The sequence below is a fragment of the Pelophylax lessonae genome, assembly GCF_965119305.1.
Source record: "Pelophylax lessonae genome assembly, chromosome: 1".
NCBI classification, from domain to species: Eukaryota; Metazoa; Chordata; class Amphibia; order Anura; family Ranidae; genus Pelophylax; species Pelophylax lessonae.
Genome location: NC_138768.1, coordinates 431,615,608 through 431,687,696, shown reverse-complemented (window position 1 = coordinate 431,687,696; position 72,089 = coordinate 431,615,608). Strand labels below are relative to the sequence as shown.

General features: G+C 40.5%; 2 protein-coding genes across 3 annotated transcripts in view; one reads left to right on the top strand and one right to left on the bottom strand.

The window, feature by feature from the left end:
• The window catches only part of KIAA1958, a 107,401-nt gene extending 105,299 nt beyond the window's left edge, over window positions 1-2,102 (top strand). Inside the window, exon 4 of one of the 2 annotated variants that reach the window (XM_082255827.1) lies at window positions 627-2,102. In XM_082255827.1, the coding sequence (XP_082111953.1) occupies window positions 627-1,430 (804 nt within the window). In that variant the 3' untranslated portion in view covers window positions 1,431-2,102. The remainder of the gene's footprint in view (window positions 1-626) is intronic. The other variant, XM_082255828.1, reaches the window with a different exon arrangement.
• An 18,103-nt stretch (window positions 2,103-20,205) lies between these two features.
• LOC309544587 (uncharacterized protein) lies at window positions 20,206-70,781 on the bottom strand. Its single transcript, XM_082243495.1, has 5 exons — window positions 70,683-70,781; window positions 52,155-52,202; window positions 21,924-21,977; window positions 21,300-21,380; window positions 20,206-20,294 (listed from the first exon to the last, which is right to left on the bottom strand). Exons 1-5 carry the CDS (start codon window positions 70,735-70,737, stop codon window positions 20,215-20,217), a joined length of 318 nt encoding a protein of 105 aa, XP_082099621.1. The 5' UTR covers window positions 70,738-70,781; the 3' UTR covers window positions 20,206-20,214.
• Between the last annotated feature and the right edge of the window lie 1,308 nt (window positions 70,782-72,089).

Here is a 72,089-nt window from a genome sequence, read left to right as displayed (position 1 = left end):
TACTCCCCCTTTCCTTCTGACTATTCAAAGGTCTTTTAACATATAAAGTTTTTAATATGTTTTAATAAAATTCTTTACACTTTCAAATCCACCAATAACTGTACAAGTAATCTTGTCAGTATTCTTTTACTATTGTTTAATGGATATGGCACTTCTTGAAAGCTTTACCTTTTGGAATGTAAAAAAAAACAAAACATTAGACTTTATAACCACTTTAAGTGTTTCCAATGCCTTTTCATTGTTCAAGGCTTTTTTCAGGATAAAGAAATAGGAAACACAAGGTGACTGTGTTTTGTAGAAGTCTATGTCCCCACTGTAAAGATTTTAGATAGGAAAGCCTCCCATTGGGGACACAGGCCACAATAAATACTTTATATGGGTTCTTTGCATTTAACACTACCAAAAACTGAAAAAGAAAAACGTTTTGCTTGGTCTCGAGCTTTAAGTATTCATTGTTCAGCATAGAAGTTATACTGAGATAATGTTTTAGATGCATTAGAGAAAGTAACCTTACCATGTATTAATAAGAATTTGAATACTGTATGCACTCCTTTAAAATGGTATACTTACAATGTCCTATATATATTTTGAACCCCTTTTTCACATTTTTTTTATTTGTATTTAAGGTTCCTGCTGTTAAGCTAAATGAACTTCTAGAGGATTTTTATGTGACAGTAAAAAAAACAGATGGGTCAGATTTTTTGGCAACATCGCTCCATGCAATACGTAGAGGATTAGACCGAATCTTAAAGAATTCTGGAGCTGGGTTTTCTATCACTAGTAGTGTCTTTAATTCTTCATCCCAGAAACTTAAGGAAAAGTTAAGAATGCTCAACAAAGCTGGAATGTCAGGCTCCAGATCACGCAACATTGTCTATTTCTCACTAGCAGATGAAGAGGAGATGTGGAGGACTGGGTGTCTAGGTGATGATGGGCCTGTGCCTTTATTGTCCTCTGTGGTAAAGTACAACAGTCAGTTCCTGAACATGAGGACTTTACAAGAACATGCTGACCTTATGTATGGGGATATTGAATTTCTCAAGGATGCAAATAATAGACCTTTCTTTGCTAGAACAGACAGTGTCAAAAGAGACAAGCAAGCAAATCCCAGTAAAATGTGTTATGGACAGATCTTCCATGAACATTCAAAGGGACATCAAAGATGTCCTTACTGTCTTCTCTATAAGTACATGTATACCCATCGTCCTCCATCTCAGATGGAACCAAATTCACCATTTTACCTAACTGCTCGAAAAGAAGTCAGCGGAATGGAAAAAATCTGGTATGAAGAGCAAAGAATGGGGCTAAGATCTTTGCGTGGTGTTGTCCCAAAGTTGGCCAAACGTGTGAAGCTAGACAACTGTGATAATTACACCTTTGTTTCATTTACTCAGACATTTAGAAAGTTTGGTCCACTCAATAACTATTAAGATTTTCCAAAATAACATAAGCTAACTACTTGAACAGCAGATGGGGTCATGTAGAAGGTAAATGAACTGCAACTCTATGTTTTTGTATATTTTTATTAAAATTGTGTTATGTTTGGGATAAGTAAAGAGCTAACAGTATGCAGTAGAAATCACATGATCAGTATGAACAGTGTTAAATTCCAATGCATCAAAATATAGTGCCTTTTAGCACCTGTATTTAAATGAAAAAAAAAAAGGGTGAGAAAAGGATCACGTTTAGCACAACTGTTTCTAATAACTGTTCCTTATTTAATTTTTTAACTTTTAGTTGACAAACCTAAAAAACATATTTAGGAGGCCTCCTTATCTGTCATATTTTCTAGCTAAGGCTTTAAGGTAAGTAATAGTATGTTAAGTGCTTCCAAGCACTCCGAGACAAGCAGAGCAACTTCTGCTAAAAATGTCTCTCCTACTGAAGTGAATTAAACTCTGTTTAAATTACTTAAATTACCTAATATACTGGCCAAGAGATAATTATGTTGGGTATCACACATCTTCAAACACAGAATGAAAGATGCTTATCTGGTGCTTTTTTCTATAATGATGTAATAGAAATGCAGGCTATGGACCAGTTAATGAGGCACTTTAGCTTACATTATGATTTCTCTTCGGTATTCCTTTGGATTAATATGTAGAGTAAAAACAGTTTTAGAAATATCAGATTTAAAAACAAAAAAAAAAAAATAGTCCTAGTCGTGCTGGCTTTAAAGGATAAGTGCACTTTCTGACAAAGTGCACTTATCTTGTTTGCTGTTTTAAGCTGACCTAATTGATTCCACTGCCCCCTCGAGAGATGTATACTTACCTTGATCAGATTAGGGTAAATATGCATCTCTGGAAGGAGGGAGTGTGATCAGTTAGGTCAACTTAAAACAGCAAACATAATAAGTGCATCTTGTCTGAAAGTCAAATACGTTTTGAAAAAGTCCTCATATAATGCTGAGCCATAATGACTATGAGAGGGGAAATGCTTCTCAGCCCATCAAGAAACCCAGTCATGACTACTTCTCATCACTATTTACCAGCTTTGTGCCAGAATCTCTGTTGATATAATAGTTCTATAAATGTATATAATATCAGCATAGTACACACTGCTTTACAGAGAACATTGAACCATTCATATCAATCACTGCCCCGATGGAGCTTACTGTCTAATCTCACACTCTTACAACTAAAGTGTATCTAAACCCACAAGCAAATATGTAATAAATTGCAGCTTATTAATCCTTACATGTGGTGGCTGCATTATTATTTTTTTTTAGCTTTTTTTCCCTTTATTTTTACCTGGTAAGTCTGTTAATTCTCAAACTTCTTTAACAGACCAAGCTGTCCAAAGAAATTGGCAGTTGGAAGGCTGAGACAAACCATCTAAATCTCAATCTTTTTATAGATTTTTAAGTACCAAAGAAGGCTCCCTTAATTGAGAGGAGCAAAAAAAATAAAAAATCAGGCACATGGGTATAATCAACCATAATGATACAGCAAATCGTCACATTGGAACAATTAGCGTAAGTTCCAAAATAGATACAAAGGTATAACATAACATATACTTAAGTAGTATATGTTGTGTGTAGTGTCAAGTAGTATATATCAAGTATTGAGATGAACAGAGTAAAATAAAGTTATATCTGACAAGCCATATTCTTTTGTATCTTGTCTTTTCTACGCCAAGTGTGTACAGAAAATCAAAACATGTCAAATGTAACATCATCATCATCATAGGAGGGAAAAGGGAAAGGAGGATGGTAAAGGTAAACAGAGTGAGACAATCCATTTAACACTGGCATGAGTGCTTACACTGCTCAGCCTTGATTCAGGTACTTTATGTAAAACTTTTTTCCCTAAAGGAAAAAAACTGTTGCTGTAACAGCTTATGAAATGTTAGCTGCAGTTCTGCTTTGTTAGTCAAGTCTATCAAAATCTGCTAGTGAATCTAACACTACCCTCTCCCCAGATAGACAATGCTGCTGTCCAAAGGTGTCTCCATTGCTACTTCATTCAGAGTGGAGACACCCTAACACAGGAAGTGTGTTAAAATAATAAAAAGCAAAAAAAAAAAAATAGTTTTTGATAAGCTGTAGTTTATTACATTTTGTTTTTAGGTTTAGATATTATTTAAGCATGCACAGGCACAATGGGGTGAAAGCCAATCAATCAGTCCCTTTTTGGCTTATGTAGTGTAAAAGAAAATTAAAGAAAAGAATACAAACTCAAAGAGTATACAAACTCCATGCTTTAATGGACCTTAGGGATCAAAAACACATATACCCTTTAGAGGTAAGAACAGGTCTATTAAGTAGTAAAATTTAACCACTTGTCCTCTCAAAGATTTACCCCCCTTCATGACCAGGCCATTTTTTGTAATACGGCACTGCGTTACTTTAACTGACAATTGCGTTGTCATGCGACGTTGTACCCAAATAAAATGTATGTCTTTTTCCCACAAATAGAGCTTTCTTTTGGTGGTATTTGATCACCTCTGTGGTTTTTATTTTTTGTGCTATAAACAAAAAAAAGACCATCAATTTTGAAAAAAAAAAAAAAAACAATATTTTTTACTTTCTGCTATAAGACAAATCCAATAAAAAAAAAAAGTAAAACAAATGTCTTCATCAATTTACGCCAATATGTATTCTGCTACATATTTTTGGTAAAAAACAATCCCAATAAGCTTATATTGCTTGGTTTGCTAAAAAAGGTAAAGCGTCTACAAACTATGGGATATTATTATTTATTTTTTATTTTATTTAATTTTTTTACTAGTAATCAGTGACTAGTAGCGGGACTGCGATATTGCAGCAGACAGTCGGACACTAACTGACACTTTTGACAGTTTTTTGGGACCAGTGACACTAATCAGTGCTAAAAAATACGCACTGTCACTGTACTAATGACACTGACTGAGAAGGGGTTAAAATCAGGGGCTATCCAAGGGTTAACTATGCCTAGCCTGTATTTCTGTGTACTATGGGAGGTGCTTTTACTAGGGGGGACATGGATCCTTGTCCTTGCTTTGCAGGAACACAGCATCTATGCCTTCTGTACTGACATAACGGTGATCTGGCGATCTGTTGATCTGGCGTTTACACATCTGGCAGACCTCCTTTCTCCCTCCATTCTCCCTCAGTACCAAAGGATCGGCAGGTGCTGCGGACATCGAGTCTGTAGTACCCGCCTATCAGCTCCTACTGAGTATAATCACCGTGGAAGCAGGCAGCCAGCGGTGCACATGCGCACCCCAGACCTGGACCCAGAAGTGCAGGATCACATACTAGGTATGTGATCTTGCGCAGCAGTGCCACTTTGTTGTATATGTAATACGGTCGGCAAATGGTTAAAGATTAACTCCAGCCATAGCTTTGGATAGAGTCGGAAAAAGTTAGCGCTTCTGTGGAGTTCTTATTGCTGTGTCCTTGTTAGGTAGATTTCCACAAAATGGACACAAACAACAAGAGTTAGGATAACCAGTAACGGAAAATAAAGAGAAAAAAAATAACCTCACTGCGCTTAGGCTCTACAAAGCAGCTGACATGAATTGCTGGAACAATAATAGTAATAAAAAAAGAAAGAATGCCGCGCTTAAAACTCATAGGTTTTCACAGACACCAGGATCTCCTAGAGAGAGTGACATGGGACAGCAAATAAACATTCATAAGGTCCATAAATCATAGGGGACACCCAGGGTGCATAACAAGCTTAACTGCAGGTGAAGTGATAGTCCTCCATCGACACCATAGCCCACCGGGCCTCTTACCCCAAGGTATGGACCACTAAATTATAAGTGGTCATACAAGCATTCCAGCAATCCTCTGACTTGTCTTTGCTCATTAATGATATGGAACAGATGGCTCCTGTTGGCCCCTAGCTGCCTTCATTCAAGAGAGCTAGGGGCCAACAGGATCCATTTGTTCCATATCATTAATGAGCAAAAACAAGTCAGAGAATTGCTGGAATGCTTGTATGACCACCTATGACAGGGATCCTCAAACTACGGCCTTCCAGCTGTTGTGGAACTACACATCCAATGAGGCAAATTCACAGACATGACTAGGCATGATGGGAATTGTAGTTCCTGATCAACTGGAGGGCCATAGTTTGAAGACCCCTGACCTATGATTTAGTGGCTAATGCCTTGAGGTAAGAAGCCCGGTGTGCTATGGTGTCGGTGGAGGACTATCAGTAGCGTAAAATCCCTACAACAGAGACACAGAAAACTAAAAAAGGAGATAGGGATAGAATGTCTGTCACTATTTATATTGCTATTATTGCCTTCCTCTCCTGATGACAACTGCTTCCTCTCATGTCTTGTCCTGTGTCATAGGAACAGGAAATATGTCAAAAATCTTCTGAGTGACATTACAGACTGAAATAAGAACCTGACAAAAACAGGTGTTCTGTGCATCCCCGTGCAGGCAGTCCCATTGCTTTCAATTGGAAGATTTCAGCCACTGCTTCCATTGTGACATCCGTGCTCGTGGTAGCATGGCCCTGAACACCTAGGCATCCCACAGGTGCCACACAGAGTCCAGATTCTTATGCCCTGTGTGAACGATGCCTAAAGCTAAAAATTGTACTGTTTATAAATCTTAAAAGGCTCATTTAGTATGATCCATATTCAACATATTTCTTAAAAAATAGACAGTTCTGCAATAAAGTACATTAATGTGCATGTATGACTGGGGTAGAGACATTAGACTGTAAGCTCCTGTAACACAAAAACTGATTGTAATGGTTTTATGTACTATGCAATGTGCCATGTGCTGTGTTGGTGCTATATAAATAAGGGGGAAATACAGTGATATACAGTATGTATGTAAGGCTGTCGTTTCACCATTCCCCGACCAGACAAGATAAATGGAAAGTGCAGGTCATGATACTGTTTGTAATCTGAGTTCCAGAAATAAGGTTTGCTCTTGGATAATAATAATATGTAGGAGCACAAAATCATTGGGTAGTTGTGACAATAGCATAACACACACATCATGCATTGGCCTTGATGAAATTTGTGGAGTAAGGCCTGGTTCACACATATACAGGTTGCAGTTTGCATATTCCAGGTGCATTTTATGTTTTTCAATAAACGTTTTTGATCCATTGAATTCTATGGAACCAAAAATCCAGAAATAAGTCCCTGGCCCTTTTCATAAAATGCACAGATGTGAAGGTGACCCATAGGAAACCATGGTAAATGGACAGTGTGTTTCTGCAAAACTGAAAATGCACTAAATAATGCATAGGTGTGAACCAGGCCTTAATGAAAGAAGTATCCAAGTTCATCCAGAACTCACGTGGGGTACTTTAATTCAAACTTTCTAACTCACTTAAACAAGGAAAAGATGAAAAGCCTTCTAACAATAGACATCATAGCTTTAATTTAAATGAAAAATATGGACTTTATGTATGCATTGGACTAAATATTCTTTTAGTCTAATCAAAGATGGAAGCAGAAGTGCCTCAGTTTTATGTAATTATCTTGATAACAATAACATTATGGAGTCAACTGTTATCTTTGTCTTGTCTTATGTCTGAAAAATAATTTGTTTTCAAAAACATTGTACACTGGATCTGCACGCACTGCAGTTGGTTTAACAAAAAACTAGATAATAAAAAATAGCTGTCTGTGTATATCTCGACTTTTGTTTTTTTTAAATCGAAATGACTTGAACTCATGTTTATCCTTCTCCTTTGTATGCCATTTATTACTCAGCACAGATGATCTCACTGTCAGATTTTTTTCAGATTTCAGAAATAAGATGCAGGAGGTGATAATATAAAGAATGATTTTAGGTATTTACACAGATATTAACAAAGTGTAAGGACATATTGAGGGAGATTTACTAAAACTTGTGCAAACAGAATCTGGTGCAGGTGTGCATGGTAACCAGTCAGCTTCTACCTTCAGCTTGTTCAAGTAAGCTTTGACAGTAAAGGCCCGTACACAGGTACCGATTGTCGGCCGTAAATATTCGGCCGACGACCGATCGGTCAATTGTAGGCTTGTTAGTTTGATGCTTCCGACAGCCGACAGCGCATTTTCAGCCAAACAGAATCTGTTGTGCAGGCATTAAAATTTTTGCATGCTGACACCAGAACGGCCAATTGTTCGCCAGTCAGTACAGAATTTGGCCGACAATCAGCAGATTTGCAAGACTGAGCATGCTCAGAGAAGAAAAAACACAGGGAAAGTTAACCATCACATGACATCACTTCTGCAGTCGGCTGTTGTTGGCCGACAAAATTCGTGTGCAGTCTTTTGGCACTTTTCAGCGGACAGGACATCCCTGGACAAAAGACGGCCGATCGGTTGGCCGACGATCGGTACGTGTGTACGGGGCTTAAGGCTCCATTCACACTTGTCATGTAATTTTGGACATCAAAGTTGCATGATAAGTTGTCCCCCGTGTTTTCCAATGCTAACCATTCATATATGTGTGACCTAAAGTTGCAGCGACTTCAAAGTCATTCATGCACTACTTTTGTTTGAATTTCATACAACTTGAGGGCCATAGACTTTAATAGTTGCGTGAAATTCAAACCTGAATGTTATACAATCCATTATCATTAGTCAAAACCAAAGTCGTATCCCAGTTGCACCCATCCAAAGTTGCATCAAAGTTGCACCAAAATTGCACTCCAAGTGTGAATGGAGCCTAAAACCTAGAAGCTATATGGTTACTGTGCACAACTGCACCAGATTCTGTGTGCTCCAGTTTATATAAATTTCCCCCATTTTGATCACTAAATATGTATAGGCTACAATAATTGTTTATATTTGCCTTGATTTTTTTAAGCATTTTGCATCTCTTAAAAAAACTAAATTAAAATAGGAGTATTTTCTGTGGACTTAAATTAATTCCTTGTATAGCAGCATACAGTGGGTATAAAAAAGAATCACCCCCTTTAAAATATTAACATTATAAATACACATATACTAAATACAAATACTAAATACACAGGTCAGTGATGGCAAACGGCACCCCAGATGTTTTGGAACTATATTTCCCATGATGCTCATGCACTCTGCAGTGTAGGTGAGCATCATGGGAAATGTAGTTCCAAAACATCTGGGGTGCCAAGGTTTGCCATCACTGGTATAGGTGATGCTTTAAACCCCTTTAAAATAACCACATTGTGTTGCTTTGCAGCCTGAAATGAAGACAGACACAGTTTTTTGTTTTCTCCAGCTGTATTTACTTAACAACCAAGTGAAAGATTTAACACCAACATGTCAGAAAAAAAAATAAAAAACAGAATCACTGAATTGGAAAAAGGATCACCTCCTTGTGTCAGTATTTTGTTGAATCACACTTTGCTTTGATTACAACCTTTAGTCTGTTGGGATATGTCTCTACTAACTTTGCACATCTAGACTTTACAGTATTTGTCCACTCTTTTTTGCAGAACTGCTAAAGTTAAGTTAAAATCTATAGTGACCGTTTGTGGACTGCAGTCTTCAAGTCATTCCACAGATTTTCAATGAGTTTTAAGTCTGGGCTCTGACTAGGCCATGCAAGGACATTTACCTGGTTCTCTTTCAACCACCGTGTGGTCATTTTTTGCTGTGTGTTTTAAGTCATTACTATGTTGGAAGGTAAACCTACTTCCCATTGACAACTTTCTGGCAGAGAGCAGCAGATTTCCTTAAGAATGTGCGATATTTTGCCCCATCCATTTTTCTTCTATCCTGACAAGTGCTCCAGTCCCTGTTGCAGAGAAACACCTCCATAACAGAATATTACTACCTCCATACTTCACTGTAGAAATTGCGTTATGTGGATGGTGAACTGTATTGGATTTCTGACAGACATATTGTTTGGTGTTGAGGCTAAATAATTCAATTTTAGTCTCATTTGACCAAAACACATTTTTCCACGTGGCCTCAGAATCTTCAAGGTGCATTTTGGAAAAGCTCAGTCGTGACTGCATGTGGCTTTTCTTGAAGAGTTGGTTTTTTTTTTTTCATGCCACACTTCCATACAAGCCACATTTGTGGAGAATTTGTGATATTGCTGTCACATGCACACAATGACCACCCATTGTCATAAATACTGCTTCAGAGTTGCTGTAGCCCTCTTGGTACCCTCTCTGACCAGTTTCCTTTTGGCTCTTTCATCCAGTTTGGTGTGACTTCCTGATCCAGGGAGGGTCTGTGTTGTACCAAATACATTCCACTTCTTAATAATAGACTTGGCTGTGCTTCTAGGCATTAATAAAGCCATTTACATTTTTTAGTATCCATCTCCTGACCTGTGCCTGTCCACAACTTTATACCTGAGATCTTTTGACAGTGCACCCATAGTTGAGTGTTTACTTCAGCTACACTACCAGGGACTGAAATATTGCAGGAAAGCTCTTCATGCTGAGCTAATGAAAAAGTTGTAGGTCAAATGGCTTTGTGTGCCATTGAGAAGGTGATTAGCTACTCCTGATTGAGTCATTTTTAGGAGGGGGGGGGGGGGGTCCAACTTAAGAGTGATTCTGTTTTTTATTTTTTTTCTGACATGTTGGTGTTATATCTTTCACTTGTATGTTATAAGTTGCACTGGGTAAATACAGCTGTATAAAACAAAAACTGTGTCTGTCTTCATTTTAGGCTGCAAAGCAACACAATGTGATTTTTTTTTTTAAAGGTGAAGCATCACCTATACTGACCTGTGTATTTAGTGAAGAGACAGTGGGGTTGATTACATACAGCAAATATGCTGTTCACTTTCCAAGGGCAATTACAGTACACTTTTAGGAAATTTTCCCCAGAGCTTAGTGTATGTGGTGAAATTTGACTTTGCATAGAATGCCAAATCATGTGCAATGAAAAGAAAAAAGCATTAAGTTAAATCAATCCTTGTGAGTATATTCAGTATGCTTTTAGGTGGAAATGGCTTGTTTTGGCTTGACATGCTTCTGGATTTCTTTTTAAGGTTTAACATTCACTCTTGTAAAAAGAAAAGCAATAAAAATACAAAAACACTATCTATGTATACAAGCCCATGTAGCTCCAGAGCACAAAAGTTTCTTTGTGGACAGGAAACCCCTTTTGCCCCTCGTCTTTTATCTTAAAAGATGTAATTGTATATGAGGCACCTTATGCAATACATTTTTTAATTTTAAAGGTAGTCCTAGATATTGCCGATTGGTTGGTCTTCAGAATATAACTGCTCAATGATATCAGGCATATGTACACACTATTTTACATTATTCTGCATGTCAGACTGCAGACACAAAAAGCTGGATCCAATGCACTCTTTCTCTGGGACCTTCTGGATAAGAGCATGCAAATTGCAGTCACGGTCGAAAGCAGCAAAATCATGAAACAGTTGTCATGTATTTAATATTTTGAAAGGTGAGTGTGTATAAATGTTTAAAGATTGGCCAAATCTAGGGTAAGGCTAGCCATTACACATCAGGATTTCTTTCATTTAGCCCGACACATTTAGTCACACAGTAGCGGGAGAGCATGCAATTTGATTGGTGCAACCAATCTAAGAGCAATGAGAGAGAGAAGTCATTTTTTCAAAGAAAATAATTAGGGTATGATATTACATATAAAAATTAGTGTAGTGCTCCTAAAATATCTAACCACTCTTATTTATGGCACTTTTCCACTGCAAGTACCGGCTCAGCTCTACTCGGCCCTGCTTGGCCCTGTTTGGTTTTCCACTGCATGGTACCGCATGGTACGGTGTTGGAACGGTTCGGTACGGTTTGGTATGGTTTGCTTTTCCACTAAAGTAGTACTAAAGTAAGTGGGTGGGATAACAACGATTCTCTGACCAATCAGTGGCTAGTAGTGACTGCATGCAAAGGATTGTGGGATATGGTACCGGTATGGTACCTCTTGGAACCACAATCGAGGTGGTACTGTTTTAGAGAGCCGTACCGTTCGGTTCCATGTAGTGGAAAAGTGCCGCCGTACCGTCCCGAACCGTTCCTACACCATACCATGCGGTACCAACAGTGGAAAAGCACAAAAGCGAGCCGAACCGTTCGGTTCCATGCAGTGGAAAAGCCCCATTAGATTGCATCTACCTTTACATACAATATAAATACATAAAAGCTGCTAACAACTCCAAAGGTAAAATGTGCTAAAAACCATAACATGAAGAAAGTGCATGGACCCTTTAAGAACACTTCATGTAGCTCTCCAATATATTATACTTGAAAAACCAAAGTACTAGTGCAAATTTAACAATTGTGCGAGAACACACAATTAAACCGATACATATGTCCATGTATAGTCCATTAAAAATCCATTGTGCGTTACACTTCTTAAATGTGCTGTCATGCAAAATGTTACTGCCAGTGAATCACTCCATTTCCACCGTTAACCAACTCTATGCCCCTTTTGCATGGAAGCTCACCTCCTTTGGTGGACCTCCTTTTTATAAGACAAATATATGTATGAAAATTCTGTGTAATGAGGCACTCTCCTGCTCTCAGTTGCTCTCACCATCCAGCTTATTAACTAGTCTGGTCAGAACTCCCAAGGAAATAAGAAAATCAAGATAGTGTGTACCATCACTTTATCTAAAAACCATATAATATAATACACTCACAGTTTGTCAGTTAAAAAGCGCTTGTCACAGTAAGCAGTATCGCCAGATAATCTTTCTGGTATGATGATATAATACAGCCTTGTCTCCCTCACTCGTATCGTCCCATGGACTTTCTCAAAGGTTGACTGTGCTGTATGCTATTCGCCATTAAATATCTGCCTCACCACCTGGCTGCTAAGCCCCCATTTATTTACAATATTACATATACTGCAGCCCTAAATATGTTAGAGACTCACTGCCCATACTTACTTGGCCACTATGTCAGAGAAATAGATGAGGCATATTTTATTTAGATAAAAATAGTTTATTATGTCACAGACAAGAGACAGAAATACAGGACAATGGTATGTAAATGTTTTTACTAGGTTGCAATGCAAGATGGAGAAACTAGACAGGTTTGATCTTCCTAAACTATAAATTAGAGTGGGCTTTTTCCAGAGCAACAAGCTAGAATAACCACACTGATTAGGAATTACACAGTATGTACTCCATATTTGCTAAGATTGTATGTCAGAGTGGCAGACCTGATCTTGGATAAACAAATCACAATGTCTTTTTTTCTCAAACCCTATATCTAAACAATTGTAAAAATGATGACGCAGCCTTTGTGAAGCCTTTTTATTATTCCACTATTCCAGAGGGAGAGAGCAGGCAGATATCAGGTAAAACAAAAAAATAATTCAGAGCTATTTTATAAGTGTGAATACTGAAAAATGACAACGTTTTGAATGACACCTTTTAAGCCTTTATCATATAGGCCACAATTTTTGGAATGAGAGGCAGAAACTAGTACCTTGAAATCTAAAATTTATGTCTTCTTTGGAAGACTAAAAATGTAAAAAAATTGACAGTTCTGCAGCACTGTTGTTGAGCCTGTATGAACAGACTGCTATTTATGAGTTATTGAACAAGCATTTAGCATTCATAAAAAATATATATATATATATATATATATATACAGCTGCAAGAAAAAGTATGCAAACCCTTTGGAATGATATGGATTTCTGATGGATTTCTGCACAAATTGGTCATAAAATGTGATCTGATCATCATCTAAGTCACAACAATAAGACACAAAGAATTAAATGTTGCCATGTTTTTATTGAACACACCATGTAAACATTCACAGTGCAGGTGTAAAAAGTATGTGAACCCTTGGATTTAATAACTGGTTGAACCTCCTTTGGCAGCAATAACTTCATCCAAACGTTTCCTGTAGTTGCAGATCAGACGTGCACAATGGTCAGGAGTAATTCTTGACCATTCCTCTTTACAGAACTGTTTCAGTTCAGCAATATTCTTGGGATGTCTGGTGTGAATCCCTTTCTTAAGGTCATGCACAGCATCTCAATCGGGTTGAGGTCAGGACTCTGACTGGGCCACTTCAGAAGGCGTATTTTCTTCTGTATAAGCCATTCTATTGTTGATTTACTTCTATACTTTGGGTCATTGTCCTGTTGCAACACCCATCTTCTGTTGAGCTTCAGCTGGTAGACAGATGGCCTTAAGTTCTCCTGCAAAATGTCTTGATAAACTTGGAAATTTATTTTTCCTTCGATGATAGCAATCCATCCAGGCCCTGACCATCATACTTCACAGTTGGGATGAGGTTTTGATGCTGATGTGCTGTGCCTCTTTTTACCACACATAGTGTTGCGTGTTTCTTCCAAACAACTCAACTTTGGTTTCATCTGTCCACAGAATATTTTCCCAGTACTGCTGTGGAAGATCCAGGTGCTCTTGTGCAAACTGTAAACGCGCAGCAATGTTTTGTTTGGACAGCAGTGGCTTCCTCTGTGGTATCCTCCCATGAAATCCATTATTGTTTAGTGTTTACGTATTGTAGATTCGCTAACAGGGATGTTAGCATTTGCCAGTGACTTTTGTAAGTCTTTAGCTGACACTCTAGGATTCTTCACTTCATTGAGCAGTCTGCACTGTGCTCTTGCAGTCATCTTTACAGGACGGCCACTCCTAGGGAGAGTAGCAGCAGTGCTGAACTTTCTCCATTTATAGACAATTTGTCTTACCGTGAGCTAATGAACAACAAGGCTTTTGGAGATACATTTGTAACCTTTTCCAGCTTTATGCAAGTCAACAATTCTTAATCGTAGGTCTTCTGAGAGCTCTTTTGTGCGAGGCATCATTCACATCAGGCAATACTTCTTGTGAAAAGCAAACCCAGAACTGGTGTGTGTTTTTTATAGGGCAGAGCAGCTGTAACCAACACCTCCAATCTCATCTCATTGATTGGACTCCAGTTGGCTGACATCTCACTCCAATTAGCTCTTGGAGATGTCATTAGTCTAGGGGTTCACATACTTTTTCCACCTGCACTGTGAATGTTTACATGGTGTGTTCAATAAAAACATGGCAACATTTCATTCTTTGTGTGTAATTAGTTTAAGCAGACTGTGATTGTCTATTGTTGTGACTTAGATGATGATCAGATCACATTTTATGACCAATTTGTGCAGAAATCCATATAATTCCAAAGGGTTCACATACTTTTTTCTTGCAGCTGTATATATTTTTTTAATTCTGATAATAGAAGTATCATTCAGGTTTGCACTACAGCTAAAACTCCTGTTTGGACAGGTTTCAAGTTATAAAATATTGAGCAGGCATTTAGCATCCATGAAAAAAAAAAAAAAATAGTTGTGTCTTTTTTGGACAATGGCAAAAGCATACGGGTGCAAACCATAGCAAGAAAGTGTTTTTGAACTGGCCACAATTTCTGAGAGATTGAACAAACATTTAGAATCTGAAAATTATAGTGCCTTTTTGGACAATGATGATGGAAACAATGTACAGGTTTGCACCACAGCTAAAAAGTCTGCTCCAGGTGGATCCGCTGAACTCACAGCTGCTAACACACTTTTATTCAGGTGCTGGGCCAGCTTGTATCTGTCTTCATAGAAAAGAAAAAAGGTCTAATACACTGCAGCCTTCTTTTTCAAGGCCTTAAATAATGAGACAGAAAGTAACCAGTTTGCAATTTGCCAGAAATGTTTTTTTTTTTTCGTAGAGTGAAGAAGGACAAGTTTTATACATTTGGTGCACTCCTTTATAAGTCTGTTCAGACTGTCCTCTATTGTACCTTACAATAATTTATTTTTTTCCACACAGTGCTTCCCAGTACAATTTTTATACCTTTCTTGGAGAGGTCCCTATCTCTGAGGGACAGAGCACGCATATTCAAATGTAAAGCTTAAGTTCATCTTAAAATAAATAAATAAATGCACATGTTTTTGCAGGTAAAAAGAGCCTACAGGACCAGTGCTTTATTGTATTATTGTATGTGGAACTCTATGACCAGCTTTTCTCCAGTTTTGCAACCATATTTTAATGTTTAATGAAAAGATTGAAAGTAAAAAGAGCCTACAGGTCTGTGCCCATACCTCTGTACAGTCTGTCAGTTTCCGAGCTGTAAGAAGTGTGAGTCGGCTACGAGCGCGCTGATTAGCATGCTCGCAGTCAATTTAAACTACATGTATCTCTGCTGCTGCGAAAGATGGGACTTGTTTATTCATTCACAGATTCCTGTGAATGAATAATATAGCTGTATGGGCAGAGCCCTGCACAGATGTGCTAATTTAAATGTGACAGCAGCTGCAGAATGCCAGCCCGCTGTCACAGGGAAATGGGGGCTAAGGGGGAGAGGGGGTGGTCTGCTTGAACATGTTAGATGTTGAACCCTAAATAGGAGTGTAACATGTTTAAAAGGTAAACCTATCCTTCAACTAATTAAATTAGACTATTAGAATATTTGTGGAGATATGATATAAATATTGTACTTATTTCTCATACGTATTTATGGGAGGCTAATTAGGAGACAGAAAGTTGTCTTATTTCAGCCTGAGATTGTAAAGGAAACTGTATTTGGGTGCACTCTAATAGAAATTGTACACATTTTTTAGAACATATTCAAATCCTTTTTGAAATTGGGCAGATATAGAAGCAGAGAGTTGGCTTTTTTTCTGCCAGCAAATGAAACATGTATGTTAGGATAGACTACTATTTCACAGGTTTGAATCTCTTTTTAAGAGAAGCTATTTTAGAATGCAGGGGGAGGTTTTATTTTAGCCAGAAATAATCCATCAGACTCTTCAGATTTTTTGCACAAAATTTAAATAGCGCTCATCAGAGGCAATTCAAGAGGGAGAAACCAGGCAGGCTCTCTTTGTTAATTTAAACATTACATTTTATCCCCCTGGGACAAAAGAGAAAAATATTTTGAGAAATGATATAGGCACACATTTCAAACGATGTTTTATTGCCCAGAACTTCAGGAGGTAGGGAGTGAGACCAGGCAGCTTTCACATAAGAAAATACTGTTAGGCCACACTACGTTAAAGAGTCTGTGTCACAAATTTCACAACTGTGGAGCAGCATGAAGAAACATGTGTTGTCCATTTTTAATGATGATACACTGCAATTCAACCAAAATATGAATGGGCAACACAGAATTTACCCAGACCCAAAAATGTAAAAATTTCTACCTCCGTAAAAGAAGCTTTGCAAAAAAATGATGCCCCTATTTTCCCACAGCATGGGCGAAGTACAGTGTACTTGCAGTTTTCATGCAGGTTACCTGCTCTTTGCCAAAGGCTTCCATTAGATCGGGGGGGGGGTTGTGCATTTTCTGAAAGCACACCAAAAGTCCTGCATGCACGAAATCCATGGGTACACTGCTGCACCCATGCTGCAGGGAAGCCACAACGGATCAGTGTGACAGGGGCCTTAGCCTTTGGGTATTAATGGAGACAAAGCACCATAACCCAACATTAAAATACTTGTAGAGGAGAAGATTGACCCTGGCTGCAAATTATGGTTTGTGCTACCATCCCACAACCATGACAGTATTAGATTTTGGGGGTGTGCTAATAGTGGCTGGGTGTGCTCATGGAGCCCGGACATGGCAATGGTGGCAGGATGTGAGATATATTTTGTGGCCTGCAACAGTGAAAAGAGCAGCTTTGGATGATATTTGGAGGTTGGTAGGATCCCCAAATATTTATTTAGCAACATCTGCAACATGGACTTGGTAGCTGCTGCTGATCCAAGACATTTTCATTTTTCACAAATTTCAGCCAGTCAACAGTGTCTGTGGACAAACTCTCTCTTTTGTCTGCTACAAAGCCCCCTAAAGCACTGAATGCACATTCAGAGAACATGCTAGCTGCAGGGCAGCCCAGCAGCTTATTTGTATCCAACCAGTAATCAATCTATGAGACCCAGTAGTCATGGGGTAATCTATTCAGGGGGTCTCTACATTCAGTCTTGCCCCCAAATAATTGGCCACCATGTGATTTAGCCACTGCAGATAGGTGCGGGCAGAAGACAACCACCCTCACCACCACTCCTTCTATTACCCACAGAAGGCTTAGAGACATCTTGTCTGTGAGACATTATCCTGTCAGCATATAGAAATTAATTAGACAGGTTTCTCTGTAGTGCATCATCCAGATGTTTCATCCTCTGCTCCTTTTGTGAGGGAAGGATAAGCTCTGTGATTTTACCTTTAAAATATGAATCAAGGTGGTTTGCCAACCAGAAATGGTGCCTCTCCTTAATGCCACAAATCCTAGGTTCCTTTTGCAGGCTCTGGGGAATGAGGGAGCTCATGCACCCCAAATTACTGGTAGAGGAACCTGAGTCCTTGTTGTCACTGAGGTTGACATTGTCCTGAGCTACCTCCCCCAGCTTGGTGTTACTCCCTTAATTTGGGAGACATGAAACCCACGACAACCATCCTCTTCATAATCTGAATAGAGTAGGCCATAAAATGCAAGGAAGTGCTCCTCTTCCTCTTGCTGCTCTTCCTTGAGTGCCCTGTCCAAGATGCCACACAGTACAAACTCCAGCAGGAACACAACTGGTACAATGTCGCTGATACAGGGTTCACCATTATTGTCACCTCCACAGATGCACAATCAAGCAACTGCCATTACAGCAGCAAACAGGCCTCAAAACACATATGGAAGTCCCTCTGGAAATCGCACAGCGGATAGTGTCACCCATCATTAAAATCCAGATCTCACTAGTACTGACGTCACCCGGCTCCACCATACGAGGATTGTCATCAGATTTCTTTAGGGGATCAATGTAGCTGCCTGCACAGTAGGCGGTTACATTGATCCCCTGCAAAGCACAGCAGGGGGCTACATTGATCCCCTGAAGAAATCGTGACTGATGACAATCCTCATGGGTAGGAGCTGGGTGACGTCAGTACTAGTGAGATCCCGATTTGAATGATTGGTGACACCATCCGCTGTGCGATTTCCAGAGGGACTTCCATATGTGTTTTGAGACCCGTCAATTATTTTTTATCCATTCAGGCAGACTCTTGCACTACATAGTTCATAGATCTAAAGGAGAATGTACACCTGTAGTGTGTGTGGGGAACTTTATAGGGAATAAATAGAAAAATTACCTGAGGCAAACCATTACCATCAAAACTTCACCTTTGCCTTGAATGCCTCCAAAATATAAAGTATCTTACAAAAGTGAGTACACCCCTCACATTTTTGTAAATATTTTATTATATCTTTTCATATGACAACACTGAAGAAATTACACTTTGCAACAATGTAAAGTAGTGAGTGTACAGCTTGTATAACAGTGTAAATTTGTTGTCCCCTCAAAACAACTCAACACACAGCCATTAATGTCTAAACTGCTGGCAATAAATGTGAGTACACTCCTAACTGAAAATGTCCATATTGGGCCCAATTAGCCATTTCTTTGTGTCTTGCTTACAGTCAAGCATGGTGGTGGGAGTGTCATGGTCTGGGGGTACATGAATGCTGTTGGCACTGGGGGAGCAACAGTTCATTGAAGGAACCATGAATGCCAACATGTACTGTGACATACTGAAGCAGATCATGATCCCCTCCTTTCGGAGACTGGGCCACAGGGAAGATTCCAACATGATAACGACCCCAAATACACCTCCAAGACAACCACTGCCTTGCTAAAGAAGCTGAGGGTAAAGGTGATAGACTGGCCAAGCATGTCTCCAGACCTAAACCCTATTGAGCATCTGTAGAGCATCCTGAAATGGAAGGTGGAGGAGTACAAGGTCTCTGACATCCGCCGGCTCAGTGATGCTGTCATGGAGGAGTGGAAGAGGACTCCAGTGGCAACCTTTGAAGCTCTGGTGAACTCCATGGCCAAGAGGGTTAAGGCAGTCCTGGAAAATAATGGTGGTCACACAAAATATTGACACTTTGGGCCCAAAGTGGACATCTTCACTTAGGGGTGTACTCACTTTTGTTGCCAGCCGTTTAAACATTAATGGCTGTGTGTTGAGTTAGTTTGAGGGGAGAGCAAATTTACACTGTTATACAAGCTGTACACTCACTACTTTACATTGTAGCAAAGTGTCATTTCTTCAGTGTTGTCACACGAAAAGATATAATAAAATATTTACAAAAATGTGAAGGGTGTATTCACTTTTGTGAGATACTGTACATATCCTACTCAGTCCTGCCTTGGACGACTGCTATTCTCATGGAATTTAGTGGCAGTTGATGATGTCACTACAGTGCTACTCATCGCTCTTCAAATGGCTTTCTTAAAATGTGGCTTCACCTGTATGAATCTCCTTGCTACAACTCTAATTCTAATAATATGTGCTTACTCCACCTCTCTCACTGCTTTTTGATTATTACCGCACCAGTCAACAGTTTACCAGATCACTGTTCAAAAGGGGAGAAGATCTGATAAGAGGAAGCCAAGTCTAAAAGGGTAAGTCAGTCCTGGGGAAAAGATCAGCTGCGGGAGCCCACAGGCAATGCTGCGACTAGTCCTTTGACTTCTGCTTGCGTTTTTTTTTTTTTGGTACAAGTTTTTACATTATGTCCAGTTAGCCCTTCGATGAAGGGTCTTAAAGCTTGTGAAATATTTTTGTAAATGCTAGGTCAATCAGATGCTCTTCAGACTATTGTAGACCAATAACTATCCAAGATTTGAATCCTTAGGCAGTTCTGAAATATTTAAGAATTTTAGGATACTGTTGACATTCACTTAGCTGCAGTAGTGAATTTACCTGGATTTATTTATCTGAATATATAAAAATCAGTCAATATCTTCACTTCTGCTGTTAATGGACATTAGCTTTAAAATAAACATATCTTGAAATAAAATCAAACATCAGTAGAAATCTTTACTAATCTGTCAAATGTTTTCTAATTGTTCATGCAGTTGATGGCACAGTCAGCAAATTGGGTGCCACATTGAATATCTTGGATATCTTCTTTAACTCCATCTACAACAAAAACACTTCCAAGTTATTACAGTTTTGAAATTAGATTATTTCCTACAGCAGTCTAATATTTTTTCACTTAATACTTTCTTACTGCCTTAAAGTGAACTGCCTAGTAAACTCTAATTTAAAATAAAAATAAAATAAAATTCTATTCTTAACTCAGAAAAGTACCTTCTATCAAAAGTACCATCTAAAACAGGGATCCTCAAACTACAGGCCCTCCAGCTGTTGAAGATTTTTGGCATAAGAGAACACATGCCTTATTTTGTGGTGATATAGGTGACATTCTCTTTTGGATTCAAATCAATATCTTATAGGACTTGTATTGTATTTCACTTAATTTGACTCTGTTTATTTCATAATAAGAGAAGTGCAAATATGTATATTTTAACAATGGTTTTTCGATGCATATGAGCCATATTACATTGTATCTCCCTTGACTTTTTTTGGTGATAATATAAAAACATTATTTTCACCTTGGGCTTAGCAAAGTTTCTTTAAAAAAAAAAAAAAAAGATAACATATTGTAAATGCCAGGACTGCTTTTTAGTCTTAATCCAGCTGTAAAGGGTATGATTTTCTTTCCTGCAAAATCATTATTTCCCCATCAACCCAGTCAGTGTTGATGAGGGAATCCCTCTTGTGGAGCTATTGTGTTCTCCCAGCGGGTTGAGGGCCTTCCCTGCCAAGAGAACACACAGTTATTTTTGCTAGCTGCTATAGTCGCTGGCAATAATCACATGTAAAATCCAACAGGCTGGTTGTACCTAAGTTGATTGATCAATCAACTTGAGTACAATCAGCCTGGCCATACATGATTCGAATCTAGGCCAGTCCCTGCTGAACCAGCTGAAATTTGAACCTGTCTATGGCCAGCTTTATTCTGGCACTTCCAATAAGTTGTTGACAGTAGGCAAAAGCTACCATAATAGCCCTTTCTACTATTAAACAAGGATGGAAGCTAAAAGAAGAACATAGATTAAAATCTTAAAAAAGGTTTTGTACCTATAAAGTGATAGTTGTTTCTTGGGAAACTGTTCATTGTGCATTCTTCCAGTCCAGGTAAACACAAATAAATGATACAATCTGTAATAACAAAGTAACAGTTAGTATCGGCCAATTATTCTTAAAATAAAATAAAATACTTAAAATAAAATGGTAGTGATTACGGTTTATATAAATAGAATTTGGATTCCCTTTCTCTCCAACCCTCCACATCACCATTGTGCACTAAATGAAGATTTCGGACTGCCTCTCCTTTGCATGTGTTTATACTGTACAGCCTGCATCTTTGCGAATGGTGAGAAGTGGTAGGTTGTCTTTCGGTCCTTCAAACGAGTCTGTGGTAAAAAAGTCACCATGTGCTCAAGTGTTCAGGTTTCCCATTCCTGGAAAGTATGGCACCATTGGCCATCCTTCCCTCTGCTGAGCTAAGCCAAAGAGCAAGAGTTCTTTGCCTAAGAAAAGGTGATCATATTGTTTCCAATGTATATGATATAAGAATACGAGACTGCCATCTGAATTGTGAAATTAAAAGAGACTAATCTACATAAACCAGCTTGTAATTTGAATGAATGTCCATACAAATATGAACACATAGGTATAGGTGCTCATAAAGTAACTACTTACTGTATTTACTATTTTCCTCATAAACTGGAAAAAATGATCTTTTGGTGAAGAAAGCTGCAAAGAGAAAATGAACATCTTTGAAACACTGTGAATGTTCTCTGTCCTATAAAGAAATTACCAGAGATAAAGAAATAAGATAACAAAAGCATAAATCAATTGCATCAAAAAGAATAATCGATTGCATTTGATTTTCAAAGTGACTTCAATAAATTGAATTCTGGATAGTTTCTATGAGTTACTAAAAAAACTCACAGGTCTTTCTATGTGTTGGTATAGCACATGCTTCATATCTAATATACTGTATCTATAAAAGTTCTCATACAGGCTGTAATATTTGATGCAAAAATTTGCATTGTTTACATGGACTGAAGCGTATGCCCAAGAAAGAGGTGGGTTTGCCTGCACCGGGATGCACAGGTGTTCTGTGCATCCCCATGTAGCCAGTCCCGTTCATGTCAGTTGGAATGCAGTGGCTGCTTAGACACACTGTGTTAATCAAATTTTGCTGAAAATCCACAGCCCATTTTCAATGCTAATGTTCAAGGTAATGTCAAAAAGGGCATGGGTAGCCAGGCACTGCAATGGGGTACATTTACCACAGCAAAAATAGAATTTCTTAAATATATCAGAAAGTGGGGAGAGGGTACTTTTTTATGCTTATGAGAGTGATATGGGGAAAAACAACAATATTTTAAGCAGTTACATGCTTGAGATATGCCTTTATGATGTATGTTGTGTTACTAAACCATTGTTGTAAGAGCAGGTTTTATCTTTCAAAACAATTAGAGAGTATTATCTAGGGGACAAAAGCCAAACATATTATTCAGTGGCTGGACAGTATGTAAGCAGTTAGGTAAGGTTGCAATATAACCGCAAGAGATGAGACAGGTTTTATCTTGAAATTAAAATGAGTGTATTTAAGAGACAATAGCCACAAATATTGTACAGTGGTTAGAAAGTGCAGTTATAGATGACAATTGGCATCAACTGCCATCTGGATATTTAAAAGAAAAATTTAAAATGTTTTTTTTTATGCCTATGAGAGTGATATGGGTGATATATATATATATATATATATATATATATATATATGTATATATGTATATATATATATTTTTTAATGCTTATGAGAGTGAAATTGGGAAAAACAACAATCCTTTAAGCAGTTGCATGCTTGAGATATGCTTTCATGCTGTATGTCGTGTTACTGAATCGTTTTTTTAAAGTAGGTTTTACCTTTCCAAAAAATTAGAGAGTATTATCTAAGGGCAAAAGCCAAAAATATTATTCAGTGGCTGGACAGTATGTAAGCAATTTGGTAAGGTTGCAATATAACAGGAAGAGATGAGACAGGTTTTATCTAGAAATTAAAATGAGTGTATTTGAGAGACAACAGCCACACATATTGTACAATGGTTAGACAGTGTAGGAATCAGGGCCGCTGTTAGAAATCACGGGGCCCCGTACAGCCTACCTTAGCGGGCCCCCCCCCCCCCGACCCCACCCGACCCCACCCACCTCAACAAAATGCAGCCTTGGTCCTCAAGTGATATTTATTTTTCTCCTGCCTGTTAGAAATTTGATTAGACTAGGGTTCAAAGACACCTGAGATCATCTCTTTTTAATGAGAATGCTGCCGCTGACTTTAAGGCATACTGTAGATTTTCTTTAAAGCATAAGTTGACCTTGACCATATTATTTTGGGTGTAACATGTTCCAAATCCTGAAGCCGCCACTCCCCCCGCCATTGTAGTTCTCAAAGAACTACAATGGTGCTGTGGAGCACAGTGGTAGTTCTTAGATTTTTTCCTGTCAGTGTATCTGCAAGCCCATACGGCATGTACAGGTACACAGATATACTGACGATCTGAAGAAGAGCTACATGGCACCAGGGATCTGCTGATTGCTGGTGCAATGCTTTACAGGCTCCAAAAGAAAAATAAATAAATGCACATTTTTTAACTGCAAAAAAATTATTATTTTTTTTTAAAGGTGAACTTATCCTTGAAGCTTTAAGATACATCTATGATGCCTTTAAATCAGCTGAAATATGCAATTATAATTATTTAAAATCTTTATGAGCTATTTCATACTAGCATTGCTCTTTGAAGAGTGATCTGCATTCAGATCTCTCTTCAGAGAGCATTTGGCTGGTGGGAGGAGGCATTGTATCACCTCTTCAGCACCTGTTTTAACCACTTCAAAATCCTGATAACAGTTGAATAGGATCGTGGCCAGTAGGCAACATGGTGGGTGGTCCAGTAGGGGTAATTTTTGCTGTGCAAAAAGCTTTGCAGTTGTGACATACGTACTTTCCATCCCGCTACCTTTCCAGCATAAAGGCTCTTTGAAACATCTGCTCAGCAAGGGATCCGTTAGTGGATTCCCTGCTGAACTGGAGCTTCTCGGCATAGATGTCAGTGTTGAAACATCTGTGCCAGTTCAGTCTATGCCCGCGTATAACACACAGTGGATAGGGGTGGACTTGTGATGGCTCTATGGATGGACAGATATAAATGGAAATGTGTCCATTTACATCAGGCTATGTTTAATCTGTCATGCTTAGGTCTGGAAAAATAGACAAGGATGCAGTCCTTTTCCATTTTTTTTCGGGAACTGGACATATCCAGAGGTAGGTGGATGTAAACAGACAGCAGTCCTTGTCTATTTTTCAAGACCTAAACATGACAGATCAAACATAGCCTGATGTAAATGGACACATTTCCATTTATATCTGTCCATTCATAGAGCCATCACCAGTCCACCCCTATCCACTGTGTGGTGTATGTGGATTTCAGTAGACCTACATAGAGGTATGCACAAAAAAATTGACTGGTGGATCTAAGTGGAATGCTTGGGCAAATATTTATTATGGGGAGTTGTTGGGGGGGTCTTAAAAACACAGCTCAGCCATTTACTGCCCTCCAAACAGAAATGTAACCAAGCATCTCATGCTTATGATTACCATCATTATAATGATCAGAGCACAGCAGCTGCTCTGTTTCTCTGTCATAGTGTCACTGTTGGTTGCTGATTCTGTTATGGCTGCCTGTACTGTGTTACAATCTGCAACATACAGTACAGCCATAAAGTTCCCAAAATCAGCACCCAACAGTAATGTGACACTGTGACAGAGCAGCTGCTGTGATCTGATCGTCATTATGATGGTAGGCACACATTGGGGAGTCGGGGAGTGTACCTTCCTTCCTTAGTAGTCAGTGTCATTGTGTGAGGCTGTGCACCTCCCCCAGCCATCGCATTAAGCCTGCAGTGCCCTCTCAGTCTCCAGCCCACCTCACATCAGTCTCTCCGTCCGTCCACAGAACTTACTGAGCAGGAGCAGGAAGTGTAGAAATAAATCACTCCGCCAGTGAAAACATAGGCAGTGGATGGCTGTGACCAGAACTACATGGGCAGCACATAAGCTTGTCTTCCTGCGCCCCGAAAAAGGAAAAAAAGTCCCTCCTCTGCTCAGTGCTGACATCTCCTGGGCCCCTAATGTTAACCCGATGGGGCCCAGGAAATTACCCTCTGATAAACAAGTTTAAGAAGGTATGGTTTAGAAAAACCTTTATATTTATTTAGGCAGAAACAACTGTAAAGCTGCCCGGGCCCCCCTGGTGGACTGATAGAGCCCGGGCCCGGTACAACAGGGCTGGTTGTACTGCCCTATCAGCGGCCCTGGTAGGAATAGATGACAATTGGCATCAACTGGCATCTGGATATTTAAAAATGAGCTGCGCTGTAATCACCGCTAAGGCCAGTGGTCTGAGTCCCGCTTTTTTTTCATGCTCTTTATGCTGCAATCCCTTACCCTATAAAATATAGAAATCAAGAGTTGCAGATTCCCAACTGAATCATCAATGCAGGTAGAATGGCAGGCAGCAACAAATGGAGGGGGGCATGCTATGGCCAGGAGGAAGGGCAGGTAGCAGCAAAAATTAAGTGACAAATTGTGTCCTACAGCCATAGCCTGCCTGCCCTTCCCCAAATTAGGTTGTAGAAGTTAACCACTTCTGGACCGGAAGGATTTGCCCCCTTAATGACCAGGCCATTTTTGCGATTCGGCACTGCATTATTTTAACGGACAATTGCGCGATCGTGCTACGCTGTACCTAAATAAAATTGAAGTTCTTTTTTTCCCACAAATAGAGCTTTCTTTTGGAGGTATTTGATCACCTCTGCGGTTTTTTTATTTTTTGCGCTATAAACAAAAAAAGAGTGACAATTCTGAAAAAATAAAAAAAAAACAATATTTTTCACTTTCTGCTACTGTATATAACATTCCCAAAAAAAACATTTTTTCATTCAATAAAAAAAAAAACAAAAAAACATTGCCTGTATTTTCTTACCAGTTTGTCATTCTAGTGATGGAATAAAGAAAAACTTTATACAAACCTAGATTTACCTTTTTGAGACAAACCTTGTTTAACTTTTCATATATTCATCATTTTTATATTGAATTATATATTACATTTCATGAAGCATAAGTATATCTTCATTAAATATTCTGCAGCATGAAACCAGCTAGCCTAAACCTATTCAAATGAATAACTATGTGTACTAATGCTGCATAAATCTGCATATATCACTTCTGTTAAATACAATAATAAGAATTCAACATACTTCATCTCTGAGCCTACATAGTCATAAATTTAAATCTTGCCCTAAATACATGTATTTAACTTTAGGATCCCCCACCTTCAAATTAAGAACATATTTTCATTTGATTTTCAGTGACATTTTCCTTATGTGATCTACTGATAATATTACAATGCTGGAGAACTTGACATATATACAAATGGCAATTAAGTAATGCTATCGAGCAAATGTAAAAAACATATTTAATGTAATATTTTAGCCGTTAGCTGTTTGAAAAAGTTCCCACAAATAACCCTATCAGAAATTAAATGTATGCTATAGGTGGACACTGGTGGGCTCACTTGATATCCCATATTTGCTTTCTCCAACATGGATTATCAGACTTTACTCTGCTGCAGGAGATGTCGTAAACTGGTCATACATGGCTCAGTTGTCTGCTGATTTCCGCACAATCAGCTGAAATGTGAACTATCTTCACTACACGGTTAAATTCAATGCCAATTCAAAAATCAAAGGAGCTAGGTGGAAAATTATCAGCTGCGACAGATGTAGTTACTGTTTAGGTTTGGCTGTACAACAGCTGGAAGAGGAGATTCCATATATAGGTATAAATCATAGGTAAGCGCAGCCTATTGCATTAGGGTGTGCACCCAAAGCTTAAACACACATGCCTTACTCTGCAGCTTCAGCTGCACTGGACGGCGAATGAAGGGGAAGCACTCTGTGCTAAGTGGCTTCCTGTTCTATCACAAAATGAAGCATAGAAAAACGGTTTACTATGCTTCAGTTATAAATTAACACAGTGAGTGTGTGTGTTCACTGTATTATATTTATAAAAAGGAAGGGGAAGGTAAATGACATATTGACTAAATCTATCCCCCTCTCTAAATCTTAACACATCCCCTGCAGCAGCCGATGAGAGAGAAGAGAAAATGAGGGAAGCCAGCAGCACTGGGGGGGCAACATGGGGGGAAGCCTGGTGCAGTAGGGGGAGTCAGCACCGCACAGAGTGCACACTTGGCACACCCCCCTGCTCACGCCTATGGTATAAATACCTTTGGTTAACCTCCCTGGCGGTAATCCCGAGTGTGGCTCAGGGTTAAGTTTCATTACCAAAAGGGGTAACCCCGAGCCACACTCGGGATTACCCTGTATTTAAACTTACCTTGTCCCTATGATCCCCCGATGTCCTCTGGCCGATGCCGGTGTTCTATCAGAATACCGCTACCTATCAGATTCTGCAACCGGAAGTGACGGCTCAGAAAACTTACTGCACATGCGCCATGCGCTCCAACATGGGCACTATGCTTTCCAATAGCTTTCCTAATGTGACAGAACACGAAGCAGCAGCAGATATGTTCTTAAAACCAAGCAACTCTTGAATTTCAGCCTTTTTCTTTGCGGTAAACTCACCTTTTATACTGAAATAGACTATTTCACCACGACCCAGTGAATTAGTCTATTTCACTATATAATCAGTTTGTCGCTGAGCAGTGCGGGTTGTACCAAGTTGGCCGTCGCCACCTTCTACCCGCAGGTTACTTGCTATATTTACTATATTACAATAATAATAGAAATGTAATACTGTTATTCAGTCTATAAGGTCAGTTTACTGGTGAAATAAATCCAAAATTCAAGACTTGCGTGGGTATAAGAAAATGTCCGCAGCTGCTTAGTTTACTGTCACATTAGGAACGCATAGCGGCCATGTTGGAATGCATGGCACATGCGCAGTAAGTTTTTCTTTCCTAACGTCACTTCGGGTTGCAGAATCTGTTAGGTAGCGGTATTCTGATAGAACGCCGGCATCCGTCTTCCGGGTTCCCTTCCCTGCGAGCGCTGCGACGCAGGGGGGCGGAATCGGGCAGAAAATTTAAAAAAGTACACAAAACAAGACAGGATACATTGTAATCTGTTAGGATTACATTACTGTATCAAACCATTTCACCTCAGTTTTGTCCCTAGTGCTTTGTCCAGTACCCTGCCTGCACTTTTACTGTTTTATTCCTTTTATTTTTATTAATATTTGTTTATCAATAATTTATTCATTTAATTTATTCATTTGTTTATTAAAACAATTTATTCGCTTTTACTGTTTTATTCCTAAGAATTACAGGCCTACAATATAAAACAACAGATTTCCAGGCAAAACAATGTACCGCTTTGACATTTAAAAATACTAACATAATCAGACCGCCAGGGAGGTTAAAAAAAAGGACCATATCAATATAACCAGGGTTGATTTACTAAAGTCAAATACACTGTTTATTTTGCAAGGGAAGTGGTGCAATGCTGAGAAATTTTTCCCAAAGCTTAGTAACTGAGATAAAGCTCTGCAAACTTCCATCATCCAATCATGGACAAGCAAAAATGCTATTTTATAATGTCTTTGCATGTTATTGGGTATTCTTGGCAAAGTGAAAAAGTTCAACTTCCCTTGGAATTTGTACAGTCTTTTTGCCTTAAAATGAACACCAATGTCTCACTTGCATCCAATCTCTAGTTGAAGCTCAAGCCAGAGAGAGTTTCAATGCCTTATTCTGGTCAGTTAACAAATGTAAGAAATTATATGTAGGTTCTTTCTCCATGTTCATCTTTTTGATTACAGTCCAGACACATTCATGACAGCTACTGTATGTTTAGTGATAAGGGTACAATTTGTGTAAGGAGTTTTATAGTTTAATTGGAAACATTGACTGCCAGTCAAATATCCTAAGTAAATGGGAATTGGATGTACTTGGTTCAGTATGTGTTTTTCTAGCTTCTTAAATTTTGTTAATGGTCAGCTTTTTCCATTTAAATCTTTCTGACAGTGGAAATGTATCTATAGAATGGCCCTGGGCCACTTAGGTAAATTCAAAGTTTTTACTTTGAAACTAAAATTTGACTTTGATCTTCCAAATTATAATTTTCCAATTTAAGCATTGTGAGTTTAAAAGTCAAAATGTTACTTTATATTATTTTAAGTACATAAGTTAGACAGTTCCTAACTTTTACTTTTTTGTTAACAGGGACTTTTTTGGTAATTAAAAAAAGTAGTAAAAAAGTGGGAAGAGATTTTTTTTTTTCTCATTTCTGAACAAGTACAGCATCCTGAAACCTTTGAACTAGTCTCCATGGTCTTGAGGTAGGAAAGTTAGATATATATATCAGTGCTGGGAAGTACATTAAACCCCCTGTTACCCATCCCTAGATATGGAGTTCTAGAGCACAAAGTGCCTTTTAGCACCACACTTGTTAAAGAATGGGGTGGTGGCCCTCTTGTCTCTTTTTATCAAGGGAAAATAGGCTGTTCACTTTGCAAGTAAAGTTGCAGTTTGCAAGGGAATTTTTCCCTAGAGATTAGTGAAAATGATGAAATTTCGCATTGCAAACAATACCAAGTAATGTGCAAGAAAAATGTAATAAATAAAAAAAACACTCAATTTTTGCATGCATGTGATTGGATGTATTATGAATAGTACAACATTTAAATAAAGATGAACAATGAATAAAATGAAAGTGTAAATCCAGGATATTATTTGTTAGTGATGCCTTGCATCTGTAAAGACCCGTGCACATGGAGCAAATAATGGCTGACTTTCAGCCCATGTGAACAGCTGCTTGTCTAACAGAAGCCGATCTCATCACTGGCTTCTGTCAAACAAGCATGCTGGAAAACCAGCAGCCTTTCAGCATCCGATCAGTGCTTGTAACTAATGGCTGTGAGCGCTGACCGGAGTGTTCTGGTGGGTGGGCAGTCCTCCTGTCAGAACACAATAGCACAACGGGGAGATTGCTTTACTAACATTGCATAGTTAGTACAGCGACCTCCTCAGTTTTTTTTCGTTCAGCCTGCTGAGTTGAATATAAAACATTTTAATGTGTGTGCTAGTCAGAAAACTAAAAAACTGTTTTTGCTGCAATACCCACCTTCATTTCAGAGCTGCCCCAGAAGTACTTCACCATTAGATGCCATTAGATATTCTTATGGGTTCATTGACAGCCAGTGTCATCCAACTAACTTCATGTGAGTCCAGGTTGTCATGGACCAGTCGTCTGGGTTCACGGCTTGACTGAGTGAGTAACCTTATAGTATTTGTAGCCGCTGACTTTACATTTTTTCTTGCTTCTTACGCTCCTGCTTCATTACCGGCCTTTGGCTTGTTCCTCAACTACAGTTCCAATTCATCCCTACCTGCATCATTTGTTACTGACCTTTGGCTTGTTCCTTGACTACATTTCCACTTGTTACAGATATTTGGCTGGTAGTTTACAAACTACCAACTTCGCCTTAGATCCCTACCTGCTACCCCACCCCAACTTGCTCACCTCCTGGTGAGGTAATCGTGCAACCTGGCTCTAACGTGCAGGGAAACCCACCTCCACAATCAGGAGTTCTGGTGAAGACTGGCTAGTGCTTAGACCCCACAGCTAAGGTGAGTCTTTATTGCCCACCAGGGAAATCTGCTTGTGTATTTATTCTGCTGGTTTCTGTGCGAGCCTAGCATGTACCTGGTGAAGACTGCAATGTTATAGAGACACCTCCTGCCCAACAATCTTGAAGGTGGAGACAGAGAGTGTGAGGGTACGGAGTGGCACAAGTGCCAGAGTAGCTGGCTGACTAAGTCTGCTCTTTAAGTGCATGAAGCTGGGGGTCGTAGTCCTCAGGACAGGATACTGAAGCAGCTTGGCACCAGAGCAGGAGATGGTAGCAGAGCCAGTATGCAAGCAGCGATCAATGGCAGCCGGGCAACAAGGGACCGAGTTAGCAGGCAGAGCAAGTCCAGGAAGCAGCTCAAGGTCAGTAACAGCTGGACATGGTACTACAGGATCAGCAGGCAAAGATAAGTCCATTAAACAGGCTGAGGTCAGAGTGATTAGATGAACAAGGTTAAGGTAGAAGAAAAGGTGAAGTCCAGGGAAACGCTGGGTCAAACAAAGGTAAGCAGGTTCAATGCATGAGAGCTGAAGACCATTCAGCAACTGCTCATGGTGACAGACCAGTTTAAATAGTGCACACGCTGATTGGTATGTGCATGTGCTCATGTGCAAGTGCGCGCACGAACGCAAGCATGCAAAACTGAGATAGAATGTCTAAAATTTCCTTTTTGCCTAGAAGTATGAGCATGTGAGCAATGCGCACATGCATGAATATGAGTATAAGCCTGCACTGGTTTCCTGGTGTAGGAATCCGGTTTACCTTACAGAGCCTTTCCACTGCTATAACCACTGACCTCCAAGCCTGACCCCTGATCATGACAATATGAGTGCTGCTCAGTGCAGGAGGAAGGAATACTAGGGAGTCATGAGGCTGGTAAGTGAACAGAGGTTAAGAAACAAATGGGGGGGGGTTAACCAATCCTGATTAATAACCAAAAACCCTAATGGTCAATCAAGAATGACAAAAAAATGGCTGTGTTTCTGCAGGAGGAATTGCAGCAGGAAGATCTTTAATACTCTGTCTCAGACCATTTGATGCCTCAGTCAGCCTGGAAAAATGGGGTTGTAGTGATCCACATACTGTACTGTACATCCTAATACAGAAGCAGATTACTTTTTGCCCTACTCATTGGAGCACCTATGTGATCTTTTTGTAGGGGGCTAGGATATGTTTTAAGGAAGTAAGTTATATTTGATTGACCATTTAATTTCTCTTAGAGGCTTGTTTATAATCCACTTGGATTTGCCTAGCACTCCCTGCCTTTTTTTGGGGCCTCCTTTTATTTTTTTTTTTGCAAATATAACATTTTATTGAAAACAACCGGGTACAGGTATACAAAGTGCATACAAGAGGAGTACAACATAGGCAAACTAAATACAACAACAGTAGTCAAGGAAGGACAGTGCTGCAAATCCGTAATGGGCCACCTGGGATGGCAGATCAAACGTGAGTCCCCCATGAGAGACAACAGACTAGAACAGCCCTCCTCGTAGGTGCCATATAAGAAACCCTCCCCGGCATGTAACCTTTTCCATGTTTCATACAGTCAGTCTCTCACAGTGATTGGGGCCTCCTTTTTATGTGTGTTCTCACACTCTCCCCTGGGCCACTGCAGACATAGTTCCCTTTAGATTTGCGCAACCATGCTCTAATTCTTATTTGGCTTTTTCCTCCATCCTCCTGGGCAAGTGGTTTTATCCATGAAACATGTCAAGGACTCTGGGCTCCCCACTACAGCTTGAACTTCAACAGCTGGAATGCTCACTCTGTGATATATACATAAGCTCTCAGAGCTTTATTTAGGGGTACCCACAGTCTAAACAAAAATGTGGTGGATTCTATATATGCTTTTAATATAGTGTTGTGTGTGTCAACACTCTCTTTATATCATTTCAATAAACTATTGTTTTATGTATAATTTATGTGTACTGTGTAAAGAGTCTGCGTAGTAAACCCTTGTGGATCGCCAGCTCAGGATTCCCCAGGGCGCGGTGTCTAAGTCCCAGCCTGCTTCTTCGCCAGAGTCCCTGATGGTGGGGATGTACTTGCAGCAAGCTGGAACCATGTCGCGGCCCCCAGGTGGGCCCAGCTGAAGATGTGAAGACCAAGCGTAAAAAGTAAAGGTGAAGGGAGACAATAGGTGCTTGATGCTTTAATTTTAAATCATTTTTAACCATTGACACCACTAAGCTTCTAACTCACTCCCTGTTTATCTCTTGCCTCGACAACTGTAACTCCCTCCCCATTGGCTTACCTTTACATAAGCTATCCCCCCTTCAGTCCATCATGAATGTTGCTGCCAGACTCATCCACCTTGCCAACTGTTCAGTGTTTGCTACTCCTCTCTGCCAATCCCTTCAATGGCTTCCACTCACCCAATAAATAAAATTCCAAGTACTAACAATGACTTACAAAGCCATCCACCACTCTGCCCCCAGTTACATCACTAACCTGGTTTTAAACTATCAACCAAGCCACTCTCTTTGGTCCTCCCAAGACCTCCTGCCTCTAGCTCCCTTGTCAACTCCTCTCATGTCCTCCTCTAGGACTTCTCTCTAGCGTCTCCCATCCTTTGGAACTCCTTAACCCAATCTGTCTATCTCCTAATCTATTCATCTTTAGACAATCCCTGAAATTGGAACGCAATCACCCTGCTATCAATGCTGTTTCTGGGACTGTTTGTATAGGACCAGTGAACGCGGAAGCGGTACCGGCCTGTGTCCAATTTCGGATCCTGAGTTACTATGCCCGTTTTTATGTCTTTGATATAAGTGTGTCCACTTTATTTTATAATATACTGCTTAAACGTACTTCACTATCCTGGCCATTCCTTTGTTCACATATCGCTGAGGAGCGTAAGGAGGAGGAGGAGTGTGAAGTTCTATGGTTTACAGGCGGTTGTGAAGTGGATAACTTTGGAGGGTCTGGTCTTTCATGTTTGGAATCTGGTCGCATTGAATCATTCTGCTTGCATTGACCCCCTGTAATAAGGGGTCAGTGCTTTCTGGTAAGCACACTCACACATTGGGTGCCTATATGGTGAAGGGTTTGAAGATTTTATCTTGTGAAGAGTCTTATCCCTTGGAGAGTGTACTCGTTTTATCCATTTTATCCATTTATTGGGACAATTACTATGAATTAATTATTTATTCAGTGACTTTTTGATGCACTCTAATATGCACCTTTTTCAGGATTATTTATTATAATTTTATCTATGTATCAACCTTTTTGTAAATAGTTGAGGATTTTCTACATTTATGCACTTTATATGGTAATTTTATTATCATTATCATTATTTATTGCACATTTGCACTTTTAAGGTGAGCGCAGCTTAGTACACCTTGGGTGTATCATCTATCAATCCCTGAAACCCTCCCCTTAAAGAAGCCTATCCTTCTTCCAGGCCTGGACTGGGACAAGAAATAGGCCTGGGCATTTTAGACTGAGCAGCCAATTTTATTCAGGGGGGGGGTCCTCTAATGTACAGGGGACACTGTGATATAAAGGGGCACTGTAATGAGTACAGTGCCCCTAGGAATCATGTCCCCCCTTTTAATCTCTGCTTACTGTGCAGATCTCAAGCTCCTCCGGCCCCTGCTCCCTTACATCAGAGTCCGAACATGTCCCCCTTACATCAGAGTCAGCACAGAGGTCCCCTTACATCAGAGTCCGCACAGAGCCCCACTACATCAGAGTCTGCACAGAGCCCCCCAACATCAGAGTCTGCACAGAGCCCCCTTACATCAGAGTCTGCACAGAGCCCCCCTTACATCAGAGTCCGCACAAAGCCCCCCCTTACATCAGAGTCCACAAAAAACACCCCCATATCAGAGTATGCACAGAGCCCCCTACATTAGAGTCTGCATAGAGCCCCACTTACATCAGAAACCACACAGAGCCCCCCATTAAATCAGAGTCTGCACAGAGCCCCCCTTTACATCAGAGTCCACACAGAGCCCCCCTTACATCAGAGCCCCCACAGAGACCCCAACAGAGCCCCCTTACATAAGAGACCCCCCACAGAGCCCCCCTTACTTCAGAGACCCCCCCTTACATCAGAGACCTGCCCCACAGACCCCCCTTACATCAGAGAGCCCCCCTTACATCATAGACCCCACACAGAGCCCCCTCTTACATCAAAGACCCCCCACAGAGCCCCCCCTTACATCAGAGACCCCCCTACATCAGAGACCCTCCTACATTAGAGACCCCCTTTACATCAGAGACCCCCCTTACATCAGAGACATCCCCACAGAGCCCCACTTACATCAGAGACATCCCCACAGAACCCCCTTACACCAGAGACCTCCTCTTACATCAGAGACCCCCACAGAGTCCCCACCTTACATCAGAGACCCCCTCCCACAGAGCCCACCTTACATCAGAGACCCCCCCCACAGAGCCCCCCTTACATCAGAGCCCCCCTTACATTTGTTTTATATACTCAGGCAGAAGAGAGGGAGAGCCTACTCACCCCAGGATGGAGGCTCAGGCACAGGCTGTCTGCATCTTTTCTCCTCTGGGTTTAAACTTGCCCACCCACACATACCCAGGAAGTGTGGGTGGGGCAAACCCAGGAGGAGAGGGGCGGGAGGAGGAGGAGCAGACGATCTCTCTCTCTCTCTCCTCTCGCATCCATGCAGAGAGGAGGAAGGGGTATGTCAGTGACGGTGTGCTCTGAGGCTGGGCTGTGAGAGATACACAGCTCAGCCCTGCAGCCGGAGGAGACACAGGCACGCCTGCACAGCGATAGGTAAGCGGTGGCCGCGGCCTGTGTTAACCCTGTCCAGGCCGCAGTAGCCCCTTACCTCCCGCTGTGCGGCCTAATCATCAAACAGCCACGGAATGGGTGGCCCCGGCTCACTGGACAAATGCCCGGTTTGCACGCTGGCCAGTCCGGGCCTGCCTGCTTCTAACTAAATACACTGTTTTACTTTCTCCATCAGCTCATCCCCCACAGCTATTACCTTTTGTATCACTTGACCCTTCCTCTTAAATTGTATGCTCTAACAAGCAGGGCCCCCTTTTGTACCAAATTGTATTGTAACTGTAATGTCTGCTTTCATTTTGTAAATGTAAATTGTTGGTGTTATATAAATCCTGTATAATAATAATTGTTGATAATGTGGGTTGAGGAATATAGTGATCAGGTCAGGTTCTAATCTGCTTGAATGTTGGAAACAAACAAACTGGATGATTATAGAAAACATTTCATCACTCTTGCTTGGTTGCACATTACTCCCCCCCCCCCCTCTTTACCTAAAGTTAGCTTATGATTTTGATTGTTGGATAACATTACATTACTACTGTAAAGCAGATTTAAACCCTAAATGATATTTAATTAATTAAATGATATTTAGTTAGCTGAAGCACTTTGCTTTTTTCATTTAAACAAAATGCTTACCCTGTCTCCCAAAGCACTGTTGGGAGATAGGATAAGTGTGTTGTCACCCTACAATGGGAGGGGTCTGAACAAGGACCTTCATAGCAGGATCACCAGATATTTTTTTTTATACAACTCGCAGATTTAAAATTTTTGAAAACGACTGTAAAAATTACATTAACATAATAATAATTATACAACAGTTGCAAAAAAAAATTAAACAAAATCCAGAAAAAGCCTTTTTTTCTGTGCATCTAGCAAGCTATTTTAGAATAGAAAAACGCAGATGCGGGGCATTAGTATAAAATGGGTGTGGTACTAAAAGAGCTGTATTGGCAGTCTGCTGTACAATTTGTTTTAAAATGCTGTATATACAGGAAGATTTATCACAATATGGACAGAAATGTAGCACAAAAGGTGTTGTTCATTAGATGTATTGAGCTAGCTACAACTAGTCTGTACAGCTTATTTAAAGGGTGGCAACCTGACATTTCTTGCAAAGAATGCAATGATAAACACCAATTACACTGCAAACGCATTTGGCATAAAATATTTATAAAACATCATTTGAAACTGACCTTTCTGTAAAACCTGTTGTGGCTGCTAATGGGTTGAAGGTTTTTTGTAGGTGGCATAAATCCTGTATAATAAAACTAGTTATTAAAACTCTGTTGCCCAGCTTAGGAAAATATACTGTATACAGGGCCCAGGAGTAAATTGTACAACATAGTGTATACAGTGCAGGGGTCAGGAGTATAATGTACAACATAGTGTATACAGTGCAGGGGTCAGGAGTATAATGTACAACATAGTGTATACAGTGCAGGGGCCAGGAGTATAATGTACAACATAGTGTATACAGTGCAGGGGCCAGGAGTAAATTGTACAACATAGTGTATACAGTGCAGGGGCCAGGAGTAAATTGTACAACATAGTGTATACAGTGCAGGGGTCAGGAGTATAATGTACAACATAGTGTATACAGTGCAGGGGTCAGGAATATAATGTACAACATAGTGTATACAGTGCAGGGGCAAGGAGTATAATGTACAACATAGTGTATACAGTTCAGGGGCCAGGAGTAAATTGTACAACATAGTGTATACAGTGCAGGGGTTAGGAGTATAATGTACAACATAGTGTATACAGTGGAGGGACCAGGAGTATAATGCACAACATAGTGTATACAGTGCAGGGGTCAGGAGTATAATGTACAACATAGTGTATACAGTTCAGGGGTCAGGAGTATAATGCACAACATAGTGTATACAGTGCAGGGGCCAGGAGTATAATGTACAACATAGTGTATACAGCGCAGGGGTCAGGAGTATAATGTACAGCATAGTGTATACAGTGCAGGGGTGAGGAGTATAATGTACAATATAATGTATACAGTCAAAAATAAAGGAGCAAGCAAAAGACCAAAGTCCAAAACTACCCACTCAGCGCTTATGGTAGAAACTGTATTGCAAATTATAACAATACTAGTACTAAAATAACAGCTGCTATATAGAATATAAAACATAAAATGAGGTGCATAAATAAAACACTGGGTCCTACATATAAACTAGCAGCGCTACTGGGCTACTCTCCTTGTGCCCTATAGTATATTCAAAGATAGTCAAGTTGCAGGTTATTTATACACGTGAATGCGTGATAAAACACAATAGTCCTTTCACATGTATTTGATAAAATGCAATAAAAAGTCCCAAAGGTGTATAGTGGAATCTTCCTTAAAACTTAAAAGATAGATGATAAAAGTACACCTCCACCACACCTCCGTGAGCCCCTTAGGTATTGCACACGCACCCTTAAGACTAAAGTCTGGCGCTTTGGATAGTATAGAGGCTTAGTCCACCTCAGTCTGGCTGCACACCACGGTCCTGGAACAGGCTTTAGATGGTAATCAACACTCCTCCAGGCAATATCCCATATCGTGGTACTCCGCCCAGCCGTATCCCCTCACAATATCCTTGTGGTCGTCCAGCTCCTCTCTCGACCACAGCTGGACGACCACAGGGATATCGTGAGGGGATACGGCTGGGCGGAGTTTCCCTTACCAGTCTTTTACGATGTATTGATATATTTATACTTGATAGTATTTATGTCTATTTCAAATATAATATGTATTGTATATTGATTTGTATCGTTGTTCATTTTAGATTTTATGGTTTGCAAATCTGTCTGACATATATACATTGCGTGGATCCTGAGGAAGCTAATGCAACGAAACGCGTTGGTCCACTAGCAGATTTCGGTTTATGGATTTCAGATATATTGTTATATTCCTAGGAAAAAAATTGTGTATATTATACTGTCTGTATTTTAATAAATGCCATTTCTTTGTCAATTTATGGCTTTTTGGCCATTAGAATAAGAAGGATAAACACTGGGGTCGGTTAACTCCAAAGTAAAGTAGAACTATAGGCAAAACTTTTTTTTTTTCATTTTGGATAGAGTAAGGGAGGGTTATAACACCTGTCAGTTTTATGTTTGCCATCTTTATCCCATTACCTTCACTTCCTGTCCTATAGCCAAACAGAAAGTAGAAGGAAATCCTAACATATGAAAGCAATCTCTTGAGGACCCCCAGGTCACCAGAATTAGGGTCCCCTTTGGAATATTTCCCCTCTATTACTTTTCTGGGGACAACTCAAATTTGGGTTTTCTTTAACTTTCAATGATAATGGTAAACAGGACAAATAGAGAGGGTGAATCTCCCGAATGGGGGCACAGACAGCACTAAAAACCTGACAAGCATTCTAATCCATCTTGCTTTAAACTAAAAAAAAAAGTCTTTGCTTGGTTAGTTATATTTTAACCCTTTATGCACACAACAGCAACTGCCATGTGTTTTCTAACAGAAACATGCATAACGTGTTTCTGTTAGAAGAGGGGTTGACAATGGGGTTGGATAACTCCAAACTAACCCTTTGCACACACACTAGCTACCACCATGTGTTTCTAACATAAACACGCATTGTTCTCAATACCTCCTATCACAATTTTGACTTCAACACACATCTGTAATACATACTGTCACACCACAGAGATATAACACAGGTTAAAATCTTGCAGTGCTCTTCAAAGAGACAGGAATTCCTTAAGTTCTGATTTAGTGCATTCGAGATAAGGCTTAACAATTTTAAAATATTTTTTAATAAAAAAAGCCAAGAAAATTATTTTTTCATAAAATATTTACAGAAAAAGATAATATAGAAAAGAGATAATAGCCAAGAGTAAAATAAAAGGGGACAAGGTTTCACCCAATCTGTGGTTACAGATTCCAATTCTACTGTATAGGCTTGTTCACCAATTCGACTGTATAGGCTTGTTCACACTTGATTACAAATTCTAACGCTTAACAAATGCTCCTATAGAGTTAGTATGGACGTTAGACACGCGTTTATGAGCTTTAGTGCGGGCATTAGGCTGGCGCTTTACAAGCGGTAATGACGAGTTAAAAATGCTCCCCAAATACCCTATGGGCAGGTTTGATGAGCGTTAAGGCACGTGAAAACCGCTCCACAAATGCATACTCTATTTCAGGAAATAGACTAATCTTAACACCCCACAAGCGCAGCACAACTGCCTGCCAGAGCGTTTGTGAAGCGGTACCATAGACTTGGTTGGGAGGCATTGAAAGACTTCCAACGCCTCTTGACTCAACATGAGGCTTCAATTTTGTAGGGACGCGACGCTAACGCTTCATGTTTTGATAGTGTGAACAGCACCGTGTGCTGTCTATTGTGTCTTGCACATAGGCGCTTGAGGGGCATTTTTACTCCTCTCAAACAACTGCTTTTAATGCCAGTGTGAATATACAATTTTCTTATTCAATTTCCTTTAGATTTACCTTTAACTATGTAGTGCAAATGCCTGCCTGATTCCATACAAATTGAAAGTGTTGTAGTGTTATGTGTTATGACCTCATTAGATGGTTTTGGTAAATGTAAAGGAAAATTGTACAAGAAAATTGTATAATATATGGCCAGCCTTATGCCCCGTACACACGTGCAGATTATCTGCAGACTTTTGTCTGCAGACTTACCAAAACCATATAATATGAGGTCAAACCTAAACACTTTCAATTTGTATGCAATCCGGCAGGCCCTTGCACTACATAGAAAAGGTAAGTCTGCAGACAAAAGTCTTCAGATAATATGCACGTGTGTATGGGGCATTAGCCTAACAGAACTGTTGGCTCTCGAAGAGACTTTCCCCAGGTGTGTCTCATTTCGATGCAAAAAGAGAGCTGACAAGCTGCAGTTGCACCAGCTTTCTGTGGCTCCTAAGCCGGGTGGTTGCGGAAATGGCAAGCAAATCAAAGGATCTTAGGAGTGACTGGGCAAGTGCCAAAATGTTTATGATCATCTCACAGCCATTTTTTTTTAATTTCACAGCCATTTCAACAGGTACAGTTTTCTAAATACATCCATATTTTCATATACTCACAGTCTGATAACCAATATATTATTAGAATTACCTAATGCATGAATCTTTTGATATACGTCAGATACCTAAATCATTTAGGATATAAAATGTGTTCAATCTGCCCACTCTATAAGACAGTCAAGTCGTGTTTAGCATCAGATTCATATAATGTACATAACACAGTAAATGCATTGGGTCAGAACGAGGTATGATTTGCATATAAATAAGCTGTGAGCACAATGTAACAAGGCAAATCAGAAAATTAAGCGGAAGTGTCCCAGCAAATTAGGGCCAACCACATACAGGATGGCGTTTATTACTTTTTTTGTTTTGGTCCCACCCCCCAGATTGATTTTGCACCTCCTACCATGTTCTTGGACAATCAACATTCGCCTTGACACATTCCATGGCAATTGAATTAACCGCTTGCTGGCCTTATAACTTATATATACAAAGGCAAAGCGAATCTGCTGCACAGGATCATGTACCTAGTACGTGATCCTGCACTTCCGGGTCTGGGGCACACATGCACGCCACCTGTGCACGCCACAGCAGGAGCTGTGTATAATCAACAATGCAGGAGCAGGAGCTGTGTATAAAGCGGACTCAAGGTCCACTGGCCCCCACCGATCATTTGGCAGAGAGCCAGAATGGCGATCTACCTACAGTATGCAAACAAGGCAGATCGCGGTTCTGTCAGTAGGGAAGGCATTGATCCTGTGTCCCTGCAAAGCAGGAACATGGATCAATGCCTTCCCCTAGTAAAAGCACCTCCCACACAGTACACAAGCACTGGCTAGGCACACAGTTAACCCTTAGATCGCTTATGATGTTAACCCCTTCCGAGCCAGTGTCATTAGTACAGTTGCGGTGATTATTTTTAGCACTGATCATTGTATTAGGTAAGAGAGATCTGCTGCTCCAGGTGAGATGAATGAGTCTGATGGAACCTCCACATGAGTGCCAGCCCTGGCTCTCCTCCGTAAACAATATCAAGATAAGTAGAAACAGCCGTACATCACTGTAGTTCCAAATGCCTTTATTAAATTAACCAAGGTGGAACAAAAAAACACCAGCCAATTCAGGTAACCTGGACTGGTTGGTGTTTTGTTTGCCACCTTGGATATCTCAATAAAGGCAAGGTGTGGCCGTTTCTTCTTATCTTGATCACTGTATTAGTGTCACTGGTCCCCAAAAAGTGTCAGTTAGTGTCCGATGTGTCCGCCGCAATATCGCAGTCCCACTACAAGTCACTGATCACAGCATTACTAGTAAAAAACATAAAAGTAAATAAAAATTACATAAATATATCCCATAGATTGTAAATGCTATAACTTTTGCGCAAAACCAATCTATACATGCTTATGAGGATATTTTTTTACCAAAAAAAATATATAGGAGAGTACAGCTTGGCCTAAATTGGTGAAGAAATTTGATTTTTTTATGTTATTTGGATATGTTTTATAGCAAAATATTGTTTTTTTTCTCAAAATAGTCGGTCTATTATTTTGTTTATAGCGCAAAAAATAAAAAACGCACATACCACCAAAAGAAAGCTCTATTTGTGGGAAAAATGGAGCATATATTTTATTTGGGTAGAGTGTCGCATGACCGTGCAATTGTCCGTTAACCACTTTAAGACCGGAGGATTTTCCTGCTTAATGACCAGGCCACTTTTTTCAACTCAGCACTGCGTGACTTTAACTGTCAATTGCGCTGTCATGCAATGCTGTTCCCAAACAAAATTTACGTCCTTTTTTTCCCACCAGCAGAGCTTTCTTTTGGTGGTATTTGATCACCTCGGTGCTTTTTATTTTTTGCGATATTAAAAAAAAAAAAAAACATTTTGAGAAAAAAAGAAATTTTCTCTTTTGTCTTTTAAAAACTATCCAATATAAAGTTGTCACTAAAAGATAAATTGCTCCCACATGACATGGGTATATGTGGAATGACACCCCAAAATACATTCTGCTGCTTCTCCTGAGTACAGGGATACCACATGTGTGGGACTTTTTGGGAGCCTAGCTTTGTACATGACCCCGAAAATCCAATCACCACCTTCAGGTTTTCTAATGGCGTAAAGTTGCTTATTTTACTTCCTCACTACCTATCACAGTTTCGGAGGCTCTGAAATTTCTAGATAGCACAAAACCCCCCAAATGACCCCATTTTGGAAAGTAGACACCCCAAGCTATTTGCTGAGAGGCATGGTGAGTCCATGTAATATTTTATATTTTGCCACAAGTTTCGGGAAAATTATTTTTTATTTTTTTTTTGTTTTTTTACACAAAGTTGTCACTAAATGATATATTGCTCACACACGCAATGGGTATATTTGGAATGACACCCCAAAATACATTCTGCTGCTTCTCCTGAGTACAGAGATACCACATGTGTGAGACTTTTTGGGAGCCTAGCTGTGTACGGGACCCCGAAAACCAATCACCACCTTCAGGTATTCTAATGGCGTAAATTGCTTATTTTACTTCCGCACTACCTATCACAGTTTCAGAGTCTCTGAAATTTCAAGATAGCACACCCCCCCCATATGACCCCATTTTGCAAAGTAGACACTCTAAGCTATTTGCTGAGAGGCATGGTGAGTCCATGTAATATTTTATATTTTGCCACAAGTTTCGGGAAAATTATTTTTTATTTTTTTTTTGTTTTTTTACACAAAGTTGTCACTAAATGATATATTGCTCACACACGCAATGGGTATATGTAAAATGACACCCCAAAATACATTCTGCTGCTTCTCCTGAGTATGGGGATACCCCATGTGTGAGACTTTTTGTCAGTCTAGCTGCGTACAGGACCCCGAAATCCAATCACCACCTTCAGGCTTTCCAAGGGCGTAAATTGTTGATTTCACTCCTCACAGTTTCGGAGGCCATGAAAAAGACAGCACAACCCCCCCAAATGACCCCTTTTTCAGAAAGTAGACACCCTAAGCTATTTGCAGAGAGGCATGTTGAGTGTTTTGCAGATCTCCCTTTTTTGTCACAAAGTTTTGAAATTGGAAACCCTTTTTTGTCACAAAGTTTTGAAATTGGAAAAAAGAGAAAAATAAATGCATTTCCCTTTATTTTCTTTATTTTCCAAAATAAATGAGAGCTGAAAAATACGCACCATGCATCTTAGCAAATACCCTGGAGTGTCTACTTTTCGAAAAGGGGTCATTTGGGGGGGTTTTGTGCTATCTTGGCATTTCATGGCCTTCAAAACTGTGATAGGTAGTGAGGAGTGAAATCAACAATTTACGCCCTTAGAAAGCCTGAAGGCGGTGATTAGATTTGGAGTCCTGTACGTGGCTAGACTGCCAGAAAGTCTCACACATGGGATATCCCCATACTCAGGAGAAGCAGCAGAATGTATTTTGGGGTGTCATTTCACATATACCCATGGCATATGTGAGCAATTTACCTTTTAGTGACAACTTTGTGTAAAAAAAACAAAAAAAAAAAAAAAAAAGAATAATTTTCCCGAAACTTGTGGCAAAATATAAAATATTCCATGGACTCACCATGCCTCTCAGCAAATAGCTCGGGGTGTCTACTTTTCAAAAAGGGGTAATTTGGGGGGGTTTCTGCTATCTTGGAATTTCAGGGCCTCCGAAACTGTGACAGGTAGTGAGGAAGTAAAATAAGCAATTTACGCCCTTAGAAAACCTGAAGGTGGTGATTGGTTTTCGGAGTCCAGTACACAGCTAGGCTCCCAAAAAGTCCCACACATGTGGTATCCCTGTACTCAGGAGAAGCAGCAGAATGTATTTATGGGTGTCATTTCACATATACCCATGGCATGCGTGAGCAATATATCATTTAGTGACAACTTTGTGTAAAAAAAAAAAAAACAAATTGTAATTTTCCTGAAACTTGGGGCAAAATATAAAATATTCCATGGACTCAATATGCCTCTCAGCAAATAGCTTTGGGTGTCTACTTTCCAAAAAGGGGTCATTTGGGGGGTATTTGGACTGGCATCATCCACTCTTCTAACCACTTGAAGACCAAGCCTTTTCTGTGACTTTTTGTTTACATGAAAAAATATTTATTTTTTACTAGAAAATTACTGTAAACCCCCAAACATTATATATATTTTTTAAAGCAAAGGCCCTACAAAACGAAATTGTAGATGTTGCAATTTTTTTTGTCACACGGTATTTGCACACAGATTTTCCAAACGCAATTTATGCGAAAAAAACACTTTTTTTAAAATCGAATGCACAAATACACTATATAATTCCTAATTGTTTGGTAAAATTTAAAAGCTTATCTTATGCCGAGTACATAGATACCAAATATTGCAAGCTTTAAAACTGCACACGCCCGTGCAGCGGCAAGAAAATACGTACATTTTTAAATCCTTTAAATGTCTTTACGGGTTACCACTTTGGACTTACAGAGGAGGTCTACTGCAATAATTACTGCACTCGACCTGGTGTCTGCGGTGATACCTCACATGCATGCCGCAATTACTGTTTACATATGAAACTAGACCGACGCTTGCGTGCACCTTTCTGCGCAAGCACCGGGGACAGGGGTGCTTGAATTTTTTTTTTATTTATTTATTTTGCTTTTTTATGTTTTTTTGACACGTTTCCTTTCATTTTTTTTTTTTTTTTAATCATTTATATTGTTATCACAGTGAATTTAAATATCCCCTATGATAGCAATCTGTAGTGACAGGTAGTCTTTTTTCAAAAATTGGGGTCTTTTAGACTCTAGATCTCTAGATTGGTGTGATAAGATGCTTTCCCAATTTCCCAATGGCGCTGTTTATTTTTGGCGAAACCAAAGTCATGAAATGCTCGTAGCTTCTGGTATCTTAGGCCATAGAGATGATTGGAGCCATTTTCGTCTCCAATCAGCTCTATGGTTAGATAATTAAACCACTGGCTGCACTCTCTGGTTACCCGGTGGGACAGGAGAGCCCATGAAAAACCACGGAAGGTGGTGGGAGGGGGGGGGTGGACGATACCAGGATGATGCCTAAATCTGCAGGCATCTTCCTGGTATAACCACTCAAAGTCCAGCAACGTACCAGTACATTGCTGGTCCTTGTTTGGCATATATTGTAGTTTTTCTTTTTTTCATGCAGCCTGTGGGCTGAACGTAAAAAAGAGAAACTAACAGATTCCTTCATCCACATCGATCAATGTGGATGAAGAAATATCCACCAGAAAATGCGTAGTGTACCCATCATTAGCCGCCCAAAACATCCAACCCACTTTCTAATGATGGGTATACATGACAAACGCCATGTATACCTATTGTTTTTTTTAACTGCAGTGGTGATATCACCTCCTACAGCGCTGCCATCAGAGATTTCCATATATGCTGAGCGCAAACGCTGTTTGTGTCAGAATATATAAAATCAGTGTGGCAGTTGATGAGTGTACCTGCAAGGCAAACTGGTTAACAATAGAATAGAAATAAAACATTACATTGGTACCTGAGAAGTAAAAAATGGTTACCAATGAAAAACAGTAACAAAGTACAGTAAAAGTAGGAAGAGTAGAAGTGTGAACAGAAAAATAACTCAAACGACAACTATTTTTGGCTTTTTTATTTTATAATTTTTTTGTAATTTTTTTTTACACTTCCTTTTTACACTTTTTTTTCTTCAACTGCAACATTCCAGCTTAGGGTCTCTCAAAATGACGATAGCCATCGAACGTCTTTCGAGACCCTGTGTAAGTGTGCCCTAGACTGTGCCGTACTGTACCCTACGCTAATACTCTACTATTGTGTGGTAGCGTTGGAAACATTCCCCGATGCAGAGACCAGGTTGGCCAAGACAAAAGGGACAATAAGTGCGGGTGTCACGCCTAAATCTGAGCTTAAGAAAGACACAACATCTTCTTTGGGGGTGTCTTTGGGTTGGGGTACTCGGGAGGACATGTGGAAAATGCCTCTCATGCAGCCGGCTCACTGCATCTGGTAGGGGAACTTGGGCAGGAGCACCTCCTGGATACAGGTAGGCACTGATGATCTCTTCCTGGAATTCTAGGAAGGATCCAAGCCAATTGGAATAAATAAACAGACACTTTTTTGTACCAGCGTCTGGCTTTACGGACAATTAAGTACGGTGACAAAAGCTGGTCGTTGAGGTCCATCCCTCCCATATTAAGGTTGTAGTCGTGGACACAGAGGGGCTTCTCCAAAACACCAGTTGCCGTATGAATTTGGACCGTCGTGTCTGCGTGAATGGAGGACAGAACGAAAACATCACGGGTATCCCTCCACTTCACTGCAAGCAATTTGTCAGTTTTCAAGCAGGCTCTCGCCCCCGACTAAGACGGGAATCTACAAGCCGTTGGGGGAAGCCCCGGCGATTAGGTCGCACGTTGCCACATGCACCAATTTGTAATTCGAGCAGGTGACTAAAAAGTGGCACGCTTGAATAAATATTGTCCATGTACAAATGGTACCCCTTTCCAAATAAGGGTGACACCAAGTCCCAAACTATCTTGCTGCTGCTCCCTATGTAGTCTGGGCAGTTGGGGGGCTCCACAGTGCTATCTTTACCCTCGTAAACATAGAAACTAACTGTATAGCCTGTGGCCCTGTCACACAGCTTATGCAGCTTGACCCTGTATCTGGCACGCTTGCTGGGGAGATACTGCTAGATAGCAAGGCGGCCAGTATACTTAATCAGGGACTCATTAACACAGACAACTTGTTGGGGGGTAAACAAGGCTGCAAACCTCTGATTGAAGTGGTTTACTAGGGGCTGGATTTTGTAGAGCCGGTCATATCCAGGGTCTCCCCGAGGACGACAGAGTTCATTGTCACTGAAGTGCATGAACCGCAGAGTTTGCCCGTATCTCCCCCTGGCCATGCATGCAGAGAACACACGCATATGGAGGACTGGGTTAGTGGACCAATATGACCGCAGTTCACTCCTTTTAGTTATACCCATGTTGAGGGAAAGGCCCAGAAAAGTTTTAAACTCGGAAACCGTTATAGGTTTCCAGCCGAATGGTCTGGCAAGGGACAAATTTGGGTTTGCAGCGATATATTGACCAGCATATAAATAGCTTTGGTCCACAATAGATCTGCAAAGATCTTCTGTGAAAAACAGCTCAAAAAAATTAAGGGGAGTAAAATTGGCTGTTTCCACCTGAATTCCGGGTTGGTCAGTGAATGGGGGAAGTACGGGCGCTGTAGAATCTGTGGGCTGCCAATTAGGATATGCCAGCGCTTCAGGGAGGGCACTATGGGCTCTACAGGCCTGTCTTCTAATTTGCGTCGGCTGTGGGCCACTACTTGTGCTTGCCACCGCACCAGCTTCAACTGCACTTATGGGACTCGCAATGTCACCAAGTCTTACTGCAGTGCTAGTATGTCTAGGACCAGGATGTACTAGGCCGCTGGTGCTTGCCAGTTCACTAGAATTTTGAGCGGCACTAGTACTGGCTCTCTCATACGAGCACCCTGCAATCTCTGCACCTCAGCAACTCCAGAATGGGGTCGAGTATGCCTGACCTTACCAGGGACCCCTCCGTCATCGGAGCTATCTGTCAGGGAGCCACTGCTGTCTACAGGCTCATATACGGACCCTGATTCTGCCAGTGAGGCTTTCCCATCGCTCTCATCTGACATGGTCAGTATGCTGTAGGCCACTTCACTACTGTACCACCGTTTGGACATTTCAGCAACTAAATTTACAGGTACAGTAGTGTGACTCATAGGTTAAAAAGCACCTGATTGTCAAGGACTATTTCAAACGCTACAAAAAAACTGCTAGTGCTAGCAGGGATTAGGCCTGACTCTGCTAACGCTGCGGTTTTGTGTTTTTGGAGGTGACAGTAATCTATTGATTACTGCACTTACCTGGGCGGGGTGGGGTGGGGTGGGCAAGGTGGAGGGGCTAAACGCAGGTGCTGGCAGGTGTCGTGACCGATCCTGCTAACGCTGCGTTTTGGGGACCCTAAACTATTGGGGACACTAGTATAGTTCTGATCAGATCAAAGATATTGATCCGTTCAGATACCATACTAGTAATAGAGGTGTATGTGTGTGTATGTGTGTGTTACTGGTAATCAAGGGGTTAACTAATATTTCTAACTATGCGGCTGGGATCTGCGCTGTACTAGACTGATGCTAACTAGCGTTAACGCTAACTAATGTCACCTGTGACACTAATAATAGTGATCAGAAAAAATTCTGAACACTATAAAAGTGACACTGTGACAGGGCAATGAAGGGGTCAACTGGGGGTGATCAGGGGGTTAAATCTTTATTGGGGGGATTGGGGGTACCCTAAAGCTACTTGGGACACAAACTAACTCGCTAGTGCTAACTGAAGTCACAATCACACTATTACAGAAATACAGAAAACCGCTATATACCTGTATATAGTGTGCAATGTGACAGGGGGTAAAGGGGTTAACTAGGGGTGATCGGGGGGGTCAGGGGGTTAAATCTTTATTGGGGGTGGAGGGTGTCATAAACCTAAAAGTAACGGTCGCTACCGCTAAACCAAGTCACAAGGCACACTAATACAGAAATATAGAAAACTGCTATATACTGTCTATAGTGTGCAATGTGTCAGGGGGTGTAGGGGTCAACTGGGGGTGATCAGGGGGTTAAATCTTTATTGGGGGGGATGGCAGGTATTCTAAACCTACTTAGGATAGAAACGAACTCGCTAGCGCTAACTGAAGTCACAATCACACTATTACAGGAATACAGAAAACCGCTATATACCTGTATATAGTGTGGAATGTGACAGTGGGTGAAGGGGTTAACTGGGGGTGATCAGGGGGGGATCAGGGGTTAAATCTTTATTGGGGGGTGGTGGGTATCCTAAGCCTAAAAGTAACAGTTGCTAGCGCTAAACCAAGTCACAAGGCACACTAATACAGAAATATAGAAAACTTCTATATACTGTATACAGTGTGCAATGTGACAGGGGGTGTAGGGGTTAATTGGGGGGGTGATCGGGGGTTAAATGTGCCTAGCTACGTGTGTGTGTGTGTGTGTGTGCTTGGTGCAGTACTCACAGTTTGATCTTCTCACGCTGGAATCCAAAAAGGATTTGGGGTGGGGAGAAAGGGTTATTCCTGTTCCTTTGTTTACATTACACAGGCATAACTAGGTCTGTAATTGGTCAGGACCGATCAGCAGGTCCAGGCCAAAAATCATTGCCCTGAACCTGACGACTGATCGGTTCTAAACCAAATCAGACCATCAGTGGGGCCGGGGGCACGCAAGAGCAGGGCCGGGGGCACGCGGGTGCGCGCCCCAGAGCCCCAGGAGCAAGCAACATAGAGCTACGTCGTTTCGCCCAGGAGTGGCTGCCTGCCGCAGTAAATCTGCGGCGGGCGGTCGTCAAGTGGTTAAATTAACGCAGTGCTGTATCGTAAAAAATGGCCTGGTTATGAAGGCGGGTAACTCATCCGGAGGTCAAGTGGTTATGATAACTAAGTTGTCCATGTGGTTATAAATGATCTGACACTTATTAGATCCGAGGAACATACTTGGATGAGTGGTGAGGTATCTTTAATGTTACAGAAAATGTCCAGTTGAAAACCACTAACTAGTACTAGCTACTGGTGTATCTTATAAAATTAGAATATCATCACAAAGTTAATTTATTTCAGCAATTCAATGCAAAACGTGATACTCATATATTTTATACAGATGCGTTACAGACAGAGAGATATATTTCAAGCATTTCTTTCTATTATAGTGTTACTAAACCAAGTAATATAAAAATTGTTCAATACTTTTACATTCAAATACTTCAGCTATATATATATACCTTGTTAGCTGATCTGTATATTGTGATCACGCGATACTTTGCAGGGTCCACCCAAGTCCAGAGTGTTCATGTAGGGGGAGATTTCACTACCTCTTGAAATCCACTACAGCCTGTGTCCTCATGCTTTTATGGTGGATCATCCATTAACCAAGATGTGACATCCCACCCACTGTGTTATTTTTTAGTTACTGGGCATGGAGGAGGAGGGAGGGACTGGGCTGTCATTTAGCATCTGTATACAGGCCCACATGTGTGATGTTAATACCATGTGACCTGAATAGCTCAGCTCCAACCAGGAAGCTTTCTTTCCAGCAATAGAAACCAAACTGAGCATGTGCAGCTGAACTACACTTACTGTGTCTTATGTGAACTTGCCCAGAGTGTGCATGCAGGAGGGGGAGGATCTGTGCATACAGGATTGCACAGCATTTTCACACAATGCAGAGGATTAATCACTTAAGTTACACAGTGAGTATAACAAGCATGCTATTCTGCATCTATAGACAGATTTTACTGTTGTGGGTTTAGTAACACATTCGTTTTGATGAGTATGGCTTACAGCTAATGAAAACCAAAAATTCAGTATCTCAAAAAATTAGAATATTACATACGACCAATAAAAAAGAGGGTTTTCAATACAGAAATGTTGGCTTACTGAAAAGTATGTTCATGTACAGTATGGTATACACTCAATATTCGGTTGGGGCTCCTTTTGCATGAACTACTGCATCAATGCGGTGTGGCATGGAGGCGATCAGCCTATGGCACTGCTGAGGTGTTATGGAAGCCCAGGTTGCTTTGATAGTGGCCTTCAGCTCATCTGCATTGTTGGGTCTGGTGTCTCATCTTCCTCTTGACAATTTCTCACAGATTCTCTTCATAGGGTTTAGGTCAGGTGAATTTACTGGCCAATCAAGCACAGTGATGATACCATGATCATTAAACCAGGTATTGGTAATTTTGGCAGTGTGGGAAGGTGCCAAGTCCTGCTGGAAAATTAAATCAGCATCTCCATAAAGCTGGTCAGCAGAGGGAAGCATGAAGTGCTCTAGAATTTCCTGGTAGAGGGCTGCGCTGACTTTGGACTTGATAAAACACAGAAGACCAACACCAGCAGATGACATGGCTCCCCAAATCATCAGCGATTGTGGAAAATGTTGCATTTCATTAGGAAATAAAGGCCCCAGAGTCTGGAAGAAGATGGCACAGAATCCAAGTTGCATGAGATCCAGTGTGTAGTTTCCACAGTCAGTAATGCCTGACATAGAGAATCCTTGGGATATTGTCAAGAAAAATATGAAAGATCCAACAGTGCAGATGAGCTGAAAGCCACTATCAAAGAAACCTGGGCTTCCAATACATCTCAGCAGTGTCACAGGCTGATCACCTCCATTCCATGCCACATTCATGCAGTAATTCATGCAAAAGGAGCCCCGACCAAGTGTTGAGTGCATACTATACTGTACGTGGACATACTTTTCAGTAAGCCAACATTTCTGAATTAAAAATCCTTTTTTTATTGGTCTTATGTAATATTCTAATTTTCTGAGATACTGTAAAAGTTCTCATTCACACAGTACATTGACAAGCGTATTTGTATTTAAAATATTCATACCTCTCCTCAGCTTTAATTTTGTGTTGGAACTGAATCCGTCACTTCCATCTAAAATTATAGAGCAATTTAACAAAAAAATAAAAATAAATTAGAGAATCTAAGAAACGCAATACAAAACATGCAATGCAATGTATAGCCTGTTCTGAGAATCCCAGATGATTCATATTTTTACTATTTCCCTTCTCTTTTAACTGATGATCACTTTTTACAAACATAGTCTTCATGATTGGACTACAATACTAACCTCAATATGGATTGTTCTTTGCTTTATCTCTGGAACATGGAACTTAAATGCAGCATTGCCTGGTCAGTTACACATCCCCTTTCCTTCCTTATCCTTATTCTTATTTTTTTTCTCTTCTATCAATCTCCTAATCGATTCGATTGTCTACCATAATATTGTCATATTAATATTACCATTTATTGCCTAAGTCCTTTAATTTCTTGACATATAATTTCTTTATATCATTTTACACATTCTACTGCATATTTTTAATTGTACTAAAAAATAAAAAATATTGTAACAAAAAAAAAGAAAAATACAAGAGCATTAAGTGCAGTTCTTTTTTATTGACAAAGCAGAAAAGATACCACATTGTAATATAAAGGTATAAAGCTAAGAGAAGACTGGCAATTTAGCAGGAATCATAACTGAGATCCAATTATGTTTGTATTCTGTAGTATACATATATTAACAGAGGCACGGACTCCAGAGATAGAGATATAATTTTGCCCCTGTTCAAATCATTAGTAAGACCTCATCTGGAATATGCAGTTCAGTTTTGGGCACCAGTTCTCAAAAAGGATATCGGGGGAAATGGAGAAAGTGCAGAGAAGGGTAACCAAACTGATAAGAGGCATGGAAGAGCTCAGCTATGAGGAAAGATTAGAGGAACTGAATTTATTCTCTCTTGAGAAGAGGAGATTAAAGTGGGGTACACACTAGTAGAAAATCTGCCAAAAATTTCCGTCCGAGGTAAAATCGTACGATTTTCGGCTAGTGTGTACACAACTTTCAGCAGCCGATGCCGACATTTTCAACGAAAAAAAACGGAGGGACAAACACCAAAATTTTTATTGTCCGTCCCCAGACGACCAATGTGTATGCAGTTTAATGTGTATGCAGTACGTCCGTGAAAAATTGGAAACGAAAGACCGCGCATGATCTGAAGTTGCTGACAACCCGGAAGTCTAGGAAAAATGTCCCCAAAATAAAAAAAAATCGGACGAGAAATTTCGTGAACATTTATGCACTGTCAACTAAAAACGGTTATGAACGCTGAGCAAGAGAGAGAAAAATCGGAGGATATTTCATCCGATTTCCGTCAAGTGTGTATGGGCCTTAAGGGAGGATATGATCAACATTTATAAATACATAAGGGGTCCTTATAGTGAACTTGGTGTTGAGTTATTTATTTAAGGTCAACACAGAGGACAAGGGGGCACTATTTACATCTAGAGGAAAACAGATTTAATCTCCAAATACGTAAAGGTTTCTTCACCGTAAATGTGGAAAGACTCCCTCCAGAGGTGGTTCTGGCCTGCTCACTAGATTGCTTTAACCGCTTTCATACAGAGCAGTTAGACCCCCTTCCTGCCCAGACCAATTTTCAGCTTTCAGCACTCTCACACTTTGAATGACAATTGCTCAGTCATGCTACACTGTAACCAAACAAAATTTTTATCATTTTTTTCACACAAATAGAGCTTTCTTTTGGTGGTATTTGATCACAACTGGGGTTTTTTTTTTTTTTCGTGATATAAGCAAAAAAAGAGCAAAAATTTTGCAAAAAAAACACTTTTTTTTAGTTTCTATTATAAAATTTTGCAAAAAATTAATTTTTCTTCATACATTTGGGCCAAAATTTATACTGCTACATATCTCTGGTAAAATTAACCCAAATTAGTGTATATTATTTAGTCTGTGTGAAAGTTATTGAGTCTAGAAGCTATGGTACCAATTACTGAAAATTGATCACACCAGATGTACTGATGGCCTATCTCCTTTCTTGAGGCCCTGAAATGTCAGGACAGTACAAATACCCCCCAAATGACCCCTTTTTGTAAAGTAGACAGTCCAAGGTATTTAGTAAGAGGCATGGTGAGTTTTTTGAAGTTATAATTTTTTCCCACAATTCTTGGGAAAATTAAGAAAACATTTTTTTTTCTTTTTTTTTCCCAAAACGTTGTCAATTTATAAGCTATTTCTAACACATAGCATGTACACAGCAAAAATGACACCCCAAAATTCATTCTGCTACTCCTTCTGAGTATGGTGATACCACATGTGTGAGACTTTTACACAGCCTGGCCACAAAAAGAGACTCCACGTCCAAGTAGCACCATAAGGCGTTTTAGGAGCATAAATACACATAAAACTTTCTTACTACCTATCACACTTTTCAAGGCCCCAGAGCACCAATACAATGGAAAATTCCACAAAATGACCCCATTTTGGAAAGCAAACACTCCAACGTATATTCTATGAGGCATTATGGGTCCTTTGAACATGTCATTTTTTTCCACAAGTTTTTGGAAAATGTGGGAAAAAAATAAAAACTTTTTTTTTTTTACACAAAGTTGTAAATTTATAGAATATTCCTAACACATAGCATGTACATAGCAAAAATGACACCCCAAAATACATTCTGCCACTCCTCCTGAGTATGGCAATACCACATGTGTGAGACTTTTTCACAGCCTAGCCATATAGAGGGGCCTAAACATCCAAGGAGCATCATCATGCATCCTAGCCACTTGCCTAGGCCTATTTTTGACATTTGGTGTTTACATGCTAAAATCAGTTGTTTTTGCTAGAAAACTACTTAGAACCCCAAAAGATTATATATTTTTTTTTAGCAGAGACCCTAGAGAATGAAATGGAGATTATTGCAATATTTTTTATCACACCGTATTTGCGCAGCGGTCTTCCAAACGCAATTTTTTGGGAAAAAAATCACTTTTTTTAATTAAAAAATAAGAAACCAGTAAAGTTAGCCCAATTGTTTTCCATAATGTGAAAGATAATGTTACGCCGAGTAAATAGATACCCAACATGTCATGCTTCAAAATTGCGCACGCTCACAGAATGGTGACAAACTTTGGTACTTAAAAATCCCCATAGGCGACATTTTAAAAATTTCTACAGGTTGCTATCTTAGAGTTACAGAGGAGGTCTAGGGCTCAAATTATTGCTCTTGCTCTAACGATCGCGACGATACCTCACATGTGTAGTTTGAACACTGTTTACATATGTGGGTGGGGTTTCCGTATGCGTTCGCTTCTGCGCGCGAGCTCGCGGGGACAGGGCGCTTTAATTTTTTTTTTTTTTTTTTTACTATTTATTTTATTTATTATTTTTTATTTTTACACTGTTTTTTTAAAAAAAAAAAAATTGATCATTTTTATTTCTATTACAAGAAATGTAAACATTACTTGTAATAGAAAAAGGCAGGACAGGACCTCTTTTTTGTGAGATCTGGGGTCAAAAAGTCCTCAGATCTCACAAGTACAAAAAAGATAGAAAAAAAAAAAAAAAATTAAAAAAAAATTAAATAAAATGAAAAAAAAAAGGGACCTTTAAACTGGTTGCTAGGCAACGACGTTTGCCGTAGCTCCGGTCCTCCAAGACCATAGAGTCGAGTGAGGGCAAGCTTGCCCTCACTCGACATCCTGTCTGTGAGGATCTGGGACCGGATCGTTTTCCCCGCTGCCGGCGGGTCCGGTAAGCAGGGAAAAGGACCAGAATGCAGCGGGAGGGGGGGGGGCACCTCTTCCGCCACCCCGGAAGGGTGATCCCGCGGCGAATCCGCCGCTGGGACCACCCTTATCGGAAAGCCAACCGTCCACCGTTTAAAAAAATACCAGGGTTATGGCAGCTATCTGCTGCCATAACACCGGTATTTAGGTTTAAACGGACAACGTATATAAACCTTTTTGGACTTGGACATGGTGGCTGTATGAAGGGTGACAGGTACTCGGGTACTTTGCTGGGCAGGTGACAGGTACTCTGGTACTGATGAGCAAGTGGCAGGTACTCGAGTACTCCGATAGGCAGGTGACAGGTACTCGGGTACTCTTATGGGCAGGTGACAGGCAGGTGATAGGTACTGATGAGTAGTACTGATACTGATAGGTGATACTGATACTGTACTGATGATGGGTACGGATGATCAGTACTGATACTAATAGGTGATAGGTACTGATGGGTACTGATGAGTACTGATGAGTAGTGATGGGTAATGATGAGCAGGTGGCAAGTACTCGGGTACTTCAGGTGTCAGGTACTCTGATGAGCAGGTGGAAGGTACTCGGGTACTCTGTTGGGTAGGTGACAGGTACTTGGGTACTCTGATGGGTAGGTGACAGGTACTCGGGTACTCCGATGACGGGTACTCCGGTGATGGGTACTCAGAGTACCCGAGTACCTGTCATCAGAGTACCCGAGTACCCGTCATCAGCGTACCCGAGTACCTGTCATCAGAGTACCCGAGTACCTGTCATCAGAGTACCCGAGTACCCGTCATCAGAGTACCCGAGTACCTGTCATCAGAGTACCCGAGTACCTGTCATCAGCCCATCAGAGTACCCGAGTACCTGTCATCAGCCCATCAGAGTACCCGAGTACCTGTCATCAGAGTACCCGAGTACCAGCCATCAGCCCATCAGAGTACCCGAGTACCTGTCATCAGAGTACCCGAGTACCTGTCATCAGCCCATCAGAGTACCTGTCATCAGAGTACCCGAGTACTTGTCATCAGAGTACCTGATGGGCTGGTGACAGGTACTCGGGTACTTTGATGGGCTAGTGACAGGTGCTCTTTATTGGGGGGGGGCAATCAGTGTGTTTGGGGTGCACTGTACTTGGTAACTAGCTGTTACCACACTCTCTTCCTCACACAGGATCAGTGTGTGAGGAGGAGAACACGGTGACAGCTAGTTACTGTGTTCTCTGATGACATTTGTGACCGGCTGTGATTGGACACAGCCGGTCACGTGGTAAAGAGCCAATTTCATTGGCTCTTTACCTAGATCGGGATGGGCTCTGTCCGAGGGACGAGCCTCGTCCCCGATCGCCGCGCTGCGCGCCCCCGGGGGCGCGCATTAAGGAAGGAACGAGCGGCTCGCGCTGGAGCCGCTCATGTGATCGGCTGTGATTGACACAGCCGATCACGTGGTAAACAGCCAATTTCATTGGCTGTTTACCTTGATCAGGGTTGGGCTCAGTCCGAGGGACGAGCCTCACCCCCGATCGCCGCGCTGCGCGCCCCCGGGGGCGAGCAGTAGCGGGGAGATCCGGGCGCCGTCATATGACGTCCGCCCGGATCGAGAAAGGATTTGTGCCGACGTCATTTTACATGACGCGGTACGGAAGGGGTTAAAAAAGGCCTGGATTATTTCCTAGGTGTATATAATTGTCATTATTATTATTATTATTAATATATAGGATTTATACAGCACCGACAGTTTACGCAGCGCTTATATAAATGGGTACTAATAGTACTACTACTTTATAGGTAAAATTGACACACAACCACCCACGAAAATAAAAATGCAAATTATCGATAAGGCGATATTTATTGGTACACCAGGGCCAGGCTAATGACAGCTTCCAAGTTTGGTGGGTGGGTGTGGTGAACACACAGACTCGACTGTCCTGTGGGTGCCTGTTTCCGTGGAGATGGATAGGCATTCCTGCAGTTGTGGGCTCCCCTCCATGGCCCAAGTGGCCATACAGCAGCGCAGGGCCGACAGGCGCATGCCACTTGCTAAGTTCAGCAGCGGGATGCACATGGGAATCAAAACTAATGCTGGTGGGGCCCCGGGAAACTGCGCAGCGTGCCCATTCGGTAATTCGGTAGAATAGCCCTCGATCCAGGGAATATCTGACTGCCTCTCGGGGGGTCAGGAAGGAATTTTTTTCCCCTGCTGTAGCAAATTGGATCATGCTTTGCTGGGGTTTTTCACCTTCCTCTGGATCAACTGCGTGTATAGGATTGTGTATATGGAATTGCATGGTTGGGTTTTATTTACTGTTTTTTGTTTTTTCTTGGTTGAGCCAGATAGACTTGTGTCTTTTTTCAACCTGACTAACTTTGTAACTATGTAACTATATACTAGTTTCAATCAACACTGTTTTAATACCTTAAAAAAAATCACTGCAGTCCATACATTTTTTTATCATTCTCCATCATATACAGGTCACGTGTTCTGGCAATAAAAAAACCTTATTTGTTTTAGAGATTACTGCTTGTATTGCTTTGCTAGCAGCGTTCATCCGAGAGTGCTGTAATTGATTAATCACAAACAACTTTACTTGGGTCCCCCAAATACATACCTGGTTTAAGTTTTCCAGCAGTTGAAATATCTCTTGCGTCAGACTTACAGTATTTGTCCCTTGAAGCAGTTGCAAGTTGACCCTTGACAGATGTATTTATGCTGCAATAAACTGTATTCACGTAAAAATGATTTCTTGACTGGGTAACTAAAATCTCTGACAGCCAGGGATAGACAATTTTACAATAGTATAGGCTGTTAGGAATGACCTGGGGCATAAAGTATCCTGCAGTTCCTTGACTTTGGGAGCAAGTTAAGTTTGAAAGCTCTACATATAACTAGAAATACAAGGGGTACTTCTGGCAGGGCTGGGAAAAGTAAAAGCCCGTGTGCCACCATTTTTTGAGAAGAGATGTTTCAATCACTCCATGAAAATGGTTGTCAAGGGGTAACTTGTAACTGCTTTAATATGCACTTTTCTACAGAGAGGCAAATCTGAAGGCGGAAGAGAAATCTTTTCATAGTCTTATACAATCTAGCACATTTTGGTTTAGTACAATAGGTTCCCAAGTCAACAAAAAGCAATAAGCATACCCAATATCAAGACTAAGAATAAGTACAGACAGTAGGTAGTAGTTGTAGATTGTAGAAAACAATTTGACTACCATTTTTTTCTGATGCTTAAACAGTAACATATGTTTATGTCATTGGTATGTATAAACTGTGGCCTTGGACCAGTGCTCATGTCTTCATTACCAATACAGAAAAATATTTGATAACCTGAAAATTTCTAGTTCGGGGGAAATACTTTTTCCTAAGATTTCATATAGATTGATATTGGTTGTTTTATATACCATGCACCATATTCTCAAAATACCATATTTATCGGACATAGTAAAGCCCCGTACACACAAGTCGAATGATAGCCGAATGCTGTGTAAGGTACTCGGTCTAACAGAAGCCGGCCACTTGGAAAACCAGCAGCCGACTGGGTCCCGATTGGCGCCATCAGCCAATGGCAGAAAGCGATGAGTGTTCTGGCGTGGGGGGGGTTCATCCCTCTATCAGAACACAACAGCTCAGCGGGGGAGACTAACGTCAGACCGGAGCTGACAGTTTTTTGTATCATTCAACCCGCTGAGCTGAACAAAGAAAAATAAAAGAGTGTGTGCCAGGCTTTAACCACTTCAGCCCCGGAAGGTTTTACCCCCTTAATAACCAGGCAATTTTTTGGGATTCGGCACTGCGTTTCTTTAACTGACAATTGCGCGGTCATGCAATGCCATACACAAATACAATTGATGTCCTTTTTTTCCCACAAATAGAGTTTTCTTTTTGTGGTATTTAAACACCTTTGCGTTTTTTCATTTTTGCCCTATAAACATAAAAATAGCGTCAATTTTGTAAAAATATTTTCTACTTTCTGCTATAAAATATTCCCAAATTTAAAAAATCTAATTTTTTTTTTATCAGTTTAGGTCAAATTGTATTCTGCTACATATTTTGGTAAAAAAAATTACAAAAAGCGTATAATAATTGGTTTGCGCAAAAGTTATAACATTTACAAACGATGAGATAGATTTATGGACTTTTTTTTTTTTAGCAATTTTTACCAGCATGAGGTTTATAAAAATTAGAAAAAATTGCTTCTACTGACAGTGGAAAAAGCCTAAAAATTATTGGCAGCAGTCATAATTTTCATATAAAGTGTATGTATTTTAAATATGTAAACTTGCCACTAGGAAGTACAGATGCCCAGGTGGCAACAGATTCTTCAGTTTTAAACTGGATCTCGCTCATGAGCTGAAATAAAGACAAAAAGAGAGGATGCACCAGCCTATTTCATAAATTTAAGACCCTTTATTGTGAAAAATTAAAATCCAATGTACTTACAAAGGTGAAAAACTACAAGCTTGAAATCAATCCAAGCAAACAAATTCTCGGGCACTCAAAAGAGATGTGGAGGCGGTGAGCAGAGGCGGACTGGGCTGGGAGGCAGGGAGGCGATTGCCCTCCAGGCCGCTCTGATGCTTCCTAAAAAGGCCACTCGCTCCGCACCGATTCCACCCCTGCAGACAGGCATGACACCCGCCGGCCGCCGCTACATTGTGTTATACTTGCGGAGCATCACTGCTCTGCTGCAACTCTGCAAGTATACTATAATGTAGCGGTGGCTGGCGGGTGTCATGCCTGTCTGCAGGGGTGGAATCGGTGCGGAGCGAGTGGCCTTTTTGACTGGTGAGTCCAGTCACTTCCCTGTCAGGCGGAGTGATCTCCACCCGACAGATGCTTTCTAGTCCCGGCCGAGTGTGATGTCATCCAGAGGCCAGGAGGCGGGAAGAAAGGACGGAGGAGAGTGCTTCTGCAAGGAACTGCGAGGAGCCAGCCCAGTGAAGCCCTGTGGAATAGTGAGTTTTCAGAGGCTGCTCAGGCTGATAATACACCTTACATAAGGCAATGTTATGTCAGTGTTGTAGATGTGTGAAATGGCTCAAGTGATTAACTCATTGAGGCGAGGAGTTAATTTACAATGCTGTTTGTAAAATGCAGCATGGAGGGGGTTAATGTACTGCCAATGGCCACTAATGCATTAGTGACCAGTGACAGTTAATTAACCCCTTTGTGCTGCATTAGTGACAGTGGCACCAGTGTCAGTGTTAATTAACCCCTGTATTGTGCAGCATGAAATGGTTAATAAACACTGACACTGGTACAACTAATGCAGCACAAAGGGGTTAATGACTGCCACTAGTCACTACTGCATCAGTGTCCAGTGGTGTATTTTATTTTTGTGCTACCCTAGGCAAGATTTAAATCGGGCACCCCCATCTAAATGTATCCCACCCCAGCCACAGTATACTGTTCTTGTCTCAGGGTCTGATGAGGAAGCCACAGCTGTTCACAATGAATGGCTGCGGCTTCCTTATCAGACCCTGGGACATGAGGGCAGAGGATGGGGGTCAGTGGGACATAGGACGGGGTCAGCAGGGCAGAGAATGTGGCGGCAATGGTAAGCACTGATCAGGAGCAATAAATAAGCTGGATTGATATGCAGCACTAGTAGGTGGCAATGATGGACACTGATAGGTGGCACTGATCAAGCTGCACTGATGAGGCTGAGCTTATATGCACTGGTGAGGCTGCATTGATGGGCAATGATCAGGCTGCACTGATGAGGCTGCACTGATGGACACTGGTGGTGCTGCGTTGATGGGGACTGATGAGGCTGCATGGATGGAAACTGATGAGGCTGCACTGGTGGACACTGATGAGGCTGAAAAAGTGAAAAAATGTGGCTCTCAACAGCTTGATAAAACACAAAATAAATTATTCCAATGTGCAAACGTTCGTGCAAAAAAACAGTTTCTAGTGTCCAAAAAAAAAAAAGGGTTAAGCAAACAGCCAATGATGGAAACACAGACTTGATAGGAGTGAATCTCAAAAAAGCCTCCACCTCCACACGATCACCCAGTGAAATGTATAGGTACCGCTTACCAGAACCACTGGACCCCTTAGTTATAGGGGGTCAAACACGCTTATTGATCCACATCAGATCCGACCTTGCACATCCCCCTCTCACACAGGCGACAGTGTGTAGCCAAATCGATGGAGCATTAAAGAACCAAGTCATAGATGGAGAGAAATGACAAACAGGCTCTCATGGTGCAGTATTACTCATCAAAGGATCATTTTCAGTTTGCTGTGGATAGGAGACCCAGCTCCACGCCTGCGTTCCTTAGACCCGGAAGTTTACGGTCTCACGTTCCCAATCTAAGGGTCTAAGGAACGCAGGCGTGGAGCGGCGGCTCCTATCTCGCCTGTGTGAGAGGGGGATGTGCAAGGTCGGATCTGATATGGATCAATAAGCATGTTTGACCCCCTATAACTAAGGGGTCCAGTGGTTCTGGTAAGCGGTACCTATACATTTCACTGGGTGATCGTGTGGAGGTGGAGGCTTTTTTGAGATTCACTCCTATCAAGTCTGTGTTTCCATCATTGGCTGTTTGCTTAACCCTTTTTTTTTTTTGGACACTAGAAACAGTTTTTTTGCACGAACATTTGCACATTGGAATAATTTACTTTGTGTTTTATCAAACTGTTGAGCGCCACATTTTTTCACTTTTTCATTTGTCACGTTATTCACGTTGATTTTGCAGCTCGCAGAGTGGAAGCAATTTCACCCTAAACACATTTATAGATATGAGTAGTGTTTATTTATTTATACATCACATTCATTTTGCGCAGTTTTTGTTGGGTTCACCAATAATCTTCTTTCACTGATGAGGCTGAGCTGATGGACACTGATCAGGTTGCATTGATGGGCACTGGTGAGGCTGCATTGATGGGTACTGATCAGGCTGCATTGATGGCAACTGATAAGGCTGCACTGGTGAGGCTGCATTTATGGGCACTAGAGAGGCTGCATTGATGGACACTGGTGAGGCTGAATTGATGGGCACTGGTCAGGTTGCATTGATGGGCACTGATCAGGCTGCATTGATGGGCACTGGTCAGGTTGCATTGATGGGCACTGGTCAGGTTGCATTGATGGGCAATGATCAGGATGCCTTGATGGGCACAGGTGAGGCTGCATTAATGGGCACTGATGAGGCTGGACTGATGGGCACTGGTGAGGCTGCATTAATGGGCACTGATGAGGCTGGACTGATGGGCACTGGTGAGGCTGCATTAATGGGCACTGATGAGGCTGGACTGATGGGCACTGGTGAGGCTGCATTGATGCATTATTTTTGTTAAACCTCCTTTGTTGCTATTAACATTAAATTATGTTACCACATTGTATCATATTTGTCTTGCTTTATAACATCAATATCCGTTATAAACCAGGTGGGCATAGATGGTGAGCTCGGTGGTTCAATGGGCCACTTGACTGGACTTGCCCCCCAGGCCCAAGGCTGCCAGTCCTCCCCTGGCGGTGAGTCTCTAAGGCTCCAGGTATATGCACAGAAATTGCTGCCCTCCTAGGGTCAGGGGAAATCTGGGCTCTGAAGAAGGTGGGATCTCCCCTCAAAACGCATCAGAGAAGGTCCTCCGGCGTTCTGGACACTGTCCTGGTGACTTGGTTGCTTTCGGTCCATTGTGGACCTATACGCTTTTAAGATTTTTGTGTTTGTGAGTATATCTCTTTCTAATTAATTTTAATAAAACTCCATTTGGGTAATTTTGTTCTTTCTACAATTAAATCAATCCAGTTCTGATGTAGAGTGGTGCCCATCCACAGGGCATAGCTTACCTGTTTCAAGGGCAATGTCCTCTTCATCAGAGCTCAGATTTCTCTCATAGTTAAGTAAGGAATGCCAGGTCTGGCTACACATTCAGGATATTTTAGCAATTCTGTTTTATAGATGTATCTTTTTGTTTCCGACATACACACATAGGGTGTTAATGTCCTACAATTATATTTTTTGTGCCATTACCTTCTGGGAACTATTTTATGTTCAATAGTATGTACCTTGCATATTCTGAATTTTACCCTGTTCTACCTTTGTATCCTATTAAACCTTATGTTTTATATAAAAGGGCAGGGGTTTTCTTCAGCAGGAGTGCAGTTGAACGCAGGTGAACGCAGTTCTGGCACCTCCAGCACCTCCAGCACTAAATTTATGTAATGCCAAGTGGTGCTGAGGTGTGCTTACAGCGGGAGCGGCACTCTGGGGGTGCAAACGTGCCCCCGAAAAACCTGTGCACAAAATCACGTACATGTACATGATTTTGTGCAGCCGGTTCGTCCTGTTGCAGTATATATGCGGCAGGCGGTCTGGAAGTGGTTAATCTGCCCAACAACAAATTGGCCACAAAAAAACCCCTATAAAAAATGCAAAACGCGTCAAAAACTTGTGTGCAAAAATGCACAATGCATTGCAGAAACTGATCAAAAGCAAACTGCATAGATGTGACCCAAGCCTTAATCACTGACTAATCCTCTGTGCAGTGAATCATACAATACTCAGAACTACTGATGCTAGAGACAACCAGGTGACTTGCATTTTCAGAAGTTTTTTTTTTACCAATGCTCCATATTCCATTTAGATTTTTTTTTAAAAGGGTTGTAAAATGTTTTTCAGTGAAACCAGATTATTGTTTTTCCTTTTCAGATTTTGATAGATAGAGTCCTTATGGTCAAAATAAATAAATGTACAAATAGATATAGCCAGAAAACAGTAACAGGGAATAGCAAGGAAATGTGTGGCTTGGTGATTATGAGAGAAAACAATATCTGCATTATTTTCCCCCAAGCTCCTCCAAACAGTGTTCATTACTGCTTTCTGTTTGGGTATTTAAGCATCTTTAGCACTCTTTAATATTATTCTGCAAATGAATGTTCTGGGTAAAGTAATCACAGTAGGCTCTGATTCTGTTCAGAAATAGAACATTTTCTTTTAAAATGCTAATGTTATCATACTAAGAACCATCCCTGCCAGCTATGATAATATCTGTTTCAAAGGCGCTTTGCGGCATTTACATCACAAAATGTTTTGTCTTTGTTCATGGTTTTAAGATGTAATTATATACAGTAAGCAACTACCCTGAATTTTATATGATAGTCGATAATTGGTCTTGACAAATTATACTTACTGATGTGTTATCTATTATCTGGTATAGCGTATATTTCATTGTCTTATCATTAACACATTTTCATTTTGAAACACCTATTTATATACTGTACGTACAAGTCAGTGGCATGCAAGAGTAAAGACAAACTTTTCACCTGGTATTTTAGTAGAAAAGGATCTGTCTGAATGGGGGACCAAGGGAAGGAGTGAGTGCCTTGTCTCATGCAAACTCTAAAAGGTGCTCTGTAAGGCTGGATTCACACTTAAAACGGATGCGGCTGACAGCTGGGTCTGGTGCGTCCCTGTTCTGCGTTTCAGGGAAGAATCAGGCCCAAATTTTCACCTAAATAGGGACCTGAAACAGAGCCAAAGACACACAGGACCCCTGGGCATGTCACTCCGCAACCTCCACGGAGATGTGTGAACCGGCTTCATTGAGAGACGGGAATAATCTTCTGTCATGCGAACTGGATGTGGGGAAACCCGCATCCAATTTGCATAAGTGTAAACCCAACCTAATATAAGATTCTTACCTAGTCCTAAGTCTAGTACACATGATGAGATGATTGTACGTTTTATTTTGCATGCTAGGCTCATATCGAAAATGAAGAGGTTACTAAAGTATGAAAATGCTTGTACAACAGAATTAGAAATTCAGAACTGATGTAATGTATTGTATTTTGGGAGAAGAATGTTTGTGTTTATCCCTTTGGAAAATTTTGGACGAAAACTGTGTACTAATGAACAGATTATCACACGATCACTTCAAAAGCGATATTTTTTGTACAATTTTTTGATCATGTGTACGGCCCTTTACAGTGCAAAAGGAGCTGTGATGGCTGAGGGGTCAAGGAATGACATGGGTACCTAGTTGCATACAGACACCATAAGACCGTGTAAGAAAATATTCTTCCCTTGTCCTATAGTAGAAAGGCAAGAATGAGGGGGATTGGCACAAACAGAATGCCAGTGCTGCTGGAGCAGTCCTTACTGGGCTGGGAGGTGTCGCCATTCGTCCTGAGCCCTGCAACCAGGAAGTGACATCACGGCCCCTCTACACGCGGACCAGCGCTATCCACTGCAGCCACGGACCAGGACTGTCTCATGTTTTCCACAGGAGACTGCCGCTCCTCTGCACCAGCACCAGCTCCGCCAGGACCTAGAGGGACCCCCTGGATGACAGATGCCCAGGACCCCTTCCATTGTTTGATGCCTGTAATCATTTTACTCTTGTGAGTAATATTGTTTTTATTCCTCATTAAAGGTTTCTTATTGATACACTCAGATCGGCGCTTGGGTTTCTCTCTCCCCTTATAGAAGAAAGGACCTTTGGTGACCAAGGGGCTAAAGCAGGGGTCTTCAAACTATGGCCCTCCATTTATTCAGGAACTACAATTCCCATCATGCCTAGTCATGTCTGTGAATCTCAGAGTTTTACAATGCCTCATGGGATGTGTAGTTCCGTAACAGCTGGAGGGCCGTAGTTTAAGGATCCCTGGGCTAAAGGATCATGAAATGAGTACCTAGACTCATGCAGACACTAGAAAGTCCTGTGAGGCACAAGGTTTGTATCTATCTAGCCTTACAGTAAAGGACTATGGTGGCTGAGGGGTCAAGGGATAAGGTGAGCTCCTAGTTTCATTCATAAACTAGAAGACCCTCTGTAAGACAAGATTCTTACTTAATCTAACACAGTACAAAAGGGTCCGTGGTGTCCTAGGACAAGTGTCAACCTTTACCAGAGATAGTAATATTTCTAAAGGACTGGTGGCTGAGGCAACACTTCAATTAGGGAGGGACTGTTAAACAATTTCCCATACATGTCAATGTTCCTATTTATTTGATGTAGAAATCTAATAACGATTATTGCTGATTAGCTAGTTGGGGTTACTAAACCTTGGACATTACTCTTGGCTCTAATAAAGTATAGACCAGTGATAGCGAACCTTGGCACCCCAGATATTTTGGAACTACACTTCCCATGATGCTCAACTACACTGCAGAGTGCATGAGCATCATAGGAAATTTAGTTCCAAAACATCTGGGGTGTCAAGGTTCACCATCACTGGTATAGACCTATGCAGTAGTTTTTTTTTTTTTTTTAAACAAATTAAATATAGATTTTGCAAATCAGGGGCAAGAAAACATTGATAGAAATATTATGCCTTGATTTTGTAAATTGATGTGAATTGCTTCATAAACTAAAATTAAAAATAGGCCAGATGCAAATCTCAGATTGGTGTTTTAAATTAACACAAATATGTAATCAGCTTCTTTTAATTTTGCTGTGGATTGTCAACATAATACATTCTGAACAAATACAGATAACATGGTTAATGGTACCATTATTTCTCTAAACTTCAGTGATGCTTTTAAAACACAATTCCTTGTTCTGGAGTTTTTGTATGTTTTCTGCAGGACAAATAGGGCTGATGTATGGTAGATGGCCAAATATGTTTTCTGACTATAGCTATTTGACTTGATAGATTTCAGACTGGTACCTGCCATGTTTGAATAAAACTTAGAATTAAAATAGATGTGGTGGTTAAGATTCTTTATGGTTTTTCATATATCACTCCCTAAAATGTATTGTAATGCAAGGCTACCCCTGCATTTTCCTATTGTCACTCCTTATTCTCACTAGAGATTCTAATTTCATAAGATTTAGCTGTTTTGCACATACAGTCAGGTCCATAAATATTGGGACATCGACACAATTCTAATCTTTTTGGCTCTTTACACCACCAGAATGGATTTGAAATGAAACAAACAAGATATGCTTTAACTGCAGACTTTCAGCTTTAATTTGAGGGTATTTACATCCAAATCAGGGGAACGGTGTAGGAATTACAACAGTTTGTATATGTGCCTCCCACTTTTTAAGGGACCAAAAGTAATGGGACAGATTAACAATCATAAATCAAACTTTCAAATTTTAATACTTGGTTGCAAATCCTTTGCAGTCAATTACAGCCTGAAGTCTGGAAAGCATAGACATCACCAGACGCTGGCTTTCATCCCTGGTGATGCTCTGCCAGGCCTCTACTGCAACTGTCTTCAGTTCCTGCTTGTTCTTGGGGCATTTTCCCTTCAGTTTTGTCTTCAGCAAGTGAAATGCATGCTCAATCGGATTAAGGGCATGTGATTGACTTGGCCATTGCATAACATTCCACTTCTTTCCCTTAAAAAACTCTTTGGTTGCTTTCGCAGTATCCTCCAGGTCATTGTCCATCTGCACTGTGAAGCGCCGTCCAATGAGTTCTGAAGCATTTGGCTGAATATGAGCAGATAATATTGCCCAAAACACTTCAGAATTCATCCTGCTGCTTTTGTCAGCAGTCACATCATCAATAAATACAAGAGAACCAGTTCCATGGGCAGCCATACATGCCCACACCATGACACTACCACCACCATGCTTCACTGATGAGGTGGTATGCTTTGGATCATAAGCAGTCCCTTTCCTTCTCCATACTCTTCTCTTCCAATCACTCTGGTACAAGTCGATCTTGGTCTCATCTGTCCATAGGATGTTGTTCCAGAACTGTGAAGGCTTTTTTAGATGTTGTTTGTCAAACTCTAATCTGGCCTTCCTATTTTTGAGGCTCACCAATGGTTTTTCATCTTGTGGCGAGCCCTCTGTATTCACTCTGGTGAAGTCTTCTCTTGATTGTTGACTTTGACACACATACACCTACCTCCTGTTGAATGTTCTTGATCTGGCCAACTATTGTGAAGGGTGTTTTCTTCACCAGGGAAATAATTCTTCGTCATCCACCACAGTTGTTTTCCGTGGTCTTCCGGGTCTTTTGGTGTTGCTGAGCTCACTGGTGCATTCTCTCTTTTTAAGGATGTCCCAAACAGTTGATTTGACCACACCTAATGTTTTTGCTATCTCTCTGATGGGTTTGTTTTGTTTTTTCAGCCTAATGATGGCTTGCTTCACTGATAGTGACAGCTCTTTGGATCTCATATTGAGAGTTGAGAGCAATAGATTCCAAATGTAAATAGCACACTTGAAATGAACTCTGGACCTTTTATCTGCTCCTTGTAAATGGGATACTGAGGAAATAACACACACCTGGTCATGGAACAGCTGAGCAGCCAATTGTTCCATTACGTTCGGTCCCTTAAAAAGTGGGAGGCACATATCCAAACTGTTGTAATTCCTACACCTTTCACCTGATTTGGATGTAAATACCCTCAAATTAATGCTGAAAGTCAGCAGTTAAAGCTCATTTTATTTTTTTTATTTCAAATCCATTCTGGTGGTGTATAGAGCCAAAAAGATTAGAATTGTGTCGATGTCCCAATATTTATGGACCTGACTGTACATGCTTTATTGATGTGTTTTTGATGTTTCTGTAATGCTTCAATTATGCTTTTTTGAAGCTTTAAGGAAGCTTGGCAGATGACCCATGCATGCGTTGATATCTCAAACCTGCAATGCCTCCAAAACAAAGCAAATCTAAAGCTGAATTAAAGCCTCTAAAAAGCTGCAAGTGTTTCAAGTGAGCTTTGTCGTAGACTTCTATGGAGGCTTTGAAGACGCTTTGAAGCACCTCTAAAGTGACATGTGGTATCATTTTTGAAGCAAAGTCGAAGTAAAGCAAAGCAAACGCAAGGTTTAAACAGGACTGTAAGCTAACCATTTTATTTAGTGACAGGAGCTTTGACTGGTGTTAAGAGAGCTTCAAAAAATTGTGTCTGAAGCCCTGTTTTGAAGCAAGTGTAAACGAGCCCTTAGTGGTGTTTCAAAGCATCTTCAAAGCATCCAAAGAAGTTTATGACAAAGCTTGCTTGAAGCACCTGCTGCTTTTGAGAGGCTTTTATTCAGCTTTAGCTTTGCTTTGGAGGTACTACAGGTTTGAGATATCAAAACATGCATGGGCCATCTGCCAAGCTTCCTTAAAGCTTCAAAAAAAGCATCATCGAAGCATTACAGAAGCATTAAAAACACATCAATAAAGCATGTTGAGCGGTAGGTACTTTAATGTGTTTTGAATTCGAAGCAATAATATTTGAGAATAGGTCCATTTAAAGGTGGCTATATACATTAAAGCGTGTTTTGACATACTGGCATGATGTGACCACTAGAAGATTTTCTTTGAAGATTTGTGTATAAACATTTACACTCTACTTGCGTGAGCATGCATGTTTATTCCTATGCAAGTGGGAGTAAATTGGGATCAGACAACCCCCGGCTTTAGCTTATGATAGGTAAAAGCAAACATAATCAACTTAAAACAATCAACATAGCTGACCATTATTTCGCACTTATGATAGGAAGCAATAAATATCATAGTCCATAATGTTGGTCTGGGCTACAGTCATGTTATGTCCACAGTCACTTTTATGTTCATTTAAATCAGCACAGTATGTACTTCAGCAAGCAGTATTATGTAAATTTTAAATGCTTCAAAAAAAGGCAAATGTGTTAAATCAAACACTATAACAGGCATATTTTCTCAAAGTATATTAATATGAAAAGGTTTAGTACCACTGATGAAAAATATGAAATCTATTGTATTTTTTTTTCAGTTTCTCTAGAAACGCAGAAAGAATTCTAACACTAATAGACTTCTCCTCTTATGTTTATATTACATAACTTTAATATTGTCGATAATACAATATATATGCAAAAGTGCTATTAAGTTGATATGATTTAAAGACTTACCTGTGAGCCAAGAAAAAGAAATAAGAAAGACCACCATAAGAATCAGAGCTCTCATCTTTGTACTTTATCTTCGTCTTGCCCCTCTTAATGTGCCTACCTTGTGAATACTATCTTGTCTTTTCATGCTGAACTCTGTTTATATAGTGAGGGCCTCCTACTTATGAAGGCTAGCTTTAATGGCACTTAACCACTTGTACATTACAAGTATATGATTCTCACACTGGTAGTAAAAGGACACTAATGTGATATGAAGAGTCATGGAAGAGGGCAACTCTTTCATTCAAGTAGTTGTATATAATACATAACAGCACAAATTCAAGACTGTGCAGCTTCTTAGAAATATATTAATAGAACTAGTCAACACTGGTAGAATAGCATTGGCTGATAGCAGACAATCGGTGGGTGTGCGTTTTTTTTAACTCAATTAGTAGAACTACCAGCATGGTAAAGTGTACTTAGGTATTAGAGTTGTAATGTGAAAATGCATCCTTGCTGTAAAGCCAATTCTATACCACTGTGAGATAATAATAGAAAATCTATTCCAAGATAAAAATAAAAAAAATGTAGACAGCTGCTAAAACCAGTATTACCAAAGTGGATGTAATCATTACAATGTTCTTCCCATCAGGCAGAGTGGCAAGATCATCTTAGGCAGTTGCTCATAGTGGGAATATAAAAGAGGTCCTCACCTCTTCTTCTGGCTCCTCCATTAGAAGCTCTTGGTACTAGCAGTTATCAACAGCACAGCAGACACAAAATAATGTGCAGGTGGTGACAAATTATGAGATTCTCTGAGTGGAGGAAACATCTTTTATATATATGATTATATGTATCCCATGAATAATTATTTAGCTCATTTAGGTGAACAATTATATTTAGTAAGACAATGACTGCACCAAACACAACTTAGAGAGGGAGCATATTAACTGGGTACACTTACAATGGAAAGATAAAGTTATACTATACAGTATGTGGTAAATACTCGCTGTGACCTACTTATTATAAATGTGTATATGTGAAAACAGGGCTTATATCACTTCCAAAAATGTAGTGACTATATACAAATATCAGTAAAATAAAATTTCTATAAAATACTAACACATACGAATGAACAAACTCAAATAAACAAATGAAAATTCTGTGTAAAGTCCATATCAAATCCAAATAGTGCTTTTGTGTCAACAATCTATGTGATATATCAACCCTCTGAATGAGCCCATGTGTCACACTAAACACTTGAATCCTCCTTTTGTGACTTCCAATACACCACGTGCCTCTGATTCCAGTGCACACTTGCCAGAAAAACAGTGACCTCTTAAGCGATGAGAAGGTAAACCAACATTAGGGCCATATAAATCCCCCACTCCTTCACAGCGCTCCACTGTAGGTATGTACAATTGCCAAAGA

Excerpts from the sequence above, each read along its gene's own strand:
- LOC309544587 (XM_082243495.1), bottom strand. The coding sequence starts at position 70,737 with ATGAGAGCTCTGATTCTTATGGTGGTCTTTCTTATTTCTTTTTCTTGG. Across the intron at positions 21,978-52,154 it reads AAAATTAAAGCTGAGGAGAG|CTTTCTTCACCAAAAGATCA; the intron begins GTATGAATATTT and ends TTCTCTTTGCAG. Across the intron at positions 20,295-21,299 it reads AAACAACTATCACTTTATAG|ATGGAGTTAAAGAAGATATC; the intron begins GTACAAAACCTT and ends TTTTTGTTGTAG.